Genomic DNA, 64,996 nt, shown 5'->3' on the forward strand with positions numbered 1-64,996 from the left:
TAACATTCCTCCAGGAAAATTTCAACTACCCTAATGTTAATGCTTTGTTGTAGGGGGAAAAAACAACCTTAACTTCACAATAGCCACACCTCCAGTATCCCGAGGGTCTTCTTTACTATATGAAATTCCTTTGGGACACCTTCCTTTTTCCTTACCCCCCCCCCAACTCCCAAGTATATAATCAGCCATTCCTCACAACCCCAGAGTAGCAGCTCTTTCTGCCCACAGGTCTTCTCCCCGTGCTTTAGTAAAATCACCTTTTTTACACCAAAGACGTTTCAAGAATTCTCTCTTGGCTGTCAGCTCTGGACCGCAATAACCAGCTCCAAAAACTATATTAGCAACAAGGTCTGATTTTGTCTCTCTTTGTCTCTTTCTGTGTCCCTGTCTCCTTCTTTCTCTCTCTCTCCCACCATGTTATCCAGAATCCTACTGTGATGGTGCCCTGACCCCAGCCCACTAGATGGTGGCTTGCTTATCCGAAGTGCCAGAGGAAACCAGCACCTGGTGCCTAGTCACAGAGAAAGAGCCAAGATTCACATACAATTTTTCCTCTGCGATTTGAAATCTCTTTCAATCAGCCGCAGGAAGTGTCTGCATTGTACCCCGCTTGTTACCTTCATGCTTTCCTCATTTATCCATCCAGATGGAGCAATTTCAGGAACATTCCTTACCTTCTGTGAATCATGTTAATTTAGTCTTCCTTTTTTTTTTTTTTTTTTAAAGATATATGCCTGCCTGGCCCGATGGGTACCTTTTTCAAAGATGTGGTTTTGTTTCTATGGCAACTGAGGAGTCTATTGTAATCAAATATTGAGCCCCATTCAATCACAATCTTCTCATCGCCCTTTTGCTCTGGTCATCGTGCTGTATTTTCTTCCGCATCCTCAGTCAGGCTGTGGCAGTAATTTCCCTGTATTGGGCAGGCGCCGCTCAGAGCGCTACAGATGGCTTAAGAGTAGGCACTAAAAACTTTATGTCCACCTCAAATGCCAAAGGTTTTTGCATGAGCCTAATTGCCTTTTTAAAAGAGCAAAAACCTCCAAGAACTTTTCCCTCAACAACATTCTCCTGCCTAATTGCCTTTGATTTACATATCTGACTCCAAATTGTACTAGGTCTTTCCGAGCCGCCAACAACAACAATAATAATATGCTACCATTTATTGTGCGGAACACTGTGCTAAGTGAATAATAAGTCTTCACCTCCTATTAGTTATAATTTAATTTTTGAATAAACAATGAACTTGAAGTTTCCAAAAATGTTTTTAAGATTTTATTTATTTATTTGGCACAGAGAGAGAGAAATAGTCCACACAAGGAGAGGGAACAGCAGGCAGAGGGAGAAGCAGGGCCCTTGCTGAGCAGGGAGCCTAATGTGGCGCCTGATTCCAGTCCCCTGGCATCATGACCTGAGCTGAAGGCAGATGCTGAACAGACTGAGCCACCCAGGCACCCCGAAGTTTCCAAATTTTAAAAGTGTGGTGCATTTGCCGTAAAAATATCCCTACCCCCACTGTCCCTCCGCATGAACAACTGATTTTACATGCTCCCAGAGATACGCTATACGTGTACTAGCAAATATACATGTGTGTAACCTGCACCTGACATCTCTCAGAAATCAGTCCATATCAGTTCATAGAGAGCTTCCTAATTCTTTCCATGGCTAGATAGCATTTCATTACATGGAAGTACTATAATTTATTTAAACAAGCATATACTGATGAGGGAGCAAAAGGCAAGTTGAGGATAAGCTGGCACCTGGCAACAGCTTCCCCCTTGTTGGGATCTGCCTGACATTCTTCAGGCACTCCTGGCTCCTGGCTGCCCTAAAACTAAAGGAAGGAAAAACAAATGGCTATCTAATGGAGATCACAGTCCAACAAGACATGAGTCTCCATCAGCTGACCAATATCTTAGTGATTTACAAGGAAAAAGCATTCTTATCAATAGCCTAACTTCCAAAGACCCATAATTCAATTTCCTAGAGCCCTAACACCACCCTCCCTTCCATGAGTGATGTGGGAAACAAAGGTAGAAGGGAAAGTAAATAAAATTAAATTTCTTTTATGACCTCCAGCCCACTGACAAGGACCTAAGATAGGCAGCGTATACCATTTCTCCAGGAAGCTCCCAACCTCCTTAAAGTTAATGCTTTATAGAAAGGAAAACAACCTTAGCTCGACAGTAGCCAGGCCTCAGTATCCTAAGGGTCTTCTTTAGCAAAGGAAAGTCCTTATGGACACCTCCCTTTTTCCTTACCTCCTGCAACTTCCAAGGATATAATCAGCCATTCTTCACAACCCCATTGCAGCAGCTCTTTCTGCCCACAGGTCCCGCCCCTTGCTTTAATAAAATCACCTTTTTTGCACCAAAGACATCCCAAGAATTCTTTCTTGGCTGTTGGCTCCAGATCTCACCAACATTCCAAAACTACATCATATACTAATGAACATTTGGGTTGTTTTTTAATCTTTTGAATATTTCACATGTGTGCAAGTATGTATGGAAGAAAATTCTTTTTTTTTAAGATTTTATTCATTTATTTGACAGAGAGAGATCGCAAGTAGGCAGAGAGGCAGGCAGAGAGAGAGAGAGAGAGGGAAGCAGACTCCCTGCTGAGCAGAGAGCCTGATGTGGGACTCAATCCCATGACCCTGAGATCATGACCTGAGCTGAAGGCAGCAGCTTAACCCACTGAGCCACTGAGGCGCCCCGGAAGAAAATTCTTAATAGTGGAATTGCTGGGCCAAAGAGTAAGTGCATTTTATCTTATTTATTTTTTATTTTCTTTTTAATTTTTTTGAAGTTCAACTTAATTGATATATAGTATATTATTAGTTTCATAGGTAGAATTTAGTGATTCATCAGTTGCATATAGCACCCAGGGGTAAGTGCGTTTTAAATTTAAATAGATACTGCAGAGGTCCCTGGGTGGCTCAGTCAGTTAAGCATCTGCCGTGTGCTCAGGTCATGATCCCAGGGTCCTGGGATTGAGCCCTGAGTTGGGCTCCCTGCTTATGGGGATCTGGCTTCTCCCTCTCCCGCCTGTTCATGTTCTCTCTCACTATCTTTGTCTCTCTCTCTCTAATATAAAAATAAGTAAATAGATACTGCAAACTAGCACCAAGAATATAGAAGAATGTGTATTTCCCTATTTTTTTAATAGGAGAGTAAGAGAGGAATTTGTTTTTCTGAGGTGCAGATTGTATGGCAGAGGAAAGGACTGAGGAAGGTGGAATAAAAGTTCATTCTATCTGGTAAAGAATAAATTATTCAATGACGCCTGCTCAAGCACAATAAAGAAGACTTCATTCAAGGCAAGGTCGGGCTATCAGGATGAGTATAGGGACCACTGAGGTGGGAGTTTGCAGCGGGAGGAGAGGTTGGGCTCAACTCTGATTTCAGCACATACAGTGGAAATTTATAGCCAAGGAGCAGGTGGAGATCCATGAACAGAAAAAGGAAACATCAGGTATTGGAGGGGATTCTGGCTAAACCTGTTACAGGACTCAAACTTGCCCATGCACCTGATGTACAGTAAGCCAGCATCTGGGACATCAGTTTTGAAGCAAAAAAAAATATTTATTATTAGAAGGGCAACCCAGGGAGAAGGCAGGGGATTGTTCCCAAAACTGCCTTGCTTTGTTCAATCTAGGGCCAGTTTATGCATAATTAGGTAGGCATGTGAACAACATGAAGGGAGGTTTGGGGCTTCTTGGAACTTTAGGGGAAGTCTTGAAACCATCCATCTGAAGGTATGCAGTCTTCTGGACAGTGAGGCATCATTTGGGACCCAAGGACCTCCGACAGTTTTAAGACAAATGTTACTGCATTGCTGGGTGGCTGTTGGTTAAGCATCTGACTTGAGCTCAGAGGTCATGATCCTTGCATCCTAGGACAGAGCCCTCTATCGGGCTCCCTGCTCAGCCGGGAGTCTACCTGTCCCTCTCCCACTGCCCCTCCCTCCTTCTTGTGTGCTCTCTTTCTCTTTCTCAAATAAACAAATAAAATCTTAAAAAAAAAAAAAAAAGACAAATGTTACCATCTGTTTTCCATCAGATTCTTATAATCAGTGTGCAAACGAGGAAGAGAGTGACAAGGGCAAGGTTAATAATTAACCATGCACAGAACTTAAGGAAACATAATTAAGCAAAGAACATGAGGCTAGGTTAATAATACAACTATAGCACACCTTATACTTTCTAAACGGGTCCAAGAACCAAGTGTCTGGCTTCAAACCCCCCATCATGGTTCTTGCTGAGGGCAGGGCGGGGGAATCATACCTGATCAGTGATGGTGGGGGAGAGGAACCAGATTTGGAAGGTCATTAGATATCCGGGATGGGGGGGAGGCAGGGTTCTGGTTAAACTGACTTAGCAAGATTCTTGCTAAAGTTGGACGATGCAGAGATGAATATGAAGTCCAAAATTCAGGCCTAGTTAAGAGTTGAGGGGAGTCTGAGTGCGTTCGGTCAATGAAAGAATCTTTGTCATAGGCTCCATGACGTGCCCCTACCTTGTGATCCTCAAATCTTCATTTTATCTTCAATAAAATGTAGTAAGCTCATAAAGGGTCTGGTGGAAATGAGTTTATCTTGGAAGTCAATGGAAAAGTTCATTTTGCATCCAGCTGATGTGAAGCAGAAGCAGCCCTAGAGATCCAGGCATGAAGGCAGAGGACAAAAGGACCCCACACAGAACATGGAGAGAGCGTTCTGGGCTTCTAGGGACTGTTATTTATGGAGTCCTAGAAGAGCTGAGTTGCTCTCCAGGGGCAGGGGGGATATTTAAGACATAACACACACAGCTGGTAGTTCATTTGGAAATAAATCTGATGCTGTCTGGAAAACATATTTGTGAATGACAAGACAGAAGTCTGTCCACCCTCCCCAAGTCCTCTCTAAAAAGATGGCTCCATCTTCTTCCTTGGAAATGCACCGGCCAGTGGCCTGATTGAGGATGCAGAAGAAAAGCAGTATGGAGTGTGGCAAAAGTCAGGGCGTGGGACAGGGTTGGTCACTCCCTTTGGGAGTCTTGAGGTCAAACATGACTTCATCTCTTTATTCCTAACAGCTGCCTTTGCTGGTGCTGCCGTGCCACATGGGCAGCTTTGCATGTGTTGCTGAATGTAATCCCCACAGCCAAACTCTATTACACTAGTTCCCGAATTTGCTTCATGCCAGAACCTCCCAGGGAACTTTACAAACTCCCAGTGTCCAGCCATACCTCATGCCAATTAAATCAGAATGTCTGGGGAAGAAAATCAGGGTCAGTATTTTTTTTAAAGACCCCTAGATGATGCACTGAGCAGCCACATATGGGAAGCATGGCTCTAGTACTATCCTTCCTTAGAGATGAGCAGATAAGACTCAACGTGATTAAGAGCCCACAGCTGAGGGGCGCCTGGGTGGCTCAGTGGATTAAGCCACTGCCTTCGGCTCAGGTCATGATCTCGGGCTCTCTGCTCAGCAGGGAGCTTGCTTCCCTCTCTCTCTCTCTCTGGCTGCCTCTCTGTCTACTTGTGATTTCTCTCTGTCAAATAAATAAATCTTTAAAAAAAAAAAAAGAGCCCACAGCTGATAGCAGTTCTAGAGCTATACCTTCTAAACCCATGCATTAGCCAACAAGTGGAACTGTCTCAGAGCTTCCACAGGGTAGGATTGGAAATTCTGGAGATAGAGGAGGCCTCCGAGTTCATTTTGGCATTTTGACTGTGACATTGTATTAAGGTTCTCCAGAGAAACAGAGTCAATAGGACATTTATTTATATTTGTTTATTTTCAGGAACAGGCTTGCATTGTTATGGAGTCTGAGAAGTCCCAAAATCTTTACTCAACAAGCAGGAGGCCTGAGAACCAGGAGAGCAGATGGTGTGAGATATAGGGCGAGTCCAAGTCTCAAGGTCGGAAAAGACCCACATGCCAGATCAAAGAGTCACCCAGGGAGAGAGAAATCTCCCTTCTTTGGCATTTTGTTCTGTTTGGGCCTCCCACCGATTGGATGAGGCCCACAGAGGACGGCAATCTGCTTTAAGCCGACTACCAGTTCAACTGTTAATCTCCTCCAGATACACCTGCACAGACACACCCAGGAAAATGTTTGTTTTAATTTTTATTTAAATTTTAATTAGTTAACAAACGTGCAATATCGCTTTCAAGGGTAGAATTCAGTGACTCACCACTTACATACGACACCCCGTGCTCATCATTAACAAGTGTCCTCCTTAATACCATCACGCATCCAACCCATCCTCCACCCACCTCCCTCCAGTAACCCTCTGTTTGTTCTTTATCCTTAAGAGTCTCTTACAGTTTGTGTGTTTGGGTGGCTCAGTGGGTTAAAGCCTCTGCCTTCAGCTCAGGTCATGATCCCAGTGGTCCTGGGATCGAGCCCCGCATTGGGCTTTCTGCTTTGCGGGGGGCCTGCCTTTCCCCCTCTCTACCTGCCTCTCTGCAAGCTTGTGATCTCTGTCTGTCAAATGGTTGAATAAAATCTTTTTAAAAAAAAGAGTCTCTTATGGTTTGGGTGCCTGGGTGGCTCAGTCGGTTAAGTGCCTGCCTTTGGCTCAGGTCACGGTCCCAGGCCCCTGCATCAGGCTCCCTGCTCAGCGGGGAACCTACTTCTCCATCTGCCTGACACTCCCCCTGTTTGTATTCTCTCTCTCTCTCTCTCTCTCTCTGACAAATAAATAAATAAATAAAATCTTAAAAAAAAAAAAAAGGAGCCTCTTATGGTTTGTTTCCCTCAATCATTTTTTTCCCTTCCCATATTTTTTTTGTTTTGCTTTGTTTCTTAAATTCATATATGAGTGAAATCATATGATATTTTTCTTTCTCTGACTGACTTGTTATGCTTAGCATAATACACTCTAGCTCCAACTAGGATATTGCAAATGGTAGAGTTCATTCTTTTTGATGGCCAAGCAATACTCAAATATATATATGTATATACCTATATATATAGGTATATATATATACACACATACTGCACCTTCTTTATCTGTTCAACAGTCAATGGACATTTGGGCTCTCTCCATAGTTTGGCTACTGTTGATAATGTGCTATCAACATCAGGGTGTATGTACCTCTTTGATTTGTATTTTTGTATCCTTTGGGTAAATATCAAGTAGTGCAAATGCTGGTTTGTAGAGTAGTTCTATTTTTAACATTTTGAGGAACCTCTAAACTGTTTGCATTCTCACCAATAGTGTAAGAGGGTTTCCCTTTCTCCACATCCTCACCAGCACCTGTTGTTTCTTGTATTGGTGACTTTAGCCATTCTGGCATTTGGCATCTCATTGTAGTTTTGATTTGTATTTCCCTGAAGATGAGTGATCTTGAGCATCGTTTCATATGTCTGCTAGCCCTCTGGATGTCTTCTCTGGAAAAATTTCTATCTGTGTCTTCTGCCCATTTCTTAACTGAATTTATTTGTTTTTTTGGGGTGCTGAGTTTGATAAGTTCTCTATAGATTTGGGTACTAACTCTTTATCCAATATGTCATTTGCAAATATCTTCTCCCATTCCATAGTCTGGCTTTCAGTTTTGTTGATTATTTCCTTTGCTGTACAGAACTTTTTATCCTGATGAGTAGTTCATTTTTACTTTTGTTTCCCTTGCCTCTAGTGATGTGTCTAGTAAGAAGCTGCTATGGCCGAGGTCAAAGAGGTTGCTGTCTCTGTTCTCCTCTAGGATTTCGATAGATTCCTATCTCATATTTTGGTCTTTCACCCATTTTGAAGCTATTTTTTGTATGATGTAAGAGAGTGGTCCAGTTTCATTTTTCTGCATGTCGCTGTCCAGGTTTTCCAGCACCATTTGTTGAAGAGACTGTCTTTCTTCCATTGGCTATTTTTTTTTCCTGCTTTGTCAAAGATTAGTCAACCATATAGTTGTGGGTCCATTTCTAGGTTTTCTATTCTGTTCCATTGATCTAGGTGTCAGTACCTTACTGTCCTGATGATGACTACTTTGTAAGTGACTGTGTTAGCCTACCACCCAGAACCACACATCCACCTGGCTCTGCTCTACCCTTTCTCCTTGCTGCAGCCAAACTACAGGTCCAGTCATGTCCTCTCTCCTTCAGGCCTTTCAGAACTTCCCCACTGGTCTCACAGGTAGGTTCTGCATCCGATCATGGCCAGCTGGACCGTATGCATGCTACTTTTTGCCTCCTCCAACCCAATTCCACATCTCCTTCACTCACTTCTTTCAGGTGCTCAAACATCACACTCTCCACCACCATAGGGGCATCATACATTCTATTCCCTCTGCCTGGTGTGCTCCCTTCTCTGCCCTTTCCCTTCAGCCCCAGTAAATGCCTACTCCATGTATAGATCTGGATTAGAATGAAACTTTGAGGAGGCAAATTCCCACCACAAGCATTCCTAGCACAAACAGTGGTCGTGTCCTTGATTTCACTGTAGAGAAGGAGCCACCTGCCCACACACTTCCCTCCCCACCACCTCTCGGGCCCCCCATCTAGAAGCAAATCTCCTCAGTGCAAACACCCACTTTCAGAGAGCTCCTGGCAGGCCCTGGCTCTGCCTACTGGCATGGCAGATGAAGGCAGAGCCTAAATCCATGCATCAGCTTAGGGAGGTGACATATGGACCATGTTCCCAGCTGGCACACACTGCAGACCTGAGCTCTGAGGATAGGAGTTTGGGATCCCAGCCTCACTGCTAAGACATTACCTGAAAGATGATATCATCATCTACCTACCTCATCATGGTTCAGATAGTGCTTGGAACCTAGCAGGGGAAAGGGGTTCATCCAAGGACACTTTGTCAACAACAGAGTCCAAATGGGAAACAAGTCTCTTTAATCCCATTTCAGTGTTCTTCTTCATCAACAAGGAGAGAATGACAATGAGAAGATATACCATCAAGAGGCTTCACAAGAAGCAGATACAACAAAGGAGGTAAAGCAGAAGAACTTGGGACTATTCTCGAACTCACCGGAGACGGCCCCACAGTATAAGAAATAGCTGGACAAGACTTTGTGGTGGATGAAAGGCAGACTGTGACTACAGGAGGTGCTGCTCCATGCTGGTGAGCACCAGAACTGGTGAAAAAGTACTGGTTATTACCATTCATAGGACCTCTTCCAGTCTACAGTTGGGTAAGGTCTAGGAAAACCCAGTTTCCATGTTAGTAACAGCAACTTGTATGCAGGACTCTCTGAGATGAAATTGGAAATGTCTTTTTTTTTTCTTTTCCAATTTTTTTAATTTAATTTTTAATTTTTTTAAATAAACACATAATGTATTTTTATCCCCAGGGGTACAGGTCTGTGAATCACCAAGTTTACACATTTCGCAGCACTCATTATAGCATATACCCTCCCAGAAATGTCTTTTAAGATATTTTATCAGTTTCAAGTTTGGCAGGGAACATCCAACCCCAAATACCTGAAACAAAAAGGACCTTTATTCTCCCATTTTCCAAGAAATCTGGAAAAGGACGTTTTTAAGGGTTGGTTCAGTGGCTCAATAAGGTCATTAAGGTCCAGGCTCTCTCCATCTTTTCATCCTGCTGTCCTAACCAAGATGATGATGTTCCCCTCATGGTTGCAAGACAGCCAAAGTATCTCCAAGGAATCACATCACCACACAGAGAATATCCCCTCCCTCACACCTCTATTATCTTGGATTGGATTCCATTATCTTCTAGGAGCTCCCATTCTCCCCAAGAAACTTCCCTTAGGATGTGGTCGGCTAGGTCAGGTTACATACCCATGTTGCAAAGGACCCCTACAAAGCAGTCCCTCGATGTTTCCACCTGTATAAGTGGAAGTGAGCTCTGGTGAGTAAAAAGGAAATGATAGTGGGCTGCTTGGATAATCAATGGACAGGTTCTGCACTACTGGACAAGTCAAGAACAAACCCATGCCCACATCATGCCAAGATCCAGAAATTTGCTAGAAAGAACTGATTATCTCCTAACAAGGACCTTCACAAAGATCAGTGAATCTAAGACAGGCTTGACTCACCCCATGAAGAACTAGATATCTGTTCAAGATTTTCCTCCTCCTCCACCTCTCATGGGGCTGTTTACATCAAACTCATTTAAAGGCCCTCTGTCCAAGACTATGCAGAAAGATGACTAAGCCTCCTGTGAAAAGGACTAACCGCCCCATCATCAGTTTCTCCTTTGGTATAGGGAAGATAGTCCAAGAGAACAAAAGAAGCAAATAGAAAAACCTTCATCTTCACCTTAAAGTATAGTATCAGGAGGTACAATGACCATGGAGGATTGGACATGATGGCACTTGAGTTTTAGGCTCTGTAACCTCAAGAAGATTCCTCCGCCTCTCTGAGACTCCATTCCTCCACTTAGAAGAAAATGACTTCCATAATCCATTCCCTTATTGAACTGAGATTATACAACTTCAGGTGTATGGAAAAGTTTTGTGAAGCAAATATTTATTGATCGGTCGTTCAAAAATATTAAGTAAGTACCAATTATGCACAAGATACAACACAGTGATAGATGTCCTTGTTCTCATGGAACTTCCATTTTAGTTGGAGAAAATCACAGTTAAACAAGTGAACCAATAAAGAATGTACATCTGGGAAGATATTCATAAAGGAAATGTCCAAGAAATGGTTAATATCCAAAACCATAAAGAACTTATACAACTCAACACCCAAAAAACAAATAATCCACTTAAAAATGGGCAGAAGACATGAACAGACATTTCTCTAAAGAAGACATCCAGATGACCAAAAGACACATGAAAAGATGCTCAACATCACTCATCATCAGAGAAATGCAGATCAAAACAATGCGATGTCAATGAGATGTCACCTCACCCATGTCAGAATGACTTAAATCAAAAACACAAGAAACAACAAATATTGGTGAGGATGTAGAGAAAAAGAAGCCCTCTTGCACTCTTGGTGGGAATACGAACTGGTGCCGCTACTCTGGAAAACAGTATGGAGGTTCCTCAAGAAATGTAAAATAGAACTAGCCTATGATCCAGTAATTGCACTACTGAGTATTTACCTAAAGACTACAAAACACCAATTCAAAGGCATACGTGCATCCTGATGCATTCTCTACAACAGCCAAATTATGGAAGCACTCCAAGTGTCCACTAATAGATGAATACATACAGAAGATGGGAGATTATATGTATATATGTGTATATATATATAGTGGAAAATTATTTATTTATTATATATGTACTCTATATAGAGAGACATAGTGGAAATTTATATATAGTAGAAATTTATATAAGTGGAAAATTATTCAGCCTTAAAAAAGAATGAAATCTTGCTATTTGCAATGATGTGAATGGGTCTAGACTATATTATGCTAAGTGAAATAAATCAGAGAAAGACAAATACCATATGATTTCACCCATTAAAGGAATCTAAGAAATCTAAGGAACAAAACAAACAAGCAGAGGGGAAAAATGAGAGACAAATCAAGAAAGAGAACTTTTTTTAAGATTTTATTTATTTATTTGACAGATACAGATCACAAGTAGGTAGAGAGGCAGGCAGAGAGAGAGAGAGAGAGGAGGAAGCATTCCTAAAAATTACTAAAAATCCAAAAATAGGGAAAAGAATGTACATCTGGGTAGTTATAAAGACTATAAAAAGTAAGTTCTGTGATGTTAGAAAGTGACTTGGTAGCCAGGAAAGAACTGGGCCTTTGACATTTGACTGAAGACCTAAAAGATTTGAAAAAACCATCCAGGAACTGATGGGGCACAGCAGACAGTACTCGGGCAGCAGGACAAGGGCTGTGCAGAAAGGCAGGCCGGGGCAGGACAAAGGCCAATGTGACCAGAGTGCAGTCAGCCCAGAGAGCAGAAAGAGGAGGTCAGAGGTAGGCAGGTCCAAGGTCACACTGGGTCTCTAGGCCTGGGCTTCAAATTTTGGGTCACAGTCCGTGATATCACGTATCACGGTGTGCTTTTCAGCTTCTTTATAATTTCTGTGCTTTCTCTTATCTGCAATGAGCGTATTTCATTTTTATAGTCATAAAAATAAGTTTAAAAACTGGAAACTGGGGCCCACAGAAACCTGGAGGAGCAGAGAAGGCATGAAGAAAAGGAAATTGTTCAGGGAAATCCTCTGCTTTCCCTCCAGCCTGCCCTGCCCTGCCTGTAGGTACCTTTAGCCCCTCAAGGCTCCCCTGCCTTTGCCTCTTGCCCCCTCCCTCCTCCTTCCCTTCCTCCCTTCCACCCTTCCTTCCTCCATCTGTAGAATTGTCTTTTCCCTCAAGTGGAAAGTCAAAAGTCCTTCCTTTGCAGGCTTCATGAACCCTAACAACCTGAGCCAGTGGTTAGATGAGGACACTCAATTCAGTTCCATCCATACTTACGAAGTATGGCCCTAACATGGGTTTCCTATCCACCTCCCCAAATAAAAGGTTGTCTTTCAGATGCCCGGTGCCCTCACTTCCTGATAGGAGAAGAAGAGGAATTGGCTAGAAACCAACATTCAGGGAACGAGGCAGAGGTTGGACTGGCGCTCCTTTCTGCCTGATGCTGAATGTAATTATGGGTCTCAAACTCACGGGCCTAAGTCCCTGGAAAGTATCATCAGTTAGCAAAGGCCTGACGTAAGTGGTGAGGACCGTGGAACCTCTCACTCATTCTCATGGGCATATTTATTCATTCATATCCCCTCTATGGTAAGAGTCAAAACAGTAAACGGACAGAAAATGGAGAGAAGTAGACTTGTTGGAACTCTTTGGATCCAACCCTCCTTAAAGCTAAAATCCTCATGGATATTTCATTTATGCAAATACACAGATTTCTATTTCATTTTAGCTAGGTCAGTGTGGGTCTCTGCCTCTTAAGAGTGAGAGGACCTAGGCAGATACCTACAGATACCGTGCTTTGTCCTTCACAAGGCACTTTCACCCCCATTAACTTATCTGAGCATCAGAATGTCCCTGAGCATCAGAATGTCACTATTACCACTCTCATTTTATGGACAAACTGAACAGCATGAAGCTCAGCCTAGTCCAGTTGCTGGTATACCTCCCAGCCCCGTGCTCTGAGTCCTTTTATCTCTCTGCTAATACTTCTCTGTCAGTGCCATGCAAGCCAAGAAGTGACTTACTTCCAAATATGAATTTTTCACCAAGTTCTGTGTAGGGTAGTATGTGAATTGGTTCTATTCTCTGAAACAGATCGCCTTTGCCCTGATATGTGGCACATTTGATAAAGGGATGCTTATGCACCTACATGAGGAATAATATTAATGTGGAAAATTAGGGGAGTGGATTTTTTTTTTTTTAAAGCAAAGACCATTTTCTATTGACTTTAATTATAATGGGTTCCTGGCAATAAATTTGTAGAAAGTGGGACAGCTGACTCAGCACAACACACCAATGAGAAAGGCTTCCAGAAAAGTGGCAGGTAGAAATGGCAGAATCCTCACAGCCATGCTCATTTGTCACAAGTACAAATAGGACAGAGTTTCCCAGAGTGTGTTTATACAGACCATTAGTCTCTCTGGACATTAGGGCAAGGTGGGAAATTTGTTAATGTCAAATAACAATGGACAGCTGCCCATACTGCCCCTTTTGAAAGGATTCACTGATAAATCCTGAAGTAAAGAGAACTATTTTATTTTTTTAAATAATGATTGAGCATATAGATCTTTTTTCTTCCTTTTTTAAAGATTTTATTCATTTAGTTGAAAGAGAGAGAGTGAGTGAGAGAGAGCATGAACCGGGGGAGAGGGAGAAGCAGACTCCCCACTGAGCAGGGAGCCCAACGCAGGGCCCAACCCCAGGACCTCAGATCATGACCCAAGCCAAAATCAGACGCTTAACCGACTGAGCCACGAACGCATCCTGAAGAGAACTATTTTACACGGGGTTTTCCAAACTTGTTTTACCACGGACATCTAGGAATAAAATTATTTGGCTACAAACAACAGAAACCACAATAGCTAGCTTAAAAGGAAGAAAAGAGAACCTATTGGAGGACTATAAGATAGCTTGTAGAATTACAAGGTCTTTGGTTTTTTTCTTATTAACTAGTTTCTGGGAGCTTTCCCATGTCGGTTTACTACTATACGTATATTCATCTCAGTGTTTCACATTGCTTCCTGGTATTTCATCGTATGGCTGGGTATCAGTATCTATGGCTACAAAACTTTGTGGTTTCCAAAACCAGCTGCACAGTTCTTCTGGTTTGATCCAGTTTGATATCTGAGGAGTTTTCTCATGTACCTGTGGTCAGCAGGCAGGTCTTTCAGAGGCTGGATGGTCTAGGGTGGCCTCATCCATATTCCAAAGGCAGCCAGTGTGCTCCGGTTCTCCACATGGCCTCCCATCCTCCAGCAGGCCGGCTTGGGTTCACTAGCACAGCAACGTCAGGGTTCCAAGAGAACAGGCCCCAGGGCACAAGCGCTTTCCAAGCATCTGAGTGTGTTGTGTGCCACTGGCCAAGGGAAGTCACGATGCCAAACTAGAGTCAAAGGGTGGAGACGCAGACTCCAACTTTGGTCAGGGCCACTGGCAACACCACATCCTAAGAACACAGATGCAGGGAAGGGAAGGATTTGGGACCAAATTTACAATTTGCCACAGGATGGATCATGTTTTATTTATTTGCTTCTTTTTTTTTTAAGATTTTATTTATTTATTTGACAGAGATCACAAGTAGGCAGAGAGGCAGGCAGAGAGAGAGAGAGAGAGAGAGAGATGGGGAGAAGCAGGCTCCCCACTGAGCAGAGAGCCTGATGTGGGACTTGATCCCAGGATGCTGGGATCATGACCCAAGCCAAGGCAGTGGCTTAACCGACTGAGCCATCCAGGCGCCCTATTTATTCACTTCTATATCCATGGACATTTAGGTTGCTTCCAGCACTTCATCATTATAAGAAAGGTTGCAACAAACATCTTCTTAAATATATCTTTATACACATGTAATTATTTTGATAGATTCCAGCACTGAAATTGCGGGGTTAAAAACTATGGGAATTTTTGCCTTTTGACACCGATGTATACTGCCATCCATTAGCGAGAGCCCATTTTCCTGCATCTTTTTCAATCACAGCTCTTACCAATCACTTTAAATGATTCCAATCATTATGGGCTACAAAAGCTATCTCATTGTTGTTTACATTTGCATTTAGTTTGACTGCTAGTGATTTTGTATGTTTACAAGTCATGTGTGGGTCTCATAAACTACATTCCATATACACATGCTCCGGAATTCTCCATTTTGCTTCATTATTATATTTTTTGATTCCTTAACACTCTATATTATGATATTTTGATACACAATAGGACAAGTTTCTCCCATTTTTCTCAAAAATGTTTTGCCTATTTTTGTGCATTTTTCCTTCTGATGTGAATTTTGCTCAACAAACTTGGGATTTAGTTGGGATTTAATTGAATTTACAGATTAACTGAAGAATTTTTTTTTTTTAAAGTAGGCTCCATTCCAAGTGTGGAGCCCAATGCCGTGCTTGAACTCACGAGCCTGAGATCAAGACCTGAGCTGAGATCTAGTTAGGCACATAAGGGACTGATTCACCCAGGCTCTCCTAATTGAAGGATATTTATATATTATACTATTGGGTCTTAAATATGAGGAAACATTTGTCTCTACATGTATTTAGTGGTTCTTCTAAGTCAATAAAGTTAACATTTTTTCTTCACACTTTTCTTGCTCATTTCTTGTTGGGTTTATTCATAAATATTTGTGGCTTGTGTTGCCATTGTTAATGGGATTTTTTTTTGCAACAAACTAATTGGTTATTGCTAGCATATAACAGAGCTATTGATTCCCATACATCTTTGAGAGGGACAGTCATCTCCCCACTGGCCATGTCTGTCAGCATCAGTCTGGAACCAGCTCTGTTCAACCAGAACTCCCTGGATATCCTTGATTGAGTCTCTTCGCATTCTGGCCTGTTTCCCCACATGTAAAATGAGCGGGTTCAACTAGATTAACTAGATTACTGTGTTTCAAATGCAGATTGATGGCCAGTTGAGGATCATGAAATAGAAGTAGTGGGTCAAGACCAGCATTTAAAAACTAAAAATAAAACATACAGTAGAACCAAAAGTACCAGAATTTATCATTCTAAGGGCAGTCACTATTTTTGTTAAACTGTTTCCTCACCAATATGCGTGTACATGCACAAGTGCTCAGTGTGTGTATGTGTATGTGTGTGTGTATGTACACACTGGGTTATAATGTAAACAGTATTTTCTAGGTGAATTGTGATTCAAAAAACTTGAGGGGTGGCTGGGTACCTCGTTCAGTTAAGTATTTGACTATGGATTTCAGCTCAGATCATGATTTCAGTGCTGTGAGATCGAGCCCCACCTCGGGCTCACTGCTCAGCATGGGGTCTACTTCAGACTCTCTCCCTCTGCCTCTACCCCCATGCACTCTTTCTCTAAGAAAAATTAAAAATCTTAAAAAAAAAAAAAAAAAAAAAAAGCTTGAGTGACCATAGTGACCCCCAAGGGCCCATCTCTGCTCTGTGGTCCAAGAATTTATATCCATGACATTGGGCTGCTTTTCCCACCACCAGAACAAACTGGTCTGCAAGAAGCAAATAACGGGACAGACAAAACAGGTATCATCTGCATAATTTATACACACCCCCTCTTCATACACAGCCTTCCAGAAACACACACACACACACACACACACACACACACACACCAAACCTCAGGGAGGAGCAACCTAATTCAGCCCAACCCAGGAGATAAAAGCATTAACTGGTAGTCTCCCAACCACCTAGGGATTATCACTCCCTCTCGGGAAAGACTGCTTCTCCCCCGTGACAATCCTGTAGTCACAACAGGTACCCTACAGGTAGCCTGCTCTGAGCCAGTTCCCCACAAGGTAGGATTTTCTATGTTGGAGAAACAAAGGGGCCCGGGTGAGAAGTAGGGAGCTTTAGGAGACCAAACTAAGACCCCACACAATTACTACCTACTGTCAACCTTGAAAATGAAGCAGCCAGTTATTTTACCAGCAAAATGGATTTATTCAGAAATGGCAGAGAAATTGCAATTTGGACACGAAAGCCATGGCAAAGCCACTGGCTGGTCCAGAGAACAAAGGAGAGAAACATTATAGGGAGGAAAAGGGAAGTTGGGGGCCAGGGCTTTGGACCAAAGTCCATTGGAGGAAAGTGAGAAGAGTGATGACAGTTTCTCCTTGGCTGGGCTGTAGTTGGGCAAGGAAAAAGAATCTTCCTCCTGCGTGCTGGGGTAGTAAAGTAGGCTTCTTCCTGCTGGAAAATGCAAGGTATGAGTTGGGATCTGCAATTGCCCTAGAGTTGGTAGGGGGTGAAAGCTCCCCTTTCGGTATCCTGCCTCTATTTTAAATGAGGTTTCCTCAGTTTCATACCACTGTTAAAATGTGGAAGTGGCTGGTTCAACGATAAATTGGAACAACTTTTAAGAGGCAACCTGGCATCCTGCATTCCTTTTGTCCCAGCAATTAGTTTCTCCTGAGGAACCTGTGGGACAGGTGAGAAAAGATACACAAGCAAAACCAAACAAAACTTAGAAACACAGTTTCTTAGAAACAGATTGGGCAAATATATGCTCAACCATACGATGGGAAAACGATATCATTAAAGATAATAATGGTGATCTGTATTCTATATGGATGTGAAAAATGTCCAGATTTATTATTTTGTGGGGAGAAAAAGCAGCTTATACGTTGGAACAGCCAAACCCCATTTTTGTTTTTGCAAATCTGTGCGGTGTTCTGTCTCTCTGTGTGTTTTTTCTGTTTTGTCTGTCTAGATCTGTGGGGGAGGAAAGAGTTGTGGGGGGTGGGGTGAGGGGTGGGGGCAGGGGCTTATTTTTAAAAAGGGTCTGAAGCCTGTAAGGACTTAAGCCAAAATGTTAAAAAGTGGAAGGAGGAGATGTGGTAGAAATTTTACTTCCACTTGATGCCCTCTATATTGTTTGTTTTACACGTGTACATGTTACTCTTATGATAAAACATAATGAAACAAAATTATTCCTTTTCGGGCGGGGGGGTTCGGAACAGTAGTAACAAGTTACTGGGAAGACTCAGTTCTCCCCGCCTTCGTAGATGGGAGCCCGCGCAGCGAGAGCCGCTCGCCGGGACCCCTCCCCACCACCCCCGACCTCCAGCAGTGCCCCCGACTCCTCCCAGCCCGCTCCCAGAGCAAGGCCCCACTCCCACCCAGCACGCCTCACCAGCAGGGCCCCACTCACCACCTGCCAGCAGGCCCCAGCCAGGGCGCCCGGCCCCCAGCGTTCCTGCCCCGCCCCACGGACCGTCCCTATCCTACACACCCCGGATCCCAACCCCAAGCGCCTGGGCCTAGTCTCGGCCCCGCTCCGGCTGCAGGAGGTCCCCTCTCCAACGCGTTTCTTCCCTCTGTGTCCTCGCGCACCTCCTGGGCCCGCGCCCGCTCCTGCCCCGCACCCCACTGCCGCGAGCTCCCCTAGCCCGCCCCGCGTCATCTCTGCCACCGACCGCAGGGAGGCCAATGCAGCGGGCAACGCGTGTGCCCGTGGGCCGAGGCACCGGCTAGGGCTGCACCCCAGGCCGCACGCCTGCCACTTCGCGCGGGGGGCCGCCCTGCTGGCGGCGCTCCTGGCGCTGCGGGTGCTGGCCCACGCGCTGATCGTGGTGGCCCTCACCGTGGACCACAGCGTGCGCTCCAGCGGCAACTTCCTTAAGTTGCCGTTGCCGACTTGCTGGTGGGTCAGTGCAGCCCCGGGGCCTGGGGGCCGGCGGCACCTGTGCAGTCCTGGAGTGGGGAACCCGGGGCTTGCAAGTCTCCCTCAAGAGTTGGGGCACCTTGGGGCACCTCAGGCCAGGACAGAACGAGCAATCCAGCGGCAGGCACTATAGGCGGCTTCTGCATCCTGCTGGACGTCCCTTATGTCCTGACCAGGGAGTGGAAGTTCAGGAGGAAACTGTCAGTTGTGGCTGCTGTGCACCGCCTGGGTCTTCAATATCGTCCTCATCAGCTATGACAGGTTCCCCTCTGTCACCACGGCAGTGAGAAGAGTAGAGGCTCGACATAAATCCGCTGGTGTGGGGGACAGCCCGGGACACCGGCGGGTTCTGAGTTGCTGGTCTAGTGGCAGAGGGAAAACCCCACACCGCTTCCAGGTATTTTAGGGCCCACATATTCAAAGGGAAAAGAAATGGAGATGCCAAAACTAGGTTACAAATACTGATGCCTGTTTTAAATACTTATATTTAATAAATTTAAAAGTTACAATGCAATGTAAATTGTGCCTTTCACATGATTTATTTTTATCATTATAAAGTGTACCCTAGGTGTGACAGTCTTGAGTATGGTCAGGAAGGATCCAAACCTAGGGGCCCCTGGCTGGCTCAGCTGATGGAGCATGCAACCCTCCATCTCAGAGTTGTAGGTTTGAGTCCCAGATTGGGTGTGGAGACTAATTTAAAAAACAAAATCTTAACCAAAAAAAAAAAAGAAAAAAAGAGGGTGGTCGCCAGGGTGGCTCAGTAAGTTAAGCATCTGCCTTGGGCTCAGGTCATGATGCTGGGGTCCTGGGATGGAGCGCATGTCAGGCTCCCTGCTCAGTGGAGAGCCTGCTTCTTCTCCCTCTTCCTCTGCGTCCCTCTCTCTCTTCCCCCATCTCAAATAAATGAATGAAATCTTGAAAGGAAGCAAGTCCTATTAAGGCACCTTTGTCTTTCCACCCATTGTTCTCACCCTGAGTTCAGCTGTCACCCCCGGGAGAGCCTTCCTCAGTCACCCATGTCAAATAGCAGCCCTCCCACTCTCCAGTTGTCCCGGGCTATACTCATGCTTGTCACGGTCTGACACTGTATTTGAGGTCTCTCTGTCTTCTTCACTAGACTCTACCACGCTCTAAGGGGGCAGGAGTGTTGTCTTGTTTGCTGATGTTTTCCCAGTGCCTGGACCTGTGCTAGTGTATATGCTGATTTAATATAAGCATAATTTCATCTGGAGATGTGATCGTATGTCCACATTCAAGGCCCAGTGGAAAGGTGATACAGATACCAAGTGGATTTTTGTCCTCCCTGGTTAAGTGTTCATGGCTGCCTCCCCAAGAACAGTGCTGGGTGGGAAGGGAAAATGCCCCAGCATTTCCAGGGCAGACAGCAAAGGGAAGGGTTTGTATGAGCAACCACAAGTAAGGTACGTTCACAGTGGTGCTCCTTAAGCTGGTCCAGGAGTCCGGACTGAGGGTCCACTCTTAATTTTAAGACACTTAACACATTGTGTGATCTTGGCACATCACAGCACCTCTGTGCACCTGTTTTTCTGTAGGAAAGTGAGGGGTTAAAAGCCCATTGGCTCTAACCTCTATGATGGCTAATTCTTTTGGTCCTTACCTCCTATAAGCAAAAACTAAAGTTTTTTATCCCTGTTTTGCACATCTAGATAAGACCCAAAGAAACTAATCAGCTGCAGCAGAAATGAATCTTAAGTGAGACAGAAGGGGAAAAAACAGCAGTAAAAAGAACTTTCCTTTGAGCTTTAAAAACAAAAACAAACAAAAAACTCCTTGTATCTTTTGTCCAAGTAATCCACGTTCACTATAGAAAAATCAGAAGCTTTGGCGGATAGGCTAAGCCCACTCTATGGCACTCGTGCAATCTGCCTCACTTTCAGCTGGAGTTCTCAAACCATTTGGGGAGCACCTTTCAAAAAAATACCTTTTTAGATTTAATGGGCTTGGAGGGGGGCCCAAGCTTGGCATCTTTAAAAATGTCTTTGGGTAATTATAAGGTATTATAAGAAATAGCTGAGGACAAGACCTGTTGCTTTCCCCACGGTTCTAGCCAGCTCATCCTGTTTCCCATCTCTGTTACCCTTTCTTACATTTTCACTATATTTGACCAAAATCATTTCCCAAGTACCATTTTAAAGTGCCATTTCTAAATTTCTGGGACCTCAGAGTAAGCATTACTCTAGGGCCAGCTCTCCTGAGGTGCTCCATTGGTGATTAGGTTTCCTTTGCTATGAATTAAAACTTTGTGTACATTGCAGGCATACACAGTAAAATCACTTAATTAGCAGTATTAGCAGCTAATGTGGAGAGTTGGGTCTTCGACTTCAGTGACATACATTCCCAAAGGGTCTTCAGTATGGCAGCCCAGTTGGTGTAAAATGTCAATCTTTCCGATCTTGAAATAGCCTTAAATTTCCTGTTATCTTTCATTATATCAGAACTTCTTCTGCACACCAAAGATATGGGGGAGGGGAGTCAAGAACATTTATTTTGTGCTTCTACGTTTACAAATATTTTTAATATCCAGTAAGAATTGATAGCTAACCTTTGAGGGCTTATTTTAAGTCAGATACCATTCAAAGTTTATATGGATTATATCCAAGAACTGATATAGACAGGGTCATGACAACCCTGTGGTCCAGGAAAAAGTGTCCCATTTTACACATGAAGAAACCGAAGCCCACAGAGGTTAAGTAAGTTACCTAGAAAAAAGAGCTAGCCAAGTGGGCTTTGAAATCCAAGCTACCTCACTCCAGACAGAGCCTCTGGTCTTTGTCACAGCAACATAGTGCCACCTACAGGAACAGTAGGGGGGGACTGGCTTAGTCAAAATAAAAATACTGGGGCACCTGGGCGGTTCAATTGGTTAGGGGTCTGATTCTTGTTGATTTCAGCTCAGGTCATGATCTCAGTGTTGTGAGATCAAGCCCTATATTGGGCTCTGCGTTATGCATGGAGCCCGCTGAAGATTCTTTCTCCTTCTCCTCTGCCCCTCCCCTCTTCTCTATAAATAAATTTAAAAAATACTGAGTGACCACTTAAGTACAAGATGAACTTAAAGCTGGAAGACACAGTGCAAACCAGTGCTATTCTACTTGTGGATGCTGAATTGTGTATAACATATACATGTTCTGGGAGGTGTTCCACTTACACCACCTTCCTAGATGTGTACCGACCGTTCCCGAGTCTTGGAATTCCCCATTCAACATCAGGCCTAATCTAGGCTCAGTGCTTCTCTCCACCTATGAAGGGTTGCTCTCCCCAGTCTATTAAGAACCAGTATTTTGGGGGTACCTGGCGGCTCAAGTCAGTTGAGCATCTGACTCTTGATTTCAGCTCAGATCATGATCTCAAGGTGGTAACTGAGTCCCAGTGTTGGGCTCCATGGTCAGTGGAGCCTGCTTAAGATTCTCTGTCTCTGCGCTCCTCCCACTTCCTGCTCTGTGCACTCTCTCTCTCTCAAAACCCAAAAACGAAGAAAAAGGACCAGGGGAGCAGACCTACAAAACAAGCCCTAATTCATTAGATTCTAGACATAAAATTGCCAAATTGGTGTGTGTTAATTCTTAGTCCACATTTTCTTTGCATTTCTCTCATTACAGACAGGTTAAGAGTTTAACTTGCTTCAGTCCATGGAACACTGCTGGACAGCCTGGCTCTAGCTATAAAATATGGGATTGCAAGTCAAGAATTAGTGTCACAAGGCTAAAAAAAAAAAAAAAAAAACAAAAGGCTGATGCCCTGTGACTTGAAGTCACATGAAGACTCATAAAACCCTCTCTAGGCTGTACTCCAATACTCCTACCACCTGAAAGTCCTTCTGTGCTCTCCTAGAAATATCATATTTTATTACTGCTGGTCTGTCTTCATACCAGAAGAAAATTCTCAAAGCTAGGGACCATATCTTGTTCACCTTTATACCCAGCGCCTATGCATCAGAAAAATCAACACACAGCAGGTGCTCAACTTTTGTTTAATAAAAAGAAATCTGCAAATTAAGATTAGCCAAACTCTGGTTAAAAAAAAATTAGAAGACCTTTGGTTTCTTAAATCTGGCCTCTTCACCTCACCAAAAAAATGTGAAATACTTTATACCCTATACTAACATTATTTTACCGCCGAACCTTTCTGAATTCAAATTCAAGTATTCTCAAGTCAAATCTTTACCCTTCAGCTGTATTTCACGGAACACGTGAATAAAATGAACATGTCAACTTCATTCCACAATCAGGTTTAGAGTAAAGTGAATACCTGCAACGTACAGAAAGGGTTTGCTAGAATAACAGGTTCTACAGAAAAGCTAAGCATACTTGATAGATTTTAACGGCACCAATACTACAACTTTATAGACACTTATTCCTATAAAACCTGATGTCTGTTCAGACTGCTGTAACAAAATACCATAGACTGAGTAGCTTATAAACAGAAGTTTATTTCTCACAGTTCTGGAAGCTATTAAGTCCAAGATCAAGACACTAGCATGGCTGAGTGAGGGCCCTTCCCCAAGTTCCTTACTGCCAACCTGTGCTGTCCTTACAAAGTGGAAAGGGGCAAGCAAGCTCTCTGCGGCCTCTTTTAATAAAGGCACTAATGCCATTCATGAGATTCTGCCCTCATGACCAAAGCATCTTCCAAAGGCCCCACCACTCAACATCTTTGGGGGTCAGGTTTTCAACATTAATTTGGGGGGGTGGAGGGAGCCACAAACATTCAGACCACAGTATCTAACAAGTGCCAGACATCTATCAATGGCAGGGGGAGGGACAGATGGTGAGGTGTTAAGTGAGGCGGTCATCTGAAAATGCCCATAAATTTGTAACCTCTCACTTCAAGAGGTAGAGCTTAATTCCTCTTACCACTGAACTAGACTTAGTAACTCCCTTCTAACAAACAGAATAGGGCAAAAACAACAGTATGTTCCAAAGTCAGATCATAAAAAGGCATGTGGCTGCCTCTTTTGGATCACTCTAGGGAAGGCAGCTGCTATGCATGAGGACACTCATGCTGCCCTTGTAAAGGCCCACAAGGAGAGAGGAACAGAGGCCTCCAGGTAATGGTCATGTGAACGAGCCTGGACGCCAGCCCCAACCAAACCGTCAGATGGCTGCAGCTCCAGCCAAAATCTTGAGACACCCTAAGCCAGAACCACCAGCTAAGCTGCTCCTAAATTCCTAAGCCAGAAAACCATGAGATAAATGTTTGTTGTTTCAAGACACTAAATTAGCCTTCTGAGAGTTTAAGTGGAGACATCATGCCTAGGAGAACAGGGTAAGGCCAAGGAAAGCAAATGGGTATAAACCAAAGAGCAGATGGTGCCTTGCTCAAGAAGTGCTTAAGTTGAGAATTGAACAAGCAAATGCTGAATGTAAGATTGTCTATTAAACTCCACAGGCATTCTACTAGCTCCTTCTACACATCTAGCACGAAAGGGTTAAAGTCCAAAATTGTTAATAGCAACTTTATTGTTCCACTGGTGCAAAAAAAAAAAATCATAATTGTATGATGCATTTTCCCTTAAATTTACAATAATGAAAGTAATACATAAATTATATCGATCACAAATTTCCTATTTTATACTATTTAGAACAAAATTATTTTGATAAATATGCCCAGAGGACAACATAGGTTCTTAATTGATGACTGAATCCAAATATGCAAAATAGAGCTTTTGGTATTGACCATGGTGTTTTAAAATTCTCAAACATGCACTAATATATTCTAGTTTTAGGGAAAATATTACACATGGCCTTATCTTGCAATTAGGGAAAAGCCCAAGCTGAATTTCACATACAGTATCCCTTTCCTCTAAATTAATCGCAAATTGGACTAGAGAACAGAGAGACAGACACTTTCAAGTTAGTACTCCCAAGTAATGAAGGAAATTACACAACCAACAAAACGGAATAAAGGAAGAAGAGCTTCATTAGTAGCTGAGATAAGTGGTGGTTTGTTTCTGCTTTTTTATTTTAATAGACCACATGAGTTTTAAATAGCAGATCAATCATGCTACCTGGGGTGATCAGACAGACTGAACACTTAGGAAGTGAATAACTTTATTAAGGTCCTGAAGGTGTCTGGAGGTGCTGGGTAAAACACATCACAGGTAAGAACAGGAAACCTACCTCAGCATTTCTGAAAGGCACAATCTATGGAAGGGAAACCTAGTATAATAAAACCCTTACTGGATGTACATGGAAAAGAGTATGGTGAGCCTGTTTCCTTTTTAAAGGATGAGACCTTCATAAATTGGCCCCTCAGATTCTGGCGATTCCCGCCTCAAACGCAAATGCTCCAGTGTGTTATGAAAATGTTTGTTAATCTGCTCTGTTTCTTCACTGGACTCAAGATTTGGAAGATCTTCTCGAATCTTTTGGATAAGCTGGTTCAAAACCTGAATTGTGACCTACAAGAGAATATGTACAGTTACATAATCAAGCATGTAGCATATAAAAAATATAATTCAATAAAAATGTTTTGAGATTCTTGTGTTACTCTCAACAGTCACCAAAGTAATTATAAAAAGAGAAATGAAAACATCATTCCTGGTTTGAGCAACTACTGGCAATTCACCAAAAAAACAAAAACAAAAACAAACAAACAGAAAAACAATAAATAAAAAACAAAGCATCATGAACCAATAAAAGAAAAGCAGTATTTTATTTAACCAACAAATCTTGACCAATACTGTATTACTGCTAAAAGGATATTCCATTTAGGAATTATTCTAAATTTGTACCTGATAACCAATCAGCCTATTGTGTGTTTTTCAAACAGACAGTGACTATTTTTTATAAAATATTCATGAGCAAAAGAGATGAGAATTTTCTTACACACAATGAGTTCTTCTCTTAGAGAGATACATCTATAGACAGAAAAGGATACTAGAGAATGAAATTACCAAGATGATAAACTTTTCTATGTATCAAACCTCTGAAGAGCAGGATGGGAAAATATTATCTCACTAACAATATTTTATTATAGTTTACTTACCGCATCATTTTCCTTTTCATAAAAATAGATATATCTGTTCAGAATTTCTATAAAAAGTTGCACTTGTAAAGAGGGGTCCATGCACTGATTTGCTATTTTCAGAGCTTTTTTAAGGCATTCCATTACCCTCTTGCCTCCATGAAGCTAGAATAAAAGAGTGAAAGGGTTGAGGGTGGGGTGAGAGTCTATTAAAGAGATTAATGAATTATAAATGTCCCATTTCACACAAAGACATAAACATAACCCTACAGTGGCTCTTAAGGCATAAAACAAATTTAAATCCACTTCATTTTTTTTAAAGCACACAGCTATACTTTACAATTATAATTTGTTTTTACATATTTATATGTTAAATGTTTTATGCTTATCATATATACTTTTTAAAGACAGTGGTATAAACTTGCTATATTACCACATACTCAAAGTGGGGCTTCACCACAGGATGTGACTCTCTATACATTATACATTACTGTCCCTTTTATTTCTTTTAATTAACAAAGCTATTTCCTTTGTCCAAATGTTTCACCTCTAGCACACAAGGGCCATGGCAGCTATTCCCTCTTAACAATCCCCTTTCCTATAGCATGGTCAGGAATGACCTCCCTCCTTACCTCTTCTCCATTTTTGTCTGTGTTTCTGCCAGACCAGAAGAGATGTGCACAGGTGCTCACAGCTCGGCCCTGGTCAGGTTTCTTCAGAAGTTTGGATGCAGCAAGTGCACACTGAGTCCTCAAAGGTTCATGATTCTCTTCACTGAAGCACTTCATCCTCTCAAAAGTACCAATGATCAAGGTGATGGCAGCCAGCTGTGCTTTGGAATCACTGATTTCATCTTCATACAGAGAAAATGCCTGGTGAATAAGGAGGAGAAGAGACCTTACTACCATCGATTGGAGCACTTTCTAAAGTACTTCCCACCAAAACCCCCATCTTGTGAGATCCTCTGCAGTCGCTTCATATCACAACATGCTGACCCCTCCCATGGAGAGGAAAAAGACAGCTGATAAAGGAAAGAAACTGACAACCTGCAACAAGGAAACTTGTTTTATCTTTTGTTTAACCCAGAGTTCTCAAACTGAAATTAATAAAGGAACTCTTCACTCCATGAAACACTTATCCCAAGACCCACCTGGAAATCTTAAATCTCTTTATAGCACCTAGTAACTGATCTATTTTCCTGCTCCAAACCAATCAATATAGTATTAAGTATTATAGTATTAAGGAGTTCCAAGATAGTGGGAAAGGAGTAGTTACAAATTCAGTGAAGAGAAAATCCATGTGCACTACCACTGTAAGTGCAACAGGAGACTGAACACAGCAAAACTGATTAAATAACACAGAAAGGAGAAAAGACCATCACCTGGGACATAAATTCGTACGCCACTGTTTCATGATTTTCAAAACCAATTTCTCCAGCAGCTAGAGCCCCTTGAAGAAAAAGTCTTAAGGGTAATTCTGCCAGCTCTGCTTTGATCAAAGCACTAATAGTCTGGTGAGCAAATGAAAAAATCTTCTGGCATTTCTTTTCCCATTTGTCATCCTAAAAGAGAAAAAATAGTTTCAATTACCTTAATTTCAAGATTAACTTGCTCAAGAATATTCATTTTATATGAAACTTCTATAGAACAAACAGGAAAAGCAGGAAAGCTGAGCTCAAGGTTCCACCATCCTCTTCCTCCATTTCATTTATGAAGCACACAAGTGAATCAAGCACATATTCACTTGTGCTTACTGGCTTTGTAATTTTTGTATATTTGGCATTTTGTTTTTTTCTCATCAGAAAATCAACACATATCCCAAATGCACAGAATTAGGAAAATAAACAAATAAATTTTAAGAACTATAATCATCCCTAAATCTACTACCCAGCAATAATCACTAATAGCATTCTGATGTTAACACCTTTTTCCTATGCAAATGTAATGTAACTGAGATGTCTATTCTGGTTTTGTTTTCTACTTTGTAGTAACTCACCAGAAGCATTAAATTGGGTTCATGCTGCATATATTTGCATCGAATTTCTTTTTCTTCACTTATTTTGTCTTAACAATTTTCCTCATGATACTAAGTTACTGGAAATCACTTTAATGACTAGAAAATACTTCACACACTGAATATAGCATAATTTACTTAACTATTTCCTTTTGGACATAATCTGTAATACCAATAAATACTAACGCTCTATACACACGCAGTTTACTGAATCCCTAATTATGTCTTAGTATAAATTCTTAGAAGTGGAATTATTAGTTCTTTTAAGGCTCTACTTACACACTGACAGCTTTTTAGAAAACCTATAGTATTTCACATGTCCACCACTACTAGTTGAGAATGAATCCCCATTACACCACTGCCACTGCAAACCTTCTTTTTCTTTTCTCTTTACCACTATGATTTCTAAAACAGAGGTTCACTGTTGAAGTTACTAGTGAGGTTAAAGTTTATCCATGTTTGACCATCCAAATTTCTTATTAGAGCAATCAGTTCTTTTCATTTTTAAAAGAGGGTAATCATTATAGACTTGCTTCAAGGATTAAATGCAATAATCCAAGTATATAGGTAGTCTTTGGCACAGTATATGGCACACAGAGAATGCTAGTTGCTAATTCCATTGTTATCAAAATCTATACAGAATGCTAGAAAAGGGACTACATGAGCAGGCGGCATAATATAAATTGGCCAAAAGCTGCTGTGTCAAGCTGGCAGGTATACGGTTCTCTATTTTTGGAAAAGTAAGTTTACTGAGGTTTATTCGTTAACACTATCCTGACTGTCCAAATTTCAGGTACATCAGATTAAAGTATTTTCTATAAAACTATTGAAGACTTAAGCCATGATTCTGCTTAAAGAGTAAGTGCATAAAAATATATACAATTCATAAAATTATTCAACTTCAGGGTTTTGGAGAAAGGTTATAATGCAATGCTAGGCACTTTCATGAGTCAAAACTACCTTGAATTAGATCTCACCTGTTATGTACTTGCAACCTCTGCGTGAAATTACTGTATCACTTTAGAACTGGTAAAGACTCTAAGAAAGTAAAATCATTCTTAAACTGAGGCAGTCTGAGCCAATTCTGTCATAAACTTATCAATGTTTCACAAATAATCTTTATTTTTTTAAGATTTTCAAGAATTTATGCATTCGAGACAGAAAGAAAGAGTGCATGCATGCACATGAGCAGGGGAGAGAGGCAGAGGGAGAGGGAGAGGCAGACTCCCCGCTGGGCCAGGACGACCCCTCTCACCACCCCCACACCCATGTAGGGCTCAATCCCAGGACCCTAGATCACGGCCTGAGTTGAAGGCAGAGGCTCAACCATCTGAGCCACCCAGGTACCCCTCAAGTAATCTTTAAATTACAGGAAAACTTTTGGCAGAAATCTGAACTGTTTTAATCTTTCATTTCTAAGTGTTTTTATGTGATCCCTCAGCTAGTATATGCAATCTACCAACGCCATTAGGAAAACTTAATACAAATGTATAATGAATGATTTATTGAAAGTGGAATTTTATTATACCACTATTTTTCAATGTTTGAAATTTTCTATAATAAATAATATACACACAGAAGAAGAAAAAAAGAAAACAAAGTAGTGACATACTTAAAAGTAAACCCACCACTTTAGAATTCTCTTTGTAGCGAAACGCCAGCTGATAAGCTGCAAATACCAAGGGTGGCAGTGTGAAGCGAATCCGCTGATTTCCACCAGCTCCAAAATGTTTTCGTGCTGTGTTTAAAATCTGACAAAAAAAAAAAAAACAAAAACCCTAAACATTAATCTTTCCTGCACTATGCTTAATTATTTATAAAATCAAATGAGGGCTCTAAACACTGTTATTCCTAACATTTTTTGACTACATCTGATGTAGCAGGCTTTGCAATAGATGCTTTGTATTTTTTAATCTCATGGAGTCAATGTAATTGACATCACAACCGAGACAGACAGTAACCCCATTTCAAAAATAAAGAAGGCTGAGGTTCAAAGAGGCTGCATAATGTGTCCAGGGTTACACAACTAGGCTCTGAAGACAGACTTCTATTTAAAAGTAGATTCTAACACCTACTGCCTGAGTGACCCTGAGCCAATTATTTACCTTCTCTTAGCAGTAAAAGTTTCATTTGAAAAGCGCAGTGGTGGTTGTTATTGTTGTTGGGAAGATCAAGTAAGGCAAGTGAAGTTATAACACCTGACACAGGAAAGGGCGCAAGGGCTCAGAAAATGTTCGTTATTACTAGGACGCAAAATAGCTATGTGTGTATTGCTGGTATGCCTTACCTCCTGATTCAGAAAAAAAAAATGACCATTAAAGTAAAAGGAAATGGCAATATACTTTAAAAGAGCCATTGTGAAATAAACGTCAGATTGTTTAAGAAAAACCACAAGGATTCATGAAATACTTTTTAATATGTGTGACACAATGTGTGACATATTCAGGTTTTGTGAAATTCTCTAACATAATAGAAGAGAACGCATTCCCCCTTGGGGAAATCAAAGCTAATGATCCTCCCCTTAAAGGTCGTTCAGTGCACAGGCACAATCAATTGGCTACATGTGGAAGGCATACTTCCAAGCAACAAAAAGAGAAAACGTAGGCACAGAAACATAAGGGAATCGGTTAAAATATCTGAACACTCAGCCAATCACTGCGTACAGATCACACACAGTGCACCGAGTGGGACACTGGAGTGCCCAGAATGTTTGTCAGGCCAAGTCAAAGACTATCACTGCCAGAAGAAGTCAGCTTCTTTTTCACCCTGCTTATGAAGGAGTACAAGAATGTCCTATAACAAAGTCAACAGGAGAAAATCAGGACTCAACCTCAAATAAAAATGTTCCTCATTATATAAGCCTATGAATCCAACAAGTTAAACTACACTTTGCCCAAACAATAATTAGACTGCCATCTGTGCTACCTCTCATTAAAATAAATCATCCAGATCAGTCACCAACATTCCTACGCAGGCAACATGTTATTCATTTCACAAACATTTACTGAGACTAATGATAAAGAAAGGGAAAACCTCAACTGGTTGTTCTTTAACATGAAAAAAAGGTTAAGAAAAAGACCATTTGATTAAAGTCTTTTCATATATTTTCAATGTGGCAAACACATACAACTTTTATTTTCAAACCTTGGAAACATAAATACAACTGAATATAAGGACTGTTGCTTATACTTTAAATTTTACTATGATAAGCAACTGGACAATTCTAAAAGCAGCACAGTTCAAGAAGAAAATGAACATGGAATGAGTACTGAACATCCAACTAAAGGAAAATCGGTTTTCTGCAATTCTTAATAAGTCTTGAAAGAAACTAGAGCAACCAACTTGTTTCCCATAAGCTCACAATTATGCATTTCTATATAAAGTAAAACTCCATGAATATCACTTATCTCATTCAGTTGCAATTTTTTCAAAACCCTCAAGACCATAGGGGCATCAGACCACTTGAGGCACATCTACATGGTTTCTCTAAAGCTATGAAGGTGTATGATAACTGAGTTAACTCATACCAAGTACTGCTGGTCAGGGTCCTCAGACCGCAGAAGATGAATGAATCTGCCCACAAGGCTCTGCTCATCAGCAAAGTCTTCAGGATCAGGATCTTCTATGGGCTGATCTGGCTGGTCCTGAATCAACGTGGATACCAAATTCATTATGGAATCCACCTGTAACATAAGAGGCAGAAATCCACTGAGGTGAGACCATCAGCATGTAAAGTTACTATTAAGTGTTTCCAGTTAAAGACCCTAGATGTCCATCAACAGATGAATGGATAAAGATGATGGGTGTGTGTGTGTGTGTGTGTGTGTGTGTAATGGAATACTATGCAGCCATCAAAAGAAATGAAATCTTGCCATTTGCAATGACGTGGATGCAACTAGAGGGTATTATGCTTAGCGAAATAAGTCAATCGGACAAAAACAACGATCATATGATCTCCCTGATATGAGGAAGTGGAGATGCAATGTGGGGGGTTGGGGGGGTAGGAAAAGAATAAATGAAACAAGATGAGATCGGGAGGGAGACAAACTGTAAGAGACTTTTAATCTCACAAAACAAACTCAGGGTTGTGGGGGGGGTAGGGAGGGGTGGTGGGGTTATGGACATTGGGGAAGGTATATGCTATGGTGAGTGCTGTGAAATATGTAAACCTGGCGATACACAAACCTGTACTCCTGGGGCTAATAATACATTATATGTTAACAGAAAAATTAATTTTAAAAAAAAGGGTTTCCAGTTATGTAAAGTTAACCAGTATTAACATAATTCCTCTTATTTTAAGGTTTATGTATGCTAATACACATACAGACAAGAGTTTAGAAAGATACACCAAATATTAATTAATAGTAGTTATTCTCTTTCTGGTAGGATTATAGTTTTGTAATTTCCTCTTTATAGACCTCTAATTTACTTTTTTGTAGCCCACACTTATTTTTTACTTTATTAACATATAATGCATTTTTGTTTTGGGGTACAGGTCTGTGATCCATCAGTCTTACACAATTCACAGTGCTTACCATAGCACATACCCTCCTCAATGTCCATCACCCAGCCACCCCATCCCTACCATCCCCCTCCACTCCAGCAATCCTCAGTTTGCTTCCTGAGATAAATAGTCTCTTATGGTATGTCTCTATACACTTCTAATTTCTAATTTATATAATGAGTAAGCTCATCGTAACCTTTTTAAATTTTTATTACCATTTTTTTAAGATTTTATTTGACAGAGAGAGCATGCACATGCAGGGTGAACAGCAGGCAGAGGAAGAAGCAGGCTCCCCACCAAGAAGGAAGCCCGACACGGGGCTGGATCCCAGGACTCTGGGATCATGCCCTGAGCTAAAGGCAGATGCTTAACTGACTGAGCCACCCAGGCACCCCATAATCTCTTTTTTTAATATTAAATTACACTCTTCTTCTGTTTAATGTGTGAGTCTCAGGATCTAAAATCATTACTACGTTGTCTCAGTTTTCCTAATATATAGCACATTGGTATTCTCTTACCTGGTCTTGAGAGACAATTTCTGTGTTATAATCCAGAACATTACTAAGCACATAACAACTCATGCTCTTTCTGGACTCATAGTCAAAGTACTCAAAAAGTGGGTGAAAATGTTTTAATTTCAAGACTGTTAAAATATTGTTGTAAGTGTCAACAGGTATCTTCAAAAGTCTGGTGAGCTCCTTTGAAACTGCACTACTGGTAGCAATACTACAAAAAGAAAAACAACAGCTCTTTAATGAGTAAAATTAACTTTCTCTATATACAAACATACTGATTGCATAGAAACTTGAAGGTTTTCATTTATACATTAAAACAAAGAGGTCAGGTAATCACACCATCTCAAAATACTCCAATGACCTTCTGAGAAGATGAAGATGCCTATCTAAACACAAACATATACTCACCTCTTAATATTCTGTTAATACAAAATAAGATGTAACACTATCTTACCAGTTGTACAGCTGGAGTTAAAATGACTGTCTAGAATTTGACATTTTTAGGAAAGCATTTTAAGTGGCAGTTAGGTTGCTAGGCAGCCAATCAACACTGTATATTCATGATGAAAATAAGTAGGGAGAAAAATCCATGCAAAACTAGCAACTCCACAAAACAGAAAAAAAAAAAAAAACTGCTTCTTTTGCATCAGATGCTGGCACTCAAGGAAAAGCAGGCTGAATTTAAAGTAGCAGCTCACAGGAGCATTCTGTGGAGATGAGGCATACCTGGGCATTTATACGATCTTTAGAGGTAGGGATTTCTAATTCTTTGTCTAATTTTACTTTAAAACTTACTTGGTGGGAGAAGATACCAACACATGATTTAATTTTCTCTCACATTTAACATTCGAGATCTGGAATGTTTTTCAGTTCACAAAAAATGGAAGTAACCAAAAGGCGGCGGGATGGTGAATAAAAAGAGTTATAGGGAAATAAGAAATCCTCCTAATGTGGCTCAACCACAAGAAGGGAGATGAAAAAGAAAAAGATTATATGAGGCAAAATTATGAATAATAAGGATAAGGGGAAAGGGACTAGCTTGACCCCATGTTCAGATGCAATACAAGACAGACAACGAGGGGACTGCTGAGGAAAAGATAAAGGGATCAGAATTACGCACAGTGGCCACTAGAGGATGCCACAGACTAGGACAGCACCCTGAGGCTCTCAATTAGCAACAAAATAGACTATTTTCCTCGATGGTATCAAAATTAAAGGTCAAATAGAGAAGTATTTTAAGCCAATTTAATTTCCACACCTTAAATATACATATGCTCCTAATTTTTAAAAACATACTCATCTCTAGGAAACCACTTCCTATAGAAACACTGCTTAACATAAACACAGCTGACCCATGAATATGGATTTGAGTAGTGCAGGCTGACTTATACATGAATATTTTTCTACAAATACAGTACAATAAAATGTATTTTCTCTTCCTGTAGTATTTTAAACAACATTTTCTTCTCTCTAGTTTACTTAATTGTACAAATACAGTATATACTATGTAGAATGTACAAAATATGTGTTAATTGACTGTTACTGATAAGACTTCTGATCAACAGTAGGCTATCAGTAGTTAAGTTTTAGGTAGTTAAAAGTTATAAGCAGTTTTTCAATTGCACAGAAGGTCAGTACCCCTAACCCCAACATTGTTCTAAGGTCAACTATTAACTTCCTTACTAATTTGAAAACTAACTCATTCATATATCAAAGGGGTTTGAAATGGAGAGACTCTGGTCCATAGACTACTTCTAGTCCTTGAGTGCCACTACTTGATCAAGGTATACAACCAAGAAATTGATTGCTACTTTCTGCACTGATTAACACCAAGCATACCAATCTAACAAATGCTAACATTTCAAAAAGCAATTAAGAAACACAAGTCTAGGATTAAAAAGTGCTTGATGAGGGTTTTTATAAAAATATAACTTTGACTTACTGTTCAAGGTTGAGCTTATTAAATATTTCCACTGTAGTTTCTAGAACTTTATCAACATAGTCCACACGATCAGGGTAACACTTCATAGCAAGATTAATGAGAGAAACTTGTAAAGATACAACATCCTCTGAAGGCATGTCTTGTCTAGACTGAAATGTTGAGAAAACCACAAAATTTATCTTAAACAATCACAAAAGGATCTACCAGCTCAGAAGTTTCAAAGTTTTGAGAATGTAGGAGAAAACCCATACAAACCTGTATTACTGTAGCCACCTGCTGTGAAAATATGTCAAAAAGTTTAATATCTGCTGGGATTCCAGGTCCATCTTCACGGTGGGCAAACAACGCTAATCTGAAAAAGAAAATAATCTTTATTTCAACAAATACAGGGATTTAGGTAGTGGGATTATGGATGACATTTATTCTTTACACTTTTCTATATTTTCTACAAGGTATTTCTCCTACAACATTAAAAAAGATTTTTAAAAAGGACATGGAATGGAGCTGATCATTCCCTCAATTCACTTTTTTAATAAGTTTTTAATTCCATTAGAATTAACAGTGTTATGTTAGTTTCAGGTGTACAATACAGTGATTCAACACTTCCACACATCACCCATTGCTCATCATGACAAGTGCACTACTTAATCCCCATCACCTATTCCCCCATACCCCACACTGACTTTCCCTCTGGTAACCATCAGTTTGTTCCCTAGAGTTAAGAGTCTGTTCCTTGGTTTGTCTCTCTTTTTTTTTTCCCTTTGTTCATTTGTTTCTTAAATTCCACATGAGTGAAATCATATGGTATTTGTCTTTCTCTGCCTTAATTAAGCTCAGCACAATACTCTCTAACTCCATCCATGTCACTGAAAATAGCAAGATTTCATTCTTTTTATGGCTGAATAACATCCCATTACTTATATACCATGTCTTCTTTATCCATTCATCTATCCACAGACACTTGGGCTTCTTCCATAATTTGGCTTTTGTAGGGAATGCTGCTATTAACACAGGGTTGCATGTATTCCTTTGAATTAGTGTTTTTGTGTTTTCTGGGTAGATATCAAGTAGTGTGATTGCTGGATCATAGGGTAGTTCCATTTTTAAGTTTCTGAGGAACCTCTACACTGCTTTCCACAATGGCTACACCAGTCTGCATTCTCACCAACAGTGAAAGAGGGTTCCTTTTTCTCCACATCCTCGGCAACACTTGTCATTTGTGTTTTTCATTTTAGCTATGCTGACAGGTATGAAGAGATAGAACTATTTTAGTTTTGATTTGCATTTCCCCTGATGATAAGTGATGTTGAGCATCTTTTCATGTGTCTGTAGCCCATCTGGAGAAATGTCTCCACTTCTCTGGAGAAATGTCTATTCATGTTTTCTGCCCATTTTTAAGTCAGATTATTTGGTTTTGGGGTATTGAGTTTTATCAGCTTTTTATATATTCTGGATACTAACCATTTATCGGATATGTCATCGCAAATATCTTCTCTCATTCAGTAGGTTGCCTCTTAGTTTTGTTGATCACTTCCTTCATTGTGAAGAAACTTTTTATTTTGATGTAGCCCCAATAGTTTATTTTTGCTTTTATTTCCCTTGCCTCAGGAGACATATCTAAGAAAATGTTGTTATGACCAATGTCAGAGAAATTACTGCCTGTGCTCTCTTCTAGGATTTTTATGGTTTCAGGTCTCACATTGAGGTCTTTAATCCATTTTGAGTTTATTTTTGTGTATGGTATAAGTGGTCAATTCATTTTTAACTGAACAGTTTTGTCAATGATGTCATATTTCACTGAATTCTTACTATATGCCATATTTTAAACCATACATAAGATTTTTAACAGCCTGATTATGCCATAGTCTTTGAAACTTAATCAAGTAGATCACAAATAAAAATGCATTAAAGGGACAAACATATTTGACAACCATGATTTTAAAGAGCAATTTTTAAAAGATAAATCCCCTTATAGCTTCCATTAAGAGTATGCCCAATTCAGGGGCACTTGGGTAGCTCAGTCAGTGAAGCATCTGCCTTCCCCTCAAGTCATGATCTCAGGGTGCTGCGACTGAGTCCCACACTGGGCTCTCCACTCAGTGGTGAGTCTGCTTCTCCCTCCCCCTCTGAGATCCTGCTCCCTCTTCGATCACTTTGCTCTCTCTCAAATAAATAAACGAAATCTTTAAAAAAAAAAAAAAGAGTATACCCAATTCACATATAATTCTTGCTGTCCAGATTTAAACTAGTGATTTGGAGAATCTGCTACATCTTAGACTTTAATAACTTAGGTATTTAAAATCTAAAAAAAAGGAGTGCCTGGGTGATTCAGTGGTTAAGTGTCTGCCTTCATCTCAGATCATGATCCCAGAGTCCTGGGATTGAGTCCTGAATCGGGCTCCCTGCTTGGCAGGGAGCCTGCTTCTCCCTCTCCCACTCCCTCTGCTTGCATTCCCTCTCTCGCTGTGTCTCTCAAATAAATAAAATCTTTAAAAAAAAAAAATTTTTTTTAAATATATATATGAATCAAAGTATTTGCAGAAATAAATCTTCACTTGGGTTCCTGGTTTCATAAGGTCAATGATGTGTAAGCTAATGAGTAGAACACATGTTATATACTAGCACTCAGCACAGTTGCCAAGCAGACACTCTTTAGAGTCATTATCAAAAGCCAAGTTTATTATTTTTAACCAAGACCAATGCCGAAAGAAATAAAATTTAAACCTAAGGGGCATATACTAAACATATTTAATACTTCAAAACTCTTTTTTAAAAAAATATAATGATAGAATGATTACCTGAACATTCTTTTTTGTTAAAATTTTTAAAAATTATTTACTTATTTATTTGAAAAAGAAAGAACGAGCAAGAGAGAGCACAAGCCAGGGGAGGGGCTGAGGGAGAAGAAGGAGTAGATCCCCTGCTGAGCAGAAAGCCTGATGTGGGACTCAATCCCAGGACCCTGGGATCACAACCTGAGCTGAGGGCAGACCCTTAGCCGACTGAGCCACCCAGGTACCCTTACCTGAACATTCTTTTCTTTTTTTTAAAAGATTTTATTTATTTATTTGACAGACAGAGATGACAAGTAGGCAGAGAGGCAGGCAGAGAGAGAGAGAGAGAGAGAGAGAGAGAGGAGGAAGCAGGCTCCCTGCGGAGCAGAGAGCCCAATGTGGGGCTCGATCCCAGGACCCTGGGATCATGACCTGAGCTGAAGGCAGAGGCTTTAACCCACTGAGCCACCCAGGCACCCCCCTGAACATTCTTTTCAAAATTTATTTTAGATTTTATTTATTTGAAAGAGTGAGCAAGTGAGAGAACATGAGCAGGGGTAGGGGCAGAGGGAAAGAGAGAAGCAGACTCCTCGCTGAGCAGGGAGCCCAACAAGGAGGGGTTCAATCCTGGGACTCCAGGATCATGACCCAAGCCAAAGGCAGTCATATAACAAACTAGTCACCCAGGTGCCCCTTTACCTGAACATTCTTAATCATCTGTATCTAATGGCTACTTGATAAAAGAGACTCCAAATCAAATTAGTGCCCCATAAAAAGTAAATTTCATTACCGTAAAAAACAAATTTTGTTCTTTGAATATGTAAGAGTTAAATAATGGTTCTGTATGACATTGCCAACTAAATGTCTAGATTAAAAATATTCATTATCAGGTGCCTCGGTGGCTCAGTTGACTGAGCGACTGCCTTCAGCTGAGGTCATGATCCCATGGTCCCAGGATCAAGTCCCCCAGCCCTAGGATTGAGTCCCACAACAGGCTCCCTGCTCAGCAAGGAGTCTGCTTCTCTCTCTGACCCTCCCCTCTTTTATGCTCTCTCTCTCTCAAATAAATAAAATCTTAAAAAAAAAAAAAAAAAGAATGTTTAGGGGCACCTGGGTGGCTCAGTGCCTTAAGCCTCTGCCTTTGGCTCAGGTCATGATCTCAGGGTCGTGGCATCGAGCCCCACATCAGGGAGCCTGCTTCCCCTTCTCTCTCTGCCTGCCTCTCTGCCTACTTGTGATCTCTGTATGTCAAATAAATAAATATAATCTTTAAAAAAAAAATATTCATGATCTCCATGCCTCCTGCTAAACCTCCTTCATGCCTAAGCTAGGCAAGCACCTGGTAGATACTCATACTTACAGAACCAAACTGTTCATAGTGTAACTGCCTTAAAATCATTAATATAATAAAGATGTAACAGAAGTAATTCACAAAAATGTTTTAAATTCATTAGTCCCTGGTCAGAACACTACCCTCCAATGTTGGAAGCACTTACCTATCAATTAAAGCAATGATTATGTTCTTCACATTTACATTTTGGTGTAACTCAGCACAGGCCCGGAGAAAAGGATTCAAAGTTTGAAGGTGGAATTCATCAGGGAAAACCTGAAAATCAAATAATAACTAATTGACACAAGTAAAAGTATTTCACATTATAATCTGTATGGTATCTTTATGGTAAATGTATCTGTATGTATCTTTATGGTAAAGTTCATATTTGTGGAAACAATCGTTTTAATCTTATACAACTAAATTCAAACACATTACTTTTGAGTCTCTTTAAACATTAAACCCAAGTAAAAATAATCCACTAGACAAACTATATCTACAATTAAACTAAAACTAGTGAGAACTAGAGAACTTGGAGGCCTCTCTTTCCCACATTTTGAGGGGAGAAAACATATCAATACAAAGACCAAGTTATCAGTACGAGAAAATAGTTCTTTTTAATCAGGACAGCTTGTTTTTTTTCCCTTTCTTTTTTTAAGATTTATTTATTTTAGGAAGAGTGAGTGAGTATGGGTGAGCATACACATGTGGGGGGGAGGGGCAGATGGAGAGGGAGACCAGCAGCCGACTCCCCACTGAACCAGGAGCCCCACATAGGGCTTGATCCCAGGACTCCCAGATCCGAAATCGAGAGACAGATGCTCAATCCACTGAGCCATCCAGGCACCTCAGGATAGCTTCTCTTCTAATCTATCAAGACTTTTTTTCAAAACAATGAAAATTAATGAAGGACGAAATGAGTTATTTATAAAATGAATGTCCTCACTTACCTGAATAATACACTCCATAAGATATTCTTGAGCCAATGCATCCCTACAATTCACAACTTGCTCCAATATGCCAGTCAAAACAATCTAAAAGAAAAAGGTAAGAGTTAAAACGTTATTTTTAAGTCCTAAGAAACTCCTTTAATAACATATTTAAGCTATTAATTTGAGAATCTTATTTTAGATTTTTCCAATTCATACTTACTTTTTAAATTAAACAACATTTTACAGAAGCATTATTTTATTTTTTTGAAACAGAAGAATTTTTTTTAAAAATTTAAATAAATTCTGGACTTCGACTTAATAAGTTATTTAGGATGAAGTTTAGGAATTTTTTTTCCTTTATGATTTGTGCCTTTTGCGTCCTAAGAAACCTTTGCCTAATCTAACGTTATAAAGATATACTTTGTATTTTTTTCCTAAAAGTTTATAGTTTTAGGTTTTATATTTAGGTCTGTGATCCATTTTTTGAGTTTTTCTGTATGGTATGAGAATGGGTCATAGTTCAAGGGTCTTGTTTGCACACAGATGTCTAATTTTTCCAGAAACATTTGCTGAGAAGGTTAAGATTACATTTTTATCAAAAGTAACATACTATATGTATGTGAGCCTAGTTTGGACTATCTTTTCCAGGGCTGACAAATCCAGTTCAATGTCTGCTTTTGTAACTGACTCCCATATTGTCTGTTACTGCTTTTCACTACAGCTGTTTACAGAGTTTACAGAGTTTAGTAGTTGCAACAAAATCAAACATTTTCCTTTATAGGAAGAGTCCTTTATAGGAAGAGTTTGTCAATCTCTGCTTAACTCCCCCCCACCGATTTATTTATCTCTTCCACCAACATCACATTCTTTTTTTTTCCTTTTTTTTTTTTTTTATTTATTGAACAGACAGAGACCATAAGCAGGCAGAGAGGCAGGCAGAGAGAGGGGGAGGCAGGCTCCCTGCTGAGCAGAGAGCCCGATGCGGGGCTGGATCCCAGGACCCTGGGATCATGACCTGAGCCGAAGGCAGAGGCTTTAACCCACTGAGCCACCCACGCACCCCCCAATATCACATTCTTAATGCAGCTTTAGAGTAAACCTGGAGTAAAATACAGTCAATCTCAATTTAAGAAAAATTGGTATCTTAATAATATTGAGTCTTCCAATCCACAAATAAAAACTGAAAATATATCTTTCAATTTACTTGTCTTTAATTTTAAAGTGGTTTTTAATGTAATATTATTTAATAAAAATATTTTAATTTTAAAAATCAGACTTCAATTTATATCTCATAGGAAAAGGTGACAAGTAAAAGGATATACACCTGTTTGTAACGTTCCACATTCACACCTTCCAACTGACTGAGGCGCACCAAATTTGTTCCCACCAAAATTCTCAGTTCTTGTCTTTCTCGTTCTCTTTTCTCTCTATCTCGGCTATGTCCCTGATGTTGCATTCGCACCCAGAGCTTGTTCATCTCTGCAAAGTTAAGTAGTACAAAATCCATGGAATCACTTATGTCGCCAGTTGTTTCTTCACTGCAAAGAGAGAGTTGAAACAATCTTTACATACACTATTTACACTAGAGGACCATCTTACTGTTACTGTTCACCTTTGTGCGTTTCATTCTTGTCTCTTTAATACACCGATATTTCATAGAAGAAACTTTAAAATTCACTGGCTTAGTGTTCAATTTCAAGGGAAAGAGACTCAAGAGAAAAAAGATAACAGGGAAAGGACACAGAACAAGTGTAAAAGAACAAAAAACTTTCCCCCATTCCCTATCCTAGGTCAACTTGTTCTCACAGCAATTACATTAATTCAGAAAGCCTTTTTAAAAAAACGATACTTAAAATGTACTGCTAACTTAATCATTTTTTAAAAGATTTTAAATTTATTTATTTGACGAGAGAGAGAGAAGAGAGAGCGCGCACTCGCGTGTGCACAAGCAGTGGGGAGGAGGGGCTGATGCAAAGGGACAAGCAGACTCCGTGGTGAGCACAGAGCTGGATGTGGGACTCAATACCAGGACCCTGGGATCACGACCTGAGCAGAAGGAAACGCTTAACCTCTGAGCCACTCATGTGCCCTAACTACATCATTTTACTGTTGAGCATTTTATGTTTTCAATTGGAATATAAGCTTTGAGAGGGAAGAAACCATGTATTTCCTGCTTATTTTTCATCTCCTAGGATAGGGAACATAGTTTTCAAAAATTTGTAATGATTGCCTAATTAAATGCTTAAGATCTGCAGTCAAATCGTAATAAAACAAAGAACCTCACCATCTTCTCACATTGTTAAATTTTTACCTTTTCTATACCATTTAACTTTACATGCATGGTAAATTTTTGTATTTTTTCCTCTTAAAAAGGAACTGATACAGAAATACTAAAAACTACTGAACTGTACACCTTAGAAATAAATGAATAAACGAACTTGAAGAAGGAGGCGCCTGACTGGCTCAGTCACTAGGACATGGGACTCTTGATCTCAGGGTCCTGGGTTCGAGCCCCATGATGGACGCAGAGATTACTTAAAAGAACACTTTTTTTTTTAAATAAATAAACTTAAACAAAAGGAATTAACTTCCTCTATCTAGGAACTCTGCACATAAATAGTTCACCGAGTTGGTTGCAGACCAGCTAGCTGACCATCTACCCCTATGTGAAATACAAGTGCAATGGACGTGGATACTGGAACACTGGTCACACCAGAGACAGGGCTCTTATTCAGAAAGGCTTTTTTTTTTTCTGTTTTGGAGTTAATATGTAATTTGTGTATAGAGATAATTTAAACCACTTATATCCAGGGTATCTAGCAGTCCATAAATGAAAAAAACTGGTAAGACACATTCAAGAAACAACATGAAAATTAGCTAGTTCACAGAGTAAGTTAAGGATATGTCACTATTCATCACAAATATAACTTCAAAATATAACCCATTTTATTTTATTTTATTTTTAAAGATTTTATTTATTTATTTGACAGAGAGAGATCACAAGTAGGCAGAGAGGCAGGCAGAGAGAGAGAGAGAGAGAGGAGGAAGCAGGCTCCCCGCCGAGCAGAGAGCCCCATGCGGGGCTCGATCCCAGGACCCTGAGATCATGACCTGAGCTGAAGGCAGTGGCTTAACCCACTGAGCCACCCAGGCACCCTATAACCCATTTTAAAAAATCAAATCTTCAAAGAATACTTAATGTAATGGGAAAATGCTCTCATAAAATTATGTTTAATGAAAAAAAGCAGGTTCTAAGAATCTACAATTTTTAAAAGAGCACATTTTGCATCATACCCCGTATGCTAAAGAAAATATCTACATGAAATGCTACATAAGTACTGGCTGTGGGTGGGAGAAATAATGATTTTTTTTTCTGCATACACTTTTCTATTCTTCTTATATATTCTACAACAGGAAGTATAACAACTAAATCAAAAGAGAAAATCACTTACTCTGTTGGCTCTCCTTCATCAGGCAAGATGTTTCTGGTACACTGAAGAAGATAGTTCCGAAGAAATAAACCTCTCAAAGGATGCTGCACACCCCGACACATTTCTACCAAGTCTTTCAAAATATCTTTCCTGGACTGAGGAAATGACTTGACATATACAACTCCAACTGTGATCAACAGATAACTAGGGGAATTATAAGGGAATATCTGATTAAAATATTAATAAACAAATAAATACTCAAGTCAAGAATTTGATTATGTCTAAACATACTGAATCCAAACATATTAAGCAAGACAGGGACCAGGTTTTCTTCTGCACAATGAAAAAATACCTAATTTAAAATATAACCACTCCCACTCACTGACCCTCCCCCAATCTATGTATGTATTTACATGCAAATTATATACATATATATTTATATACATATACAAATATATGTGTACATACAAGTATATAAATATGTACACAAATACATATATACATACATAAGTATCATTATCACCTTTAAACATACTAGTAAGAGATGTCACATTAATTTCTCTAGTAGTCAAGGCATTAAACAAGAGTATGTCTACTTTTTCTATTTCCAAAAATCCTCAATTATCCATATAAAAAGTAAAGAAAACCCAGAATACCTACCAAAAAGTTACTCTCAACTTGTTAAGAAATTAAAGAATCTTAAAATTGGTTTTTAAAAATCAAAGTGGAAAATGCAGATATCCAATTCTCAATTACTTACAGCCTTGGGATAATGTTTCCAGCATACTGTACAAGTTCATAAAGATCTGCCACTTTTCTTCCTTTAGCAAATTCATCTGTCAGGTAGACTTCCAAGTAGTGTAATTCATCAGAAATAGCCATATCTTTTAATTACAATTAAGGACTCAAATAAAGCTAAGCCAACCCAGGCAATACTCTGGAACTTTTTGGAGTCATTACACTATTGGGCAGGTATCTTAAATGTTAGTCCTTTAAGAGAACATGTTTAAATGAAGGCAGAATTTCATTTAGGCCTTCCTTATTTTAAAATAAGTGTTTTTATTCACTTACATGCAGAATTTAAAAAACAAAACAAATGAGCAAAGAGAAAAAAAAAGAGAAACAAACCAAGAAAGAAACTCTTAACTACGGAGAACAAACTGATGGTTACCAGAGGGGAGGTCAGTAGGGGATGGATGAAATAGGTAATGGGGAATAAGAAGGGCACTTGTGATGAGCACCAGGTGATTCAAATAAAAAAACTTAAAAAGCAAATAAATGAAATAAAATAAAATGCTTAAAAAACTGAATAAGGCTTTTTAAAGATGTCCAGTAAAGCGAAGCAGTAAAAATAAGGATTACCCATCAGACTACTAGAGGGTTGTTGGTTTTTTTTAAGATTTTATTTATGTATTTGACACAGAGAGACAGACAGTAAGATAGGCAGAAGGAGCGGGAGAAGCAGGCTTCCTGCTGAGCAGGGAGCGAGATGCAGAGCTTGATCACAGGACCCTAGGATCATGACCTGAGTCGAAGAGAAACACTTATGGACTGAGCCACCCAGGTGCCCCAACAAGAGGGTTCTGAAATGGCGAATCACTGAATTCATTTTCATTTTGGAGTCCTGCATGACAAATATCTAAGCATTAAAGAACCAACTGCCTAAAAGCCTCAATATCCTTCATGAAGGGAATAAAAATTAAAATATAGCAACAAAGAAGCTTAAACATAGAAAAACGGTTTCTGTTATTAAGTTTTTCTTTTTCTCATAAAACTTACATGGAGGAGTACTATTTGGTTAAGACAATGAAAAATAATGTAACAGCAGAAAAACACAAGAAGAAATATAATATGGCCTCATCAAGAAAAAAGTATGATCAAAATGGTCTTCAACATTCAAAAGATACAAAGTTCATAGTAGCTCTTTGGTGATAACATAGAAGTCCGGAGCTCACCAAGCATATTAGAAGCATGTTTCAGAGCATCCATAAGCTTGTTTTTGTCCTACAGAAATACCAAGAAAATTGATGGGAATGTTTAAGTAAACATTTAATTTGGATTTGTTACACAGTATATAGCACTTAAATTATTTCAATCACATAACAATCAGGTTTAGTTTCACCTTGACTTCTCTATAAAGAAAAAAATTCATGGTTCCTCATCCAGACTGCAAAGCTTAGCAAGTCTTATGTAACTAGGACTATAAACTTCCTGGCATAACTCTAATCTTTCAAATCTCTAGTGACTATAAAAGTAACTCCATTAATTCACACTTACCTGTAATCAAGGCAGATGGCATATTAATTCTTTTAAAGCAAGCTACTATCCTGACAATGGCTTTGTCATAGGTAAAGACTCCTCAGAGATGTCTGAATTGACCATCCCTGTCTCTAAGTATGCTTTCCTCCTCACAATGCCCATGTGTCCCACTGAACACATATATGAAGACAATGCCTTTAAATACAGGAAACAATATTCATACTCAGAAAGAGACAGAAACAAGCAATAACCAAGTTCCATACCCACTCATTTTCTGCATTCCAAGACATTTTTTTGCAAGGAAAAAATACAATACATATAATATTGTTATTGCTGGTTAAAACAGCATATTACAAAGCTTTAGAAATTGTGAGACATTTTACAAAGGTAAGATATCATCATCAGAGCAACTTAGAACTTGAAGTACCAGCCTATTTGGTTCCATTTCTTAAATTTTAATGCAGAAATTCTATAGTTTCTACACAGATTACTTCCTACGCTGTCTTTTAGAATATGACAACACAGAAATTGGTGTAAGTATAATTTTCAAGCCAGTTGCTATAATGTGTGTGTGTATATATATATATATATTCAGGATGGAAACAACAGACTTCAAGATAGAAAAAACCCAAAAAATCCAAAATGAAAGCATTTAAATACATTCATTCAACAAATATTAGGTGCTCATTATATGTCAAGTACTTCTCAGGTTTGAGGTATAGAAGCAATGACACTAGTAACTGAATCAGATATTGGTATATTGATAGAAGGAAGGGTCTCTTGTCCTCAGGGAGCTTCCATTCTGGTAGGGAAGACAGACATTCCCAAATCATAAATGCAAATGCAAGTAAACAGGGCTCTGTGCTGGAACTATTCCATGCAGTGCTTGAAGGAGGTGAGATGCAAGATGTATGCCAGAAGACACTGAAGATTACATTTAGTAGAAGCACTGGTGCTATACAACCTTACAAAACATACAGATTGTATTTTGCCTCCCATATTGACATTCTTACCAGGCATCTCTTCATCTGGAATGACTGGACCTTCACAGCCTGTATGGCTTCATCCAAGAGCTTTTCCTGCTCATCCTGAGGTGACTGCTGTGTTGTAGGCTGAAAAATAAAAAAATACTCCCAATTAATGTCTCATTAGCACTCTCTTCTAAAATAATCCGTTATTTCTGTACTTCTAGATATAGCCCTTCTCCAAGGCTTTCATAAAAGGCACATTCCAGATCTCAAACCTGTTTATTTATTTTTGACAATTATTGAACAAGAAGAGCTATACCCAGTCACCCAAGTTAATAGCATAATAATCCTGAAGGGAACAGTAACATGTAGAGAATCTCTACTCTCTCAGAAACTGATCAACATTCTTGTAGCAGGTTGGCCTCAAAAAACATGTGGTGTTAGTGTGAATCCAACAACAATCCTTATGATAGGTATAGTTTATCCAAATTTCTAAATGCCTCTTTTTTCTCTACACTACTTTTCAGCTGCATTTTAGTCTAGTCTTAGATCAAGAAACCAGTTTATGAAACACTACATTCTAAGGCAATATGTAACAAGACACTAAAGAACTTAGAAATAAAATCATTGAAATTATTAATAGTGACTGATAGAAGAAAACCATTAAGGCATACTCTCCTCAAGTACCTACCTTATCACTTCAAATTGAGAAATCTACAGCTATAATGGACAAAACATATCTTGATATTCTTCTCTTTGTTATCAGCGAAACACCGCTTGCAAAATTAATTAGATCTTCTGGTCAAACAGAATTAACCACTTGACCCTTAACATGTATAAACACGGTTTACACCTCTACTGCAGCATGCATTATATTGTAATTATAAATGATAGCCATTTCGATATCCTTGGGACCCAACACATTGCCTGACACATAACAGATGCTTCATAAACGTTCACTGTATGAACGAATGAGCTGGTTTTAGAATATTTAGGTCATATATTTAATTTTAAAAATGCCTAAAGAATTAACAGATAAGAGTGTCTGGGTGGCTCAATCAGTTAAGTATCTACCTTTGCCTCAGGTCATGATCTCAGGGTCCTGGCATCGAGCCCTGCATCAGGTTCCCTGCTCAGCAGGGAGTCCACTTCTCTCTGCCCCTCCCCCCACTCATTCATTCTCTCTCCCTCTCTCTCTCTCTCTCTCTCAAATACATAAAATCTTAAAAAAAAAAAAAAAAGAATCAACAGATGAATGGTTAAGTTGGGGTATACACATATATATAAATACATATACCGGAATATTATTCAATCATAAAAAGGAACGAAGTAGTGATATATGTGACATGAATGAAACTAAAAAACATTATGCTAAGTGAAAGAAACCAGACACAAAAGACCATGTATTGTATGAGTCCATATGAAATATCCAGAATATGCAAATCATCCACAGAAACCGAAAACAGACTTTGGTTCCCAGAGAAGAGTGTGGGGTAATAACTACTTAATGAGTACAGGTTTTCTTCTGAAAGTGATAAAAATGTTTTGGAATTGGACAGAAATGGTGGTTGTATAACACTGCAAAGGTACTAAATGCCACTGAATTGCTCACTTTTAAATGAGGTATATAGGTATATATATATATATATATATATATATATATAGGTATATATATCTTGGGGTACCTGGGTGGCTCGGTTGGTTGAGCAGCCAGCTCTTGATATCAGTTCAGGTCAGGATATCAGTGTCCTGGGATAGGACTCATGATATCAGAGTCCTGAGATAAAGCCCTGAGTTGGGCTCCATGCTCAGCAGAAAGTCTGCTTGAGGAGTCTCTCTGGCTCTGCCCCTCCCCCCACTGGTTCTCCAACCCCTCTAAAATAAGTAAATAAATCTTAAATGATTAAAGGTAAAATGCCTCTTACACAATGAGATGGAAAGGAAGAAGGCAAAGAATTACATATAAACATAAAAGTTAAACCTGTTCAATTATCTAAGACAATCAAAACAGCACTGAATTTGAGATTAACTAAAAACACACAAAACCCATTTTTTAATTAGAACCACTTATAAAAATGGAAAACTTTTTCTTCATCTAATTTTGGAAAAAGAAAGAACATTAGTAATATGAAATACCAAGTATCTTTATTTTTTTCCTACAGCAAATCTAATAACCTGTGCTTCCTTGTGACCACCCTTCTTCCCAAGCATATACAAACTTCAAAGAAAAAGTTATATCATTTAAACTAATCTTAAAGGGAATCTTCATTTATATACCAGAACTATTAGTGTAAAATATTGGTCTTTGAGGCAAAGACAACACCAGCATCTGAGGATTCTGACTTAATGAAATTCACTAGCCATCCTGGGCTAGTCCTCTGAGAACTTCAGTGACACCAAGCTATGGTTTGGATTTCTTCAGCTCTTTATCTCTAGATGCAAAAGATTTAACAATTATTAGAATCAATGGATTTCATTAAGTTCAGATGACCAACTTAGAGATAAAAATTGATACATCAGGAAATTTTTACACTTTGTCATTGTGGTAAAATAACATAATTTGCCATTTTAACCATTTTTAAATGTGCAGTTCAGTGGCACTAGGTAGATTCACATTGTTGTATGGTCATCACCACCACTCATCTCCAGTATCCTTTCATCGTTCTCAAAGGAAACTCTGTACCCATAAAACAACAACCTGCCATTCTCTACTGCTATCCCAGGCAAGCACCATTTTACTTTCTCTAGGAATCGGACTTCTCTAGGTACCTCATGTAAGGAGAATCACACGCTTTTGTGTCTGGCCATTTCAACTTAGCATAATGTCTTCAAGGTTCATCCATGTTGTACCATTTGTCAAAATTCCCTTTCTTTTTTAGGGCTAAATAATAGTCTATTGTATATATTTACCATATTTTGTTTATCTATTCCTCTACTGATGGGTAACTTGGGTTGCTTCCACTTTCTGGCTATTGCGTATAATAACATTAATATAGCAAATAAAACTGTGGTTACAAAGATACTTAAGAGATGCCTGGGAGGCTCAGTCACTTAAGCATCTGCCTTCAGCACAGGTCATGATCCCAAGACCCTGGGACTGAGTCTAACATCCAGCTCCTTGCTCAGTAGGGAGCCTACTTCTCCCCCTCTGCCTGCTGCTACCCCTGCTTGTGCCTTGTGCTCTCTCTCCCTCCCTCTCTGGCAAATAAATAAATAACATCTAAAAAACAAAAACAAAACAAAGAGACTACAAACAATTCCAAAAATATTTGTATAGAATCCAATAGATTCTCTGATCTATAAACAAAACTGTAGCAAAATTCTATTTTGTATCAACTGGGTTTAAAATAGAAACAAATACAAAATACAGAAAATTACAGCCTTATTACAAGGTAAGCTATAAATGAAGAACTAAAGCTGTAATAAAGAAATGTATTTTTAGATATTACTCCCAAGACAATGTAGTTATTATATAAATGTAGCCATTATGTGGCCATTCTAAGAGAGTGTCTTGATGCCTTTCCTGGGAAGTGTCACATAGAATAAGAACAGTAAGAACTGCTACGAGCATGCTCTCATTAAACACAAGCCAGGTAATCCATGTCTCCTAACTTATGGAAGTAGTCCTCCATTTACAAATGACTTTGTATTTATCAGTTACATGGCTAAGAGAAAAATGGAAACACTAAAGAACCAAGATCAAATTAACGTTTTAATTAGGCTAACGTTAGCCTGAGACCCAGGTCAAAGAGCCCCCCTAAGTTCATATAATTGTAAAGTTCAGAGAAAGTAATCCATCACAGACAGATCACTTATAAAACCACTTATTCAAACAACGTGCATTCGTTTCCTCTTCTACTAAACAGGGCAATAAGAGTACTTATATTACTATTATGAGGAATAAATAAAATGACCCAGAGCTCAGGACATGCTTAGTAATATGCACTTTGTAAGTGTTACCATTATTATTATACACCCTTAGATATAAGCAATTACCTCCACCCATCCTAGCAACTTAGTTGCTGATCCATCTCTTCACTGATCTGCTGCAGATGTAATCTAGTAACACAATTATATCAACTATAAAACAAAAATAACCAACCTCACAAAGATACAGTATTTCATCACATATAATGAAAGTACTATTTTTAAAATTATAAGGCACAAAATTACAATTGAAGTAGGGAGCATTAAGGATGATGAGGGCTTGGGAACTTCAAAATACAATCTGAACACAAAACGGGCTCCAACTTCATTTACCAATACATTTCCCCAGGAATTCTATGGTACACACCATGAATATTTACTTCTCCCAGCTTCATCTCCAGGCAACACTTTTTCTTCTCCACCTGGAGAATTTTTTTCTTCTTAAAATTTTATTTACTGACAGGTGCCCCCTTAGCGCAGCAGGCAGAGCGTCAGTCTCAAAAAATTTTATTTATTTATTTGAGAGAGAATACACACACAAGCAAGGGTAGGGGAAGAGGGACAAGTAGACTCCCCATTGAGCAGGAAGCCCAACTCAGGGCTCAATCCCAGGACCCCTGGATCATGAGGTGGGCCAAAGGCAGATGCTTACCTGACTGAGCCAGCCAGGCACCCCTCCACCTGAAGAATTTGTGCTTGCCTTCCTCACTGTATCAGTTCACATGTTACTTTCTGCAGTCTTTTTCAAGCCCCCTGTGCAGAACTCTCTCCCTCCATGACCCCAAAACACTGAACTGACAGTGCTAATAAAGCAATCCTCAGACTGTATTAAGTTCCACAAGCATATCTCCCTCCATAGACTCTTAAGCTATTTGACAGCAAAAACTATGTTTGTTTCCAGTGACCAGCACAGTCCACAATATTAGAAGGCATACAAGATGTTTGATGAATTGGATCCCAGAATATTAGGACTGGGAAGGACCAAAGAAGCCAACAGTTGTTTTCAGATGCAAAAGTGAGACTCAAAGAAGACTGGGGCGCCTGGGTGGCTCAGTGGGTTAAGCCGCTGCCTTCGGCTCAGGTCATGATCTCAGGGTCCTGGGATCGAGGCCCGCATCGGGCTCTCTGCTCAGCAGGGAGCCTGCTTCCCTCCCTCCCTCTCTCTGCCTGCCTCTCCATCTACTTGTGATTTCTCTCTGTCAAATAAATAAATAAAATCTTTGAAAAAAAAAAAAAAAAAAAAAGACTGAATGACCTGCCCAAGTCACAGAAACAGTGACTGTGACAAGACTGATAATCAAGTTTCCTTTCTCAAAAATGTTCATGAGGACAGGACTGCTCATTGCTCCAAATTAATTCATCCAGCACAGAACAGGTGTATGGCAGATCAGTTAAGTGCTTTCCGTTATAAAATACTGCAAATATCAATTCATAAATGTAGAGCAACAGACAAAACCTAGTTAAATTTTTACATTGACCTTCTATCACTTCCCAATCGTAAAAATTCTGAGAAATAAAATCATCTTGTATGGCAATATAGTATATGAAGTAATACATGTCAAATATTTAATTCTACTTTCTGGCATTAACACATCTAAAGTGAAGCCTGTTTCCAGACTTACAGATTTATAGAAACTTGTGTACACGAAGTGAATAAGGAGATAATTAAAACTGCCATACAGTACACCAACATTCAAAAACATTACTTATACACGGCAGACTGTGTCAAAAGCCAACGAAATGCAAGTGACAACTGCCTTTGTGGAAACTCGGCAGGCACATGGATTCACATTTTGAGGAAGTTCAAGTTTACAGGCCAACAGCCACACCACGATTTGCTGCCATCACGAAGAGACACTAACAAGAACGAATGCCTACTTCAAGCAAATAAAATACCTGGATTTCATCAATGGGGAGACAAATAAGAGAACCAGGGTGTCCAATGAACAAATATTAAAGGAAACAAAGTCTGCTTTCTCTCTGTCAGAATTCATGGATATCAAATAGTCTAAGTACTTCCAGGAAATTCACGTAAACGAGTCCTTAGAATTCGCTGACAAACACAGCTATGGAAGGGGACTACGAGGCCGAAAAAGACCAGGGCACCATTTGGACCCTCCCGCAGGTATTTCTTGCACAAGAAAAGGGCGTGGGGCCAATAGAGCACTATCAAGCACAAAGGTGGAAACGCACGCTGACGAGAGAGCAACCCGTGGGCGGGTCCCGACGCCACCCCGAGTCTCAGGCCCTCCGCACGCCCCCGACCCAGCCTGACTCTCAGACCCGTTCCCTCCAGGCGCGGCGGTGGCCGACTCCACTCAAAGGCGGCGGCAGGCCTCCACCGATTTCAAAGCCTACAGGCCGGGACACCCCCTCAGAAAGGCCATCCCATTCCTGGGCAACCGCCGCGATCAGGAGCCGCCGCCCACCCCGATCTCGGATCAGCCCGCCTGCGGCCTTCCCCGGCCTCTCCTCAACCCGCAGGCCAAGCCCGGCTGGTCTTAGTCCGGATTGGGCCGCGGGGCACCAACTCCACCCGCAAGGCTCCAGGACCGTGGCAGAGCGCAAGGGTTGGGAGAAGGGTCGGCCCAGGACCCGCAGCACCTCAACACTCACCATGGCGACTCCCCTAAGCCTGCAGCAAGCTGCACCCACCCCGCGCGGAGCCTCCCGCGGTCAGGTGACGCTGCGGCCTCTTCAAACCCCGCCCTCCTTAGCCCCGCCCCCGGAACCCGCTGGGGGCTCTTCGATTGGCCTGCTTCTAGGAACTCAAGTCTCGCGTGTTTATTGGCTCTTGCCACTTATCCGTGGATTGACGGACCCGGGTGCCAGCCAGTCTCTCCCCAGTGTGTGAGAGAGGGCGGTAAGGTGCAGAGTAGCGGGGTATCTCTCGGCGGCAGGATGGAGCCAACAGGAAGTAAAGACATCGTTTGAGGACTCTGTCAAGACGGGAGAAATGGAAGAAGGGGGAGCCGCTAGTCCGAGTTCACCTGCCCTGGAGCGTGCGGTCGTGGTGCGCATGAGCTAAAAGAAGACTAGGCTTGATTTGCGCAGCGGTCGCGGCTTCTCGTCCCAGCCAATCCAGAGGCGGCAGAGGGGTGGGGCCTGGCCCTCACTGGCCGGCGCGGCATTTGCGCGCGGGTTTCGTCGCGCTGCCGCGGTTCGCGCGGGTGCTTCTCCGCGCTATGGAGTCGGGGCTGATCCCGCGTCTAGCGGCACGCTTGGGTATCGCGGAGCCAGATGTGTTGAGGTGGGTCTGGCGGCGCGGGCCTCATCGGCCTTGGACTCCTCGGGCGAGGTCCGCGTGACGGGCGGCGGCGCCGCCGAGTGAGGGGGGACGCCGGAGCCCGGTGGGATCAGGCCCTGTTTCAGGAAGAACGTCCCGGCAGTGGGTTTATCTGAACTGGCAAGAAGGGGTGATTGTAGACGTCCCTGCGGACAGCTGGCTCTGTGGGATGCACGGTGGTGGGACGAGGAAAGTCGAAATTCCGGTCGTTTCGCAGATACTTCCTGAGGGTGTGTCTACAGTGGTGAACCACACAGGCGGGGTACAGACCTTCTGGGAGGTCACTATGCGGTAAACGTACGCCAAGAACTAGGAGGGAAACGAAACTAGGTGGTGTGCCGAGTCGACGGAGGGAGGAGCGCAGAGCACGTTCTGGCGTCTGCTCTTCTTTAAAAAACAACCACCTCCTAGATATATGTTAACTAATTAGAATTTAAATAAGATTTTGGAAAAAAAAAATCTTAGAAAGGCCTCGGAGGGGGCTGCCGCTTGTGCTGAGACCCGATTGATAGAAGGTGCCAGCCATGGGAAGATGTGGGAAGAACGATAGCTTGTGCATAATAAGCCCTTTGCATAATCCAGGGTTAGAGATAAAGCTATTTTATTTCTTTATAAAAGAAATAAAGAAAATGGCTGAAGTGTGGACAAGACTAGGCCCATGCCTTGCTGCTCAGTTAAATGACGGAAGGGAAGGAAAGGCCTTGTTGAAAGAGTTGAAGTAAAGAGCTCCTGAACGCCGTAATCATTTTAGAACAGCCGTTCTCAAAGTGTGGTTGGTTCCTGGACCAGCAACATCACTCGTTAAAAATGCAAATTCTTGGGTCCCACTTCACGCCTACTGATCAGAAACTCTGTAAATAGGACTCAGCAGTCTCTTTATACAAGCCCCAAAGTTTGAGTACCACTGATTTAGAGGAAAGGATAAAGAAGGGAAGAAGGAACCCTGGTATAACTGCCAGCATCTGATAGTTTATGTTTGTCCCAGTAACGGAAGGATGAAAGCAGGTGTTTTTTTGTTTTAAGAAATTGAAGAACTGGGGCACCTGGGTGGCTCAGTTGTTAAGCGTCTGCCTTCTGCTCAGGTCATGATCCCAGGATTCTGGGATGGAGTACCACATTCTGCTCCCTGCTCAGGGGGGGAAGCCTGCTTCTTCCTCTCCCACTCCCCCTGCTTGTGTTCCCTCTTTCAATCTCTCTGTGTGTCAAATAAATAAAATCTTAAAAAAAAAAATTGAATAACTTACTTTTCCTTAAATGTAGTTGGGCACAGTGGAATCTGAAGTCAGGGCTGGTTCTGTGTTAGAAAACATTGTTCCACATCCCCAAAGGATGTGCTTCTTGTTCGGATCCCCTTATAAACTTGCCTAGGAATTAGGTCCAGAATGAAATCGACCCTGCTGTATTCATTGTTGACCAAAATGTTAGGCAAACGTCTGGAAAAGTTTTAGTGAGCATGTTACCCTTATAACCAGGAAAGCTGAGGAGTACTTGCGGCTGTCCCAGGTGAACTGTAATGGCCTGTCTGCACATACCACAGAAACCAGCAATGCAGTCATGTGTCTGGACCTTGCAGCTTCCTGTATGAAGTGCCCCTTGGACAGAGTAAGTAGGTCCCATTGAATGTCTAAATAATCCTCTGCAACTTTGAAACTTAATTATACCTTTTAATTTCTGGTTGGACTAGACTCAAAATTCTTGTGTTTTAGAATTTTCCTGGCTATTGTCCTATATAATCTAGATGAATTTTAAAATCATTTTTGTCAGTTGCAGAAAATTACCTTTACTATCTCGTTTCCTTGGCCACCTCTTTCTTTACTCAAGACCATCTTTCCTGCTGCTGCTAGCATCTTCCTAAAGTGCATGCTTTTAAACTAATGTGTGTTTTTCTTCTAGAATCACAGTGGTTGAGAGCACAAGCTAGGAGTCAAGAACAGTTAGATGTTAAGACCAGATTTTAATATCCCTAGTTACTAGCTCTGTGAGCTTGGATTCCTCATTCATAAAGTGGGGATAAGAATATCCATTTCACTAGATTGTGAGGATTAAACCATATACTGTATGTAACACACTTAAGAGTGCATATCCCATTAAATGATGGCATTAAAAACACCATTAGCTCCCAATGGGTTGACTCCCCATTACTGTCAGTTTCTCCAGCTTCTCTTGAACACTAACCTCAAGCTACACTATTTACTTAACAGACCATGAACTTTAATGACTTATAGCTTTGTAAATGCAACAACATTTTTCTTTACCTGCAGTTCTTTTCCCATAAGCTCCTATTTGTCTTACATGACCCTGCCTTGCCGTTACATCCCTTATGAAGATTTCCTTGACTCTCCCAGGCAGTGTTGCTTTCCCTCAGTTGTTGATCCTTCTGTTTCCCAGTTTCCCTCTCTCCCTTTTCCTGTACACATTCATCCTTCCCACCTCTACTCCCTACTTCCCTCCTTCCTTTTCCCAGTGAATTGCACATTGACATTTTCAGTGAAAAACAGATGACCATGTATGTGTTTCCTGGGTTTTTATTCACAGCTTGGCTGTAGTAACACTTGTTTTTTAGATTATCTGTGCTTATGCATGACTGTCTAGTATGAGCCCCTTGAGAGCAGTACTCCGCTCTGCTTGATGGGATTACTGACTTGACTAAATGAAGCTAAATGTTTAGATAGAGCCACTTGCCACAGAATTAATTAATTTTGAAAAGTTGACTTACTAAACAAGTGTTTAAGGGCACCAATATATAGAATGATTGTGATTATGATTTTTATGATTGGTGCATTTTTTTCTTTCAAAGGATTATTTAATTAAACTTTCTGGTTTGAACAAGAAGATGTATCAGAGCTGTCTTAAATCTTTTGAGTGTTTACTGGGCCTGAAATCAAATATTGGAATAAGAGACCTAGCTGTACAGTTTAGCTGTACAGAAGCAGTGAACATGGCTTCAAAGATACTGCAAAGGTATGAAGCATAAAGAACCTTAATTGAAAATTTATACTGACACATAAAGCAGAATTATCTGATGTTTTATTTTCAGTCTTAAAAAATAACTAATATGGTAAGGTGACATAATGCATTATTTCATACATTTAAATAGCTTATAAATTCTGATTTACATTTTCAGTCTCTTTGAAATAATTTTTAACAATTCCGCAAACACTGCTTTCCCTTAGCTATGAATCCAGTCTTCCACAAACACAGCAGTTGGATCTCGACTTATCCAGGCCACTTTTCACCACTGCTGCATTACTTTCAGCATGCAAGTAAGTATGCCTTTCAACGTTGAGAAAAGTCCACAATTTAAAAATAGATTTCTCTTTCCCAAAGAGGACTTCTACTTGGTTTATTTCAACTCAGAGTGTATTTTCCTATATAAATAATATTAGAGGGGTGCCTGGGTGGCTCAGTGGGTTAAGCCTCTGCCTTCACCTCAGGTCGTGATCTTCAGGATCCTGGGATCGAGCCCTGCATTGGGCTTTCTGCTCAGCAGGGAGCCTGCTTCCTCCTCTCTCTCTGCCTACCTCTCTGTCTACTTATGATCTCTCTCTCTCTCTCTGCCAAATAAATAAATAATATCTTTTTAAAAAAAAATAATATTAGAAACAGTGGCCAATGACCAGATTTTGTTTATCCCACAATATAGCTGACAATTTGGAAGCCCTATCGCCAAAGTCTGCTTGCCAAATGGCATTTGTATATATAAGTGGGGTATTCTGTTTTCAGGGTCCACCTTTTTTTATTTTTACGTTTTATTTTCATTAGTAATCTCTATACCCAGCGTATGGCTCGTAAGGCTCAAACTCACAACCCTGAGATGAAGAATCACATGCTCTTAGTCTGAGCCAGCCAGGCACCCCCAGGCTCCACCTTTTATAAATGATAAAATCTGTCATTGAAACTGTAGTTTGTGATTTTTCCAGTTATATATTTTCTTAAGTACTAATTGCAACTATGTTTCAGATAATTTACGAAACACCAATGATAAATTTTTACATCTGGATCTAAAATTTGGTGGTCTCTTTTTACATACTGAAATGTTACCTTGGAAATATTAATAATTGTTATTTTTGTCTAAAGTTGTCTTGTTTTATCTTGCTGAAAAACTTCTTATAAAATGTAGGGGTGCCAGGGAGGCTCAGCTCGGATAGTTCAACATCTCCCTTCGGCTCAGGTCACAATTCCAGGGTCCTGGGATCAAGCCCCACATCTGGCTCCCTGCTCCACGGGGAGCCTTCTTTTCCCTCTCCCTCTTCCTACCACTCCCCTGCTTGCTCTCTGTCAAACAAATAAATAAAACCTTTAAAAAAATAAAATAAAATGTAGTTGGCCCTTAAAGAATGGGTTTCTTACTACCCAGCCTATTTTGGTTTTTTAGCTCTCTTAGCCACATACCTAGAAGCAATTAATTGACATTCATAGAAAATGTCCCCATGATTCAACAAAGATATGTATATAGAGAGGAGTGTGGCTGCTGTTGGAAAAAACAATATTGACAACTCCACTTTTGAAACCGAATTATGCTGAACAAAGAAAGGTTTGACTAGATCTATTATCCTAAATAACAGACAAGAAGTCTGTTTTGTATATTTCATCAGTAGTTGTTGTGGAGTGGTAATTAGGGATTTTGGAGAGGGGAAAGTAGTTTATATCCCTGTAGTACAGATGTAGGCTTCATGGATTAAAATGAGCTGAATATTTAAAAATGCTGTGATTGTCATTCAGCAAATCAGTAACCTCTGAGATTTAATAGGAATTCTTTGAGGCATGAAACACCAGAGCAAATGTCTTCTATGCATTCCTTTTATTATATAACAGATCTCATGTATATTTTTGACTCAGTCCCATAAACAGCTAAATAAATAAATTCAAAAGGCAGATTTACATAGTTATAGCTAATAATATATGTGTGGAATAAAGGGAAAACTAAACAGTTGGGAATTCTTAATAAAACATGGGCAGAAAGGAAATAAGTTAATAATCTGGTTGGCCAGAGAAGACAGCTGTATTGGTCTTAAGAACAGTAATTTTTCAAATTCTTTTGTAGGATTCTAAAGCTAAAGGTGGATAAAAATAAAATGGTAGCCACATCTGGTGTAAAAAAAGCCATATTTGATCGACTATGTAAACAATTAGAGAAGATTGGACAGCAGGCTGATAGTGAGTATTCGTACCGTATTTCAAGAGTGTGTCATTTGAAAATGTAAACCAGCTGGTAAAAGTCTAATATTTTCAAACTTGCAAAATGGCTGCTCTCTGAATTCTGTATTTAATGTGGACTAGGTAAGTTTTTAGTGAAAAATTTTTTTGTTTTTCAAATAAAGTAGCTTAATAACCTTTAAAACAGCTGTGACTGTATGACTCCTTGCCTGAAAAATAGTTTCTCTGTTAACATGCTCCAGTGTTAAATGCCAGTCTCCATATACATAAACTTGAATAGAAAAGATTCTTCAGTCTGACAAGAGAAACCAAGAAAGGGAAGGCATTTGCCTTCTCCTTGTCCTTATATTTGGTCAGTCAAGGTGTCTTATTTTTTTGTGTATGTAATCCAAAATAAGCTCAACTACTAAAATTGAGAAGAGGCAAAAATTTAGCCCTGATGACACTTTTGTGTTTTTTGTTTTTTAAAGGAGAGGCTGGAGATTCAGCTACTCCACCACATAAGAAAAAGAAAACAATGGCTGAACCTCTAGCAAAGGGTAAGGCATACTGACACTGGACAAAGTTTGAAACTAGTGCAATGGGATTAGTGTACAGTGGGTTTAATGCAGTGACTAGTCCTGTGCTACTTGTCTGACAAGAGTTAGGTTTTAAATAAATCTGGAAAATCATTTGATAAGATCAGTTTTCCAAGCAGTCATTACAGAAGTTAATAGAACTACTATGTAAGAAAACATCTAAAGCCAAACTGCTTAGGTTCAACTCCTGCCTTACCACCCACGGGCTCTATAACTTTAGGAAAGTCACTTAATTTCTATAAGCCTCAATTTCCTAATCTATAAAGTTGTAATTATTATTAGCACCCACTCATAGAATTGTGGTTAGAGTTGAGTGAGATGATGCCGTTGAAGTGATTGGTGCAGCATCTTGAAGCACAAGGTAAGTGCTTAATGAATGATAACTACAGATGTTGTGGAGTGCTTGGAGTTTAAAAGCAAAAAACTGATGTGTTAGCTGCTGTTTCCACTTTTCATTTTAGCAATGATAGTACCTATTTTTAATTAACTAATTAGATACTTCAAATAAGTTTACTTGTCAGTATAAGAATTTTGAAACACTTTGAAAATTTTCTCTCACAGAAACAGAGAATGTAGTAGAAAGCTCACATAAACTGCAAAAAGATGAAGATCTGACACAGGATTATGAAGAATGGAAAAGGAAAATTTTGGAAAATGCTGCCAAAGCACAAAAGGCTACAGCAGAATGATATCAGCTTCTGGAATACCTTGGATTGTAAACCAACAGTACATCTGCCACCTCAATGAAGATATGAGAACTTTAGAATTTTGTTTAAACTTTTATAACAAGGATCCTAAGACTGTTGCCTTAATAGCGAAGAAGCCAGCACTGGGGTTGAGCTCAGACTGGCTGGTGACATGGGCAACAAATTCTTTATGTCAGGCACAGTGCCTGGTTGGCACAGCCTTGGCTCCCCACAGGTCTGCATTCCTACAAAATGGAATTGAAGCAATTTTGCTCTTTTGTTTTTAAGCAAAAGACAGTTTCCTGTCCTATCCAGAATATCAAATACAGGCTGAATGGAGTCTTAAGGATTTTACTTGGATTTTTGTGTAAGTTTCTTGGTTTGACTAAATCAGTATGTGGTACAACCTAAGTTAATAAATGTTATTTTTAAATACATTCAGGCTGCCCTTGTCATCAGTTTGTGGGGTCATTGCTATGCCAAAAGCTAGTAGAAAAAAGCCATATGCTGAACCATGCTGCTCACCACACCACACACTCTGAAATCAGACTTCCTGGGTTTAAAACCCCACTCAGTGACTTACTACCTGTCAAACCTTGAGCAAATTAATTAACTTCTTTATGCCTCTTCTATAAGTAGGACTAAAAATGGTATCTACTTTATAGAATAATTTGAAGGTGCATTGGAGCTGATACATGTAAGACATTTAGCACGATACCTGGAATAAGTATTTAGCAAATGTTAGACTAGAGAGAGAAAAATTGACATATAAATGCCTCATGTAATGAATTACACATTAGCAGCATATTAAAAAGTTGGATGGACTGAGGGTTATTTTCTTTGATGTCCACATCCTAAAGAATGTAACCTTATTAAATACTCCTTATTTTAAAACTAGAGGAAAGGGCCTTTATAGAAGATATGTTGCTAGGGGATCTGAGGCATGCCAGGCATGATTTTAACTAAGATTAAGAATACATGGTCTAATTAAATATTTCTGTACTGTAAAGAGGGGCACCTGGGTGGCTCAGTGGGTTAAGGCCTCTGCCTTCAGCTCGGGTCATGATCCCGGGGTGCTAGGATCGAGCCCTACATCGGGCTCTCTGCTCAGCACGGAGCCTGCTTTCCCCTCTCTCTCTCTGCCTGCCTCTCTGCCTATTTGTGATCTCTCTCTTTCTGTCAAATAAATAAATAAAATCTGTAAAAAGAAAACAAAAACTTACATAAAGAATGTAATAGACTACATCCAAATTTTAACCTATTTAGAATGGTATCAGTAGTACTAGTGGTTGCATTTTATCTGCTCAAAGTAAGGCATAATACTTACTGCATAGACCTGGAGTGCTAAACAAGTAATTTCTCTTCTCCCCTGCCTTTGTAAATTCTAGATACTTAGCAGCTAAGGTCAAAGAAATGCCACAATCAAATCACAACACAGGCTTAATGTCCAGCAAGCCCTATGGTAGAGGGGAATAAACCTGAAAGCAATTACAGTGCATTTAAATTCTGACTCTGCCACACCCACCCTAGGGAAATTTCAAAACCTTAAAGAGCCTCGGTTTCCTAATTTATAAAGTAGAGATACTTTCTACCTTGTAAGGATTAAAGGTAATATTTCTAAAGTAAGTGGCACTTAGAAGGTGTTCACTAAACAGTAGGTCTTGTTACTACTTTGATCTGAAATGGGTAAGTGAGGTTTTTCTTCATTTATTTATTAAGATTTTATTTATTTAAGAGTGCAAGGGTTGGGGGTTGAGGGGACGCAGGGGGAGGAGCTGAAGGAGAGGGGAAGCCGACTCTGTGGAGCCCTTCATGGCACAGGGTTCAATCCCACAACTCAGAGATCATGACCTGAGCCCAAATCAAGAGTCAGACATTTAACCAACTGAGCCACCCAGGAGCCCCTTTCCTCATTTTATTTTAAGAAAGTATATAATTTTGTTTATTTGGTGCCAGTATTTAGATTTCTGGCGTTGGGTCAAAAGCAGTTCATTACCAAGTAAAATTGGGCACATTCACTTTTTCTTTTATTACTGTAAAATGCACCTAACAAAATTTACCATCTTACCACTTTTTTTTTTAAAGATTTTATTTATTTGACACAGAGAGGGGACACAAGCAGGCAGAGTGGCAGGCAGAGGGAGAGAGAGAAGCACACTTCCCACCAAGCAAGGAGCCTGATGCAGGACTCAATCCCAGGACCCTGGGATCATGACCTGAGCTGAAGGCATCTGCTTAATGACTGAACCACCCAGGTGTCCCTACTATTTTACCATTTTTAAGTGTATAGTTCAGTAGTGTGAAGTACATTCATATTCTTACACAACCCATCTCTGGAGCTCCTTCATCTTGCATAGCTAACTGCAGCCATTAAACAACTCTACCTCCCTCCCCTAACCCTTGGCAATCACCATACTGTTTATGTCTGAATTTGTCTATTCTAGATTGGTACCTCATATGAATGGAATCATGTCCCTTATGCTTATTTCACTTAGCATTATTCCTTGAGGTTCATTCTTGTAGCATGTGTCAGAATTTCCTTCCTTTTTAAGGCTGAATAGTAGTCCATTGTAAAGATAGACCACATTTTATTCATACATCTGTAAATGGATACTTGATTTGCTTCCACTTTTTGGCTATTCTGAATAATGCTGCTATGAACATGGATGTACAACATCTCTTTGAGACCCTGCTTTCAATTCTTTTGGATGGATGTATACTCAGAAGTGGGATTGCTGGATCATGTGCTAATGCTATTTTTAATTTTTTTTTTTTTTTAGATTTTATTTATTTATTTGACAGAGATCACAAGTAGGCAGAGAGGCAGACAGAGAGAGGGGAAGGGAAGCAGTCTCCCTGCCAAGCAGAGTCTGACGTGGGGCTCAATCCCAGGACCCTGGGATCATGACCTGAGGCGAAGGCAGAGGCTTTAACCCACTGAGCCACCCAGGTGTCCCAGGAATTCTTTATATAGTCTAGATAATAACCTTTTAGCAGATACATGCTAGCAAATATTTTCCCTCACTTCTTAGATTGCCTTTTCACTGTCAATTCCGTAAGAATAAATATAAGTTATGTTTGTGACTTTTTCCTCCTTTATCCTTAAAAGCAGGTAATGGTTATTATTTTGATTATCTGGAACATAGTTATTTCTTATATGGTTATTTCTTAAGTTAACTGGAGTCAGGGAGTAGGCATTGCCTTAAAGCAATTCTTTCAAAACAACAATTTTCCAGCACACTTATATTTCTAGTGATGGATGCTTACTACCTAGTGAGTACATTTCAGTACTACTTTGTGAAGACTTTGTGGAAGCTCACTTCTTTAACACTGCCTCATGGCATTCATTTAAGTGATTTAAAAAACTATCATGAAAATTTTCAAATGAAAATATAATGAAACCCTGTATTCATTATTCAGACCCAATAGTTAACAAAGATCTTGCCACATTTGCGTAACTGTATCCATTTTTCCTAGTCATTTAACCTACATTATCACTGCATTGCCATTATCATAACTCTCAAAATTAATAGAAATTCTATGTATTATTTTTTCAAGGTTCATTTCTTTTAGGGAGAGAGAAGTAGCATGAACAGGAGAGGGAGAGGCAAAGAAAATCTCAAACAGACTCTGTGTGAGTGTCAATCCCAGAACCCTGTGATCATGACCTGATCTGAAACCAAGAGTTGGACATTTAACTGACTGTGCCACCCAGGCGCCCCTGAAATTCTGTGTATTATTGAATATGCAATTTAGCATTTCATTTTCCTGGATGCTCTAAAATATCCTTTTATTGTTTGTTCAAATCAAGGTCAGAGCAAGGTCCACAATTGACATTGCATTGCTCATTTTTTATTATAAAAGCAATACATGCTCATTGTAAAAACCAAATTTCAAATTATTCAGAAAGTTATAAAGTGAAAAGTGGAACTGCCCCTTCTCCCCATCACCCATACTCCACACCCCACTGCTAAGTTTCTTGCATATCCTGGAAAATTTTAATGCAGGTATAAGCATATACCTCTCTCCACAAATGAGATGATAATATATATATATATATGTTCTATAATTTTCCTATAATAAAAGGTGGTGGTCAGTACATCTCGATCTATGTTTAACAGCTACAAAGTATTTCCCTATATGGATGTGGCTAAATTTATTTAACTAAATTCATACTGATAAGCATATGAGGTTGTTTTCATTCAGCCATTAGCAGCAGTGCTACAGTAAACATTTCGCCTAAATCTCTGTCCACTTGTTCAAGTATTGCTGAGGGATAAATTTTTAGAAATAAAATTGCTGGGTGAAAGTGTGGGTATGACTTTTATTTGGACACATACCCAACGAAAGTGGAAGAATTCCATTTCCCCATTCCACCCCCACAAGCACACCAATCTAACAGGTGAAAAAAGTGGGTCCTATCTTTTGGAGTTTCTCTGCCGGGCAGTTTCCAATGACTATTCAAATGGAAAATCCATTAGAAATAGTTGATACCAGCACAGTTGCAATCTAAAAATACCAGCAAAGTAGAGAACTAAAAATATCTGAAAAATTTAGAGCTTTGAAAGTTCCCTTCAATTTCAGATAAGAGAGGCTAAAATCACATTACTTCTCACTTGTGTGGGCTTGACCTAAACAAAGCCCTCCTCAGGGGATTCTAGGTAAAGAATAACAGCGTACAGGGGGAAAAAATAAAATCTGATAAGTAAAGGATTCTCTATCTGCCCTGTCCGATGTAGAAGCAACTAACCACATGTGGCTAATTTACGGCTAATGCAACTCTAGGACCAAATTCCTGTTTTTATTTAAGTTAAATGTGAAAATGGATAACCTCATTATTAGAAAACCTTTGAGGTGTTTCAAACAACTTGAGTATGTGAGTATATGTTTCCACAGTAAATTTCATGAAATCTAAATACAAACTAAGCATGTCTGATGAAAACCTCTTGTCTGAATTGAAATATATTTTAAGTGTAAAATACATACCAGAT

General features: G+C 40.0%; 3 protein-coding genes across 6 annotated transcripts; 1 reads left to right on the forward strand and 2 right to left on the reverse strand.

The window, feature by feature from the left end:
- Nucleotides 1-16,972: 16,972 nt before the first annotated feature.
- Nucleotides 16,973-18,891, reverse strand: LOC101672284. Of its 2 annotated transcripts, none has more exons than XM_013052083.2 (3): nt 18,201-18,891; nt 17,356-17,467; nt 16,973-17,239 (listed from the first exon to the last, which is right to left on the reverse strand). In XM_013052083.2, exons 1-3 carry the CDS (start codon nt 18,450-18,452, stop codon nt 16,989-16,991), a joined length of 615 nt encoding a protein of 204 aa, XP_012907537.1. In that variant the 5' UTR covers nt 18,453-18,891; the 3' UTR covers nt 16,973-16,988. The 2 variants fall into 2 exon arrangements, with proteins under 2 accessions (XP_012907537.1, XP_012907538.1); XM_013052084.2 differs by having other exon boundaries at nt 18,282-18,889.
- Nucleotides 18,892-24,680: 5,789 nt separating this feature from the next.
- Nucleotides 24,681-53,005, reverse strand: VPS35 (VPS35 retromer complex component). The gene is made up of 17 exons (XM_004744103.3): nt 52,915-53,005; nt 46,417-46,515; nt 45,052-45,148; nt 43,905-44,028; nt 43,166-43,348; nt 41,038-41,251; nt 39,732-39,815; nt 38,948-39,057; nt 34,933-35,029; nt 34,678-34,826; nt 32,739-32,946; nt 31,244-31,399; nt 29,345-29,467; nt 27,085-27,264; nt 26,336-26,575; nt 25,725-25,868; nt 24,681-25,137 (listed from the first exon to the last, which is right to left on the reverse strand). Exons 1-17 carry the CDS (start codon nt 52,915-52,917, stop codon nt 24,958-24,960), a joined length of 2,391 nt encoding a protein of 796 aa, XP_004744160.1. The 5' UTR covers nt 52,918-53,005; the 3' UTR covers nt 24,681-24,957.
- A 134-nt stretch (nt 53,006-53,139) lies between these two features.
- On the forward strand, nt 53,140-60,442 carry ORC6 (origin recognition complex subunit 6). 3 transcript variants are annotated; one of them, XM_004744104.3, is made up of 7 exons: nt 53,140-53,548; nt 55,057-55,186; nt 56,382-56,545; nt 56,758-56,847; nt 58,629-58,741; nt 59,212-59,280; nt 59,881-60,442. In XM_004744104.3, exons 1-7 carry the CDS (start codon nt 53,484-53,486, stop codon nt 60,006-60,008), a joined length of 759 nt encoding a protein of 252 aa, XP_004744161.1. In that variant the 5' UTR covers nt 53,140-53,483; the 3' UTR covers nt 60,009-60,442. The 3 variants fall into 3 exon arrangements, with proteins under 3 accessions (XP_004744161.1, XP_044931955.1, XP_004744162.1); XM_045076020.1 differs by having other exon boundaries at nt 53,140-53,311; XM_004744105.3 differs by lacking the exon at nt 59,212-59,280.
- Nucleotides 60,443-64,996: the final 4,554 nt, after the last annotated feature.

This window comes from Mustela putorius, unplaced genomic scaffold (assembly GCF_011764305.1).
Source record: "Mustela putorius furo isolate JIRA1106 unplaced genomic scaffold, ASM1176430v1.1 tig00000174_pilon_pilon_pilon, whole genome shotgun sequence".
NCBI lineage: Eukaryota > Metazoa > Chordata > Mammalia > Carnivora > Mustelidae > Mustela > Mustela putorius.

What these genes read in the sequence shown, in the direction of transcription:
- ORC6 (XM_004744104.3), top strand. Translation starts at nt 53,484, where the DNA reads ATGGAGTCGGGGCTGATCCCGCGTCTAGCGGCACGCTTGGGTATCGCG. An exon ending in GCGGAGCCAGATGTGTTGAG is followed by an intron (nt 53,549 to 55,056) that starts GTGGGTCTGGCG and finishes CCTTATAACCAG; the next exon opens with GAAAGCTGAGGAGTACTTGC. An exon ending in GGCTGAACCTCTAGCAAAGG is followed by an intron (nt 59,281 to 59,880) that starts GTAAGGCATACT and finishes TTTCTCTCACAG; the next exon opens with AAACAGAGAATGTAGTAGAA.
- LOC101672284 (XM_013052083.2), bottom strand. Translation starts at nt 18,452, where the DNA reads ATGACGCGGGGCGGGCTAGGGGAGCTCGCGGCAGTGGGGTGCGGGGCA. An exon ending in CTGGGGCCTGCTGGCAGGTG is followed by an intron (nt 17,468 to 18,200) that starts GTGAGTGGGGCC and finishes CCTGTCCCACAG; the next exon opens with GTTCCTCAGGAGAAACTAAT. An exon ending in ACTTCCACATTTTAACAGTG is followed by an intron (nt 17,240 to 17,355) that starts GTATGAAACTGA and finishes TGCATTTTCCAG; the next exon opens with CAGGAAGAAGCCTACTTTAC.
- VPS35 (XM_004744103.3), bottom strand. An exon ending in GATGAAGGAGAGCCAACAGA is followed by an intron (nt 41,252 to 43,165) that starts GTAAGTGATTTT and finishes CTCTCTTTGCAG; the next exon opens with TGAAGAAACAACTGGCGACA. An exon ending in ACCCTGACCAGCAGTACTTG is followed by an intron (nt 29,468 to 31,243) that starts GTATGAGTTAAC and finishes TTTTTTTGTCAG; the next exon opens with ATTTTAAACACAGCACGAAA.